General features: G+C 36.3%; 3 protein-coding genes across 3 annotated transcripts in view; 2 read left to right on the top strand and 1 right to left on the bottom strand.

Moving 5' to 3' along the window:
* The first annotated feature begins 11,939 nt into the window (after positions 1–11,939).
* Positions 11,940–13,034, top strand: LOC134662097 (uncharacterized). Its single transcript, XM_063518370.1, has 2 exons — positions 11,940–12,013; positions 12,333–13,034. The coding sequence occupies exons 1-2, from the start codon at positions 11,987–11,989 to the stop codon at positions 13,029–13,031; spliced, it is 726 nt and encodes a 241-aa protein (XP_063374440.1). The 5' UTR covers positions 11,940–11,986; the 3' UTR covers positions 13,032–13,034.
* A 20,847-nt stretch (positions 13,035–33,881) lies between these two features.
* Positions 33,882–57,266, top strand: LOC134656894 (uncharacterized). Its single transcript, XM_063512442.1, has 4 exons — positions 33,882–34,066; positions 50,288–50,564; positions 56,408–56,581; positions 56,939–57,266. The coding sequence occupies exons 1-4, from the start codon at positions 33,922–33,924 to the stop codon at positions 57,216–57,218; spliced, it is 876 nt and encodes a 291-aa protein (XP_063368512.1). The 5' UTR covers positions 33,882–33,921; the 3' UTR covers positions 57,219–57,266.
* A 10,783-nt stretch (positions 57,267–68,049) lies between these two features.
* LOC134662068 (CDK5 regulatory subunit-associated protein 3) overlaps positions 68,050–72,089 on the bottom strand; it is an 8,548-nt gene continuing 4,508 nt past the window's right edge. The window contains exons 7-9 of the mRNA XM_063518344.1: positions 71,332–71,513; positions 69,651–69,822; positions 68,050–68,198 (exon numbers count right to left, since the gene is read on the bottom strand). Coding sequence (XP_063374414.1) covers positions 68,127–68,198; positions 69,651–69,822; positions 71,332–71,513 — 426 coding nt within the window. The 3' untranslated portion in view covers positions 68,050–68,126. The remainder of the gene's footprint in view (positions 68,199–69,650; positions 69,823–71,331; positions 71,514–72,089) is intronic.

Raw genomic sequence — 72,089 nt, 5'->3', positions numbered from 1 at the left:
GTTTAGTTCGCAAGCTACATAAATGCTACGTTAAGGTCAAGTATGGCGCTCTTAGGACTAATACGATTACGAACCTAGCAGTGTGACTTTTTGTAGCATTTGTCATCCTTGATACATTTTCGTTTGACGTTTGTCGATGTACGATTGTCATTGGCATCTTGGCTAAGCTATACTTCCGTAGCTAGCAGAACTTATCTATTTTAAATAACACATATTATTAAACCATGTAAAATGCAGTATTATTAGACGACTCTTCTCATCGCGTCCACACCTTAGCTCCCGAGTGGCATATCACTTTCTTTGCCTTAATGATAAATAGCTCGCACTACAACTAGCTAAATCATTTCGATTTCGCGGCTCCTGTACCTATTTAGATATTATTCCCTCTAGGTCTCTGTTACGGAGCTATAGCTTAGTATTAATTATAATGAATACTTGTAAATAAATATAAACGTAGATTGGGGAGTCGTTTAATTTAGCAAATAATTCTATCTAAGGATCTGTACGTGTACAATGCGCGCAAATGGTCACTATTTGTCAACGGCCCCGGGTTAGATGAAGTAGGGAAAGAGTAGTCACTGTGGTTTATTGACGGCCAAACGGGGTTATAGCCCTTGCTACACGGTCGCCGACAAGCCTTCTAACCGTCTGTCCTTGGTCTGACCTTGGTCAGTTTTGGTCAAATTTTGTTGGAAACAACTGTCTACACGGCCCGTCCAGACCAAGGCCACGCGGTCTGAGGGGCTTGTCGGCGACCGTGTAGCAAGGGCTTATGCCTGTATCGTAGTTTATTTTTGTTCCATCAAATTTAGCGAAACATCTGGCGATTTTACTTGGGCGAAAAAAGAGATACATAACAACAAATTTTGATATCTTGTTATAGGTACTTAAATTCATATATTTTGTGATTATTATATGTTGTAATCTACACTTTAGTGGTATCTGTAATGTTAAATGTATATTAGGTATACCGAAGACATTCTAAAAGGAAATTGAAATAAATGGTATCAATTAAAAATTACAACTAGGTGCAAAAATAATTACAAATCCTCAGATATCAGCATTGCGATACCCATAACCAGGAAATGCCCCTCAAGGGCCTATTTTAGATTTAAGGTAGTTAATTATTTGGTTTAGTATTTGTACAATTACTGTATGTAATACCTCTGTTTACTCATATATCTATTATGTAAATAAATGATATTTTCATCCTCAGATATGTATCGAATTATCTATCAAAATTATCTGTCAAAATATTTAGTCCAGAAATAAAAAGGAAAAGAACATACTACAATCTAAACTGACGTTTTTTGCCTAAAGTGTCCGCGCTGAAACTCTCTACACCCTCGTCCTCGAGGACACATCATTATTACATCTTTTCATAAGTTTTCTCTTTTCACACTGAGAATATTTATTTTGAAAATATCCACCGCGCGGGCTGTGACGCCGCAAATTCAATCACGTCGCTCAGGGTTAGTTGAGTTAGGGATTTCATTATGGAAGTAAAAAATTAACACGGTTTTTATGATTAAATAAAATTACTAATGAATAGCGTAGGTAAGTAAGTGGCCTTTAGAATAATATATAATGAAATTACAACAATAACTGAAATTATGGAAATAATTTCACAACATTTGTTCACTTTTATATTTTGGTCTTTAAATCAAAGAAATTATCAAGACAAATGTAGCTGGATACACCGAGTAGGCGAGTGGATCAACTTTTTGTTCTTATTATTTTGCTCCGTCAGCGTGCTGACAATTGTAGAACAGTTAGTTAGAAAAAAATAGTACTACGCTACTAACATACTAGGTACTAACATTTTAGTAGAGAATCCAATGTGGATTAGTACTGTTACGCAGTTTGGCAGATAAGTGCAATAATTACACTGTAATTTTGTTTTGGATTAAATACATAAAAAATTAAAAAATACCAATTTCTTAACAGTGACTAAGTAGAATGTACCCCACAAAATATAGCTATATTAAATATACAGTTTCCTACTACATAATATTCTCATCCACGTAAGTTATTCATTTATCATTTTAGCCTTCGGTCGCCCACTGCTGAGCATAGGCCTCTCTTTGTGTACGCCACTTGTCCTGGTCCTGTGCTAGTCTCATCCAAAAGTGCCCCGCGATTTTTCGAACGTCATCCACCCAACGTTAATCATTAATTTATGAAGTATAAATGCTCTTTAAAGTTAATTTATCCTTAACCCACAAACCCACATTTCTGTTTTTAGGGTTCCGTACCCAAAGGGTAAAAACGGGACCCTATTACTAAGACTCCGCTGTCCGTCCGTCCGTCCGTCCGTCCGTCCGTCTGTCACCAGGCTGTATCTCACGAACCGTGATAGCTAGACAGTTGAAATTTTCACAGATGATGTATTTCTGTTGCCGCTATAACAACAAATACTAAAAACAGAATAAAATAAAGATTTAAGTGGGGCTCCCATACAACAAACGTGATTTTTGACCGAAGTTAAGCAACGTCGGGCGGAGTCAGTACTTGGATGGGTGACCGCTTTTTTGCTATTTTTTGTTGATGGTGCGGAACCCTCCGTGCGCGATTCCGACTCGCACTTGGCCGGTTTTTTTTTAATGGTATTTAAAGTTTTATGAATAAGGGACTTTACGTGCTGAGTGTGAGGTGGTGTGTTTACACGTGTGTAGCCGTTCCCGCCCACCGGGCAGTAGGGTTGTAATGGTCTTTGTGTGGACCCCGACAAATAAGAACCAGGACAAATAAGAAAAGAAAAAGACAGTTCTAAAATATATAAATTAAGAATCTTATACCTTTAATCTATCTATCTATCTAATCTAATCTAATCGAATACCTTTAAACGAGCAATTCTTGTTTATTTATTTATTTATTTATATATATATTTCGGGGATCTCGGAAACGGCTCTAACGATTTCGATGAAATTTAGTATATAGGGGTTTTCGGGGGCGAAAAATCGATCTAGCTAGGTCTTATCTCTGGGAAAAATCTTATTTTTGAGTTTTTATATGTTTTCCGTGCAAAGCTCGGTCTCCCAGATATTTATGTTTAATAACAATAATAGCTTGACTAAGAATGTTAACAATGAAAATAAATAATTGCCCGATATTTTCGCTACTACAAACAGTGCCGTTTTTTATGAATTACCTGGTACGGTCGAGTTCACAAACACCTACAAGCCAATGTTTCAGAAATATATTTACACGACCTTATTGTCGGTGTCTTAAAAATATATTACACATCTATATATACCCATGCCGTAATTACGATCTAAATCGTAATTACGGCATGGGTATATATAGATGTGTCTACTCCCGTACTTTTATTTGTCATTTAAAGGGTCGTGCACACACCTTTAAAACCCTACCTTATAGTTGTCAAGACAAGTCTTTTAGTCTAGGCCCCAAAAAAGAATTTGTGCATACACGCAGTATCTTTTTGGCGATTTTACGATACTTCGTGTAATGACCACTTAAAAAATATTGAATGAAATACAGTGTTGCCGACCTTATTTTACATGTCATCTCTGATAAATAAGTAAACCTTAGACATGTTTTTTTTAAATTTCATTCATTCATTCATTCTTTTCCCGCCCGTACCCTCCATTTTTGCTACTTCTTGAATTAAAAATATTTGTTAAATTTACAATTTTATTTCAAAGTAAGTGCTTGGTCGTAGAAAAGGTATTATATGCAACGTTGTTTAACTGAGTCAAAAAATACTCGTGGCGTCTTTATTAACAATTTTCGGCTTCGCCTCAAATTGTTACTCACGACACTCGCCTTTTTGACCTCTCTTAAACAACGGTTACATAAAATACTATTACGTTACCCTAGGCCCGTAAGTGGGATTTTCTCCCCGCTACGCGAGGAGACAAGGCAAGATCTAATACTTTAGAGTAGACAAACCACGGGCGGTAATTCGTAAAGCCCCAGATCGCATATTTATGGCCCTCACCTTCGGTTCGGTTCGGGCCACAAACACGCGATCTGGAGCATTCACGAATTCACCTCCCTCCCTAGGTATGTATTAATGTACTATTTAGAAAGTTGCTTTGTAAAGATGTTTGAGACCTCGACTGTACCTACATTACAAGGCTTATACAGCAAAATGGTAAGTACAGTCGCCGTCAGATATATCGGAACGACCAAGGAGCTCATAAATATCTGAACACGCCTCTATTTTCAAGGCGTTAGAGTGCGTGTTCAGACATTTGTGAACACCTTGGTGAACATCGATATATCTGATGCAAACCATCAAAATAATCCATTTTAGTTTTAATTTAAAATACTACAAAGAATATTTAAATTGTCAAATCACTAAAAGGAATGGCGATGTTAAAATAAACGTCAAACAAAAGAGATGGCAGCGTTGTTCATTTGCACTTAAGCGAATGCAAAATGCTGCTCTTTACCTAGAAGTAAGGGACAAAATAAAGAGTATATTTCATAATAAAGGTGCACTACTGTCCAACGTTGAAAACTTGAGACACCGCTTGAAATGTGTGTTGACAAATTATGCTCGAGATGTGCCCTGTTGAATGTTCTAGAGTCTGTGCGGAAAGACAAGAGTCGTGGAATGTATTGGGCCCCATACATGCCACGACTCCTTTTGTTTTCCTCTTATCACAAGTCTATAATGTACAGTGAGGAATATTATGAAAGTAACGGAAGCGAAAGAGGTATGTCAGGATCGTAGCAAGTGGAAATCCGTGGTCTCTGCCTACCCCTCCGGGAAATAGGCGTGATTATATGTATGTATGTATAATGTACAGTCGCTATCAGATATATCGGAGCGGCTAAGGTTCTCAGAAATATCTAAGCACGCCTCTATTGTCAAGACTTTAGAGTGCGTGTTCAGATATTTTTCAGCACCTCTGCCGATCCGATATATCTGACGGCGATTGTATGTACAAGATTGCCTGTCAAAAATCAAAAGCGCAACGAAAATTAGAATGATGTCAAGTATCATTGGAAGTAAGTTTATTCGGATAATTCCGGAAATCGGGTAATCCCGAAAATCATTGTAAAATCACTCATATTCCGTTGTAGTAAGAGTCAGCTTTCGGAATTATGCGCCACTTTTCGTCATTCGGAAATACCCGAATACACCTTATTTAATTCATTAATAATATGTGACTACGATAATTATTTGCTTTTGTAATGGTATATTCCAGCATACTCGTATAAACACCCACCGTATCTCGTTGCAGGAAACATCAAAAATTTATTGTATCGAGATATTTATATTAAATTTGTTATTTGCAGCAGTATTGCCGCAAGTATTGCCGATTGCCGATTGTATTGCTGCTACAAATGTCAAAATCAATCTCGCCGCCCGGGACTTTGACATTTACGACACCAATGACCGCGTCGCAATGCTGCAGCAGTTATGTTGCTGCAGGCTGAATACGAACAGTAACTTGATTCTAACATAAAATAGAATAGGATAGTAAATCAATGGGCACTTAGGTATGTACCTATATATGAATGGAACAGTTAGTAAACAAGGAGGCTATCAGTTCTCAACAATAACATTTGGCCTAACTTTCTATAGGTCCTTAGAACAGATGTTCGGTTCACAGGCCTTACTGATGATTGCCTATATAATAATATGTCAGCACAGCATACAAAGTGAAATTTTAATCATGCCTAATATTTTCGAGCTTCATAATTGACTGCCAATTTATAAATACGACGGGAGTTTAGTACGAATAGGTAGTTTTTGTTTTATCAATTTTAATTTTGTTTGGCTTAATGTAGTATAACTGTAGAGATACCTACTAGTTCAGTACCAACGTACATAATGTTACACGCTTGTCATGAAATTAAGGAAAGCATTCAACCGCTAAGATAGATATTAGACTTTTTAATAACAGATACTATCGAAATTTCTATTTCGTAGAGGAAATAAGTAATTTCACCCACTTACTTTGGTTTCCTAAAATAACCAATCAATAACCTTTATATTATGACGTCACTCGACCTAAGAGCCGGAAGAATATAACGTATGGTATTCTTAAATTAACATACTTACTACGTCTTTGTTTGTACTACTTAAGCAGGATTTTTACCTGCTTAAGTAGGTACTTTATACAAATTTATTTGTAGAATTATTAGCCAATTATTATTCCTTTGTTCATTTTTCGTCTTAAATTAGGTTGACTCATGAATATAAAAACAATAAAAAATACTTAGCATTATAACAAACATATTATAACAAGGAGTTTATTCAATTACCTTTATTTACCGACGTTTCGACACAGGTTTCACTGGTCATGATCGCCCCTGGGCATGGTGGTGGACCAGTGAAACCTGTGTCGAAACGTCGGTAAATAAAGGTAATTGAATAAATTTCGCGTTAGACCCGTCTATAAATGTGAGTTAATATGTGTTCAAAACGCGAAGGTTTTAAATATTATATTATAACAAACCTAACCTAGGGTGTCGCCAGGAGCAGTAGAAAATTTACTTTCTTCACATTAGTAATTAGGCATTGTACGGTAACCACGATAGTTGAGAATTAAACCATTAAAAAACTTGCATCCGCCATTATGCTAAGTAGGTATGTCCCCGTTGGTCCTGCTCACATCTCTTAAATCATTCATCATCTCATATATTCTTAGCTATTGTATATAGGTGCAGGATATGCATCAAACTGTACATTTATAAAGACCTGTGTAACGTTCGAGTAATAAAGTATACATATTATGTGCTCAAGCAAAAGTCGTTGCTTACGCACGTGTCTTGCTTTTGCAGGATTTGAATCCGCATACTGATGCACTATTTATATACAGTGTGGAAAAATAAGTCGGGCCCTGGAGGGAAACTACCTTAAATGCTTAAGCTCGCTCATTTTACTTAAAGGAGACATTCCTTTATTTTTAAAAAGAAACAAAACTGCATTCAAAGATTTTCTAAAACTCGCTTGCCTCGCCCGGGACTCGAACCGTTTAAAAATTCCAAAAAATAAAAACTCGCAATTTTATTCTACTAGTCGATACAGTTAATGTTAATGATAACATTTCTCCAAGAAATATTAGGTCTTAAACTCGTCTGTCGTACAAAAAATCCATAAAATGTAATATTTAGTACTCAAGATTTTTTTAGACAAGCCAAATTGAAGAAAAAAAGAAAAATAGTATGAATGTAGTTTTGTTTCTTTTTAAAAATAAAGGAATGTCTCCATTAAGTAAAATGAGCCAGCTTAAGGATTTAAGGTAGTTTCCCTACAGGGCCCGACTTATCTTTCCACACTGTATACATATATAGTTGTAGCTACATACCTAATGTATGTAACGTGATTTTAGGGTTCCGTAGTCGAACTAGGACGCCTTAGGGCTCATTTAGACGGAGCGAGAACTCGCATGCGAGTTTCATTACATTGCGTTATTTGATTGGTCGGCTGAATTGATGTAACCTCAATATTATTAGTCTGCAGTGTAACTAAAATCATAATTATACGATACGAGTTCGCGCGCCGGCTAAATGAGTCCTTGCATTTGGTATGGGTATATGTATAAATCATTTAGAAATATATTTTTAAGGTGAGGTAATGTGTAAAGTGAGGATAATATTTTTTTCGGCTCAACCTTATGGTGTGGGGTGTCGTTGGATAGGTATTTTAAAACAATTGCAGGTCTTCAAGAACCATATTTTTATAAAGTCATAATTTTCGGGAAAAAGATAAAAATGTGCCCCATCCCCCTGTATTAAATATGTCCCCAGGCTATTAAATAAGTCTTAAGTACGTCACTTGTAACAAGGTTAGCACTGAATTGTAAAAAATCTTACATTGACACAACCACTGACCAAATCAACTTGGTAAGCTTATCCTCTGGATCCAATGACAATGCAATAAAGGTGTAAGCAAATAGGATTGTAATAAAATCCTTTTTACAGATACCTAGTCAGTAAATCAGTTTCTTTTTTCAAACTGTCAAAACGATTTTCAAAACGAACACTACCATGTGACGTCACAATCAAATTGCCTACTTTTTATAGTTTTATATGGGTATTAAAATAGAAATTGTGTCCAAAAATAACTGCTGTCTAAAATCTATTTTTTTATTCGGTAGACTAGTAGTAGACATAGTATGAACATAAAATGTCATTTCATACTAAGAAATGTCATTTTAGTCTACCGAATTAAAAAATAGACTTTAAGTTTCTCTATTAATCTTCTGGTGCTTTATTTCATGCATGGTGTAAAATAATTTATTTTAAATACATACAATTGTGTCTGCTTATTACAGCAGCTTTTAAAGGTGTGTAATATTGAACTCGGTTCTTTATTCATCTTTGAAACCGAAATACCCTGTAGGCATGAAAATAAAATCTCTGACACAATTTGCAAAAAGATACATTTCATTGTTAATATTTACGCCATTGCTATTTCACATTAAAATGTATGATAATTGTTGCCGAAGTTTTCACAACCGGCAATTTTTTCGCTCCATTCCATCCGTTAAGTTGGCAACTTTGACAATAGAATTGTGGAATTCCGTTCCGTTTAATCGTTTACGAGGCGTATAAATTTTAAGTTCATGTGACATCATTGAATTTTAAACATTAATTTTCGACATAAATTATTTAAATTGTTACGTTGATTACTAGTTTTTTAAAACAGCTTTATGAAAGCCGGATTATATGGATACGAAAATTTAAGGTATTAAATTGTTTTACAAAAAGGTTTGCAACATTTTTCGCTCGTATTAATAACTAGCTGTTGCCCGCGACTTCGTACGCGTGGATTTGTATATTGGTGGTTATAAATTCTACATTAGCTTAGAACATTATGCAGCAAAAGATAGCAGTAGGGACGGTTAATCATTTGTTAATTATTATACAACGCATGAGATTTGTCTTTCACAACCTGGCTACGAAGTTTCAAGCCCCTAACTGAATAAAATTGTTCTCGATAATCTCGATATAATCTCTCTCAACCCCCAGAAGATTTTCAAGTCCACTATTTAATAAAACCTACTACCTAACTACCTATTTACGAAGTTTGAAGTTCTTAGCTTTAAATAAAATTTGAACCCTCTACCAACTCTCAACCCCTGTTTAAACTTTTAGGGGATGAATTTTTAAAAACGCTGAAATTACTTTTCTTGTATTGTAATAATATGCCTTTATACAACGATTCAAGTCCCGCACTCCGATAAATATTTGGGTTCCATACAAATTTTCGACCCCTTCACCACCTTGGGGGATGAATTTTTAAAAACGCTGAAATTAGTTTTCTTGTTTTTTAATTTAATACCTTTTTGCAAAGTTTCAAGGTCCTAGCTTAAAATAAAATTTGCACCCCAAGACAAAGTTTCATCCCCTTTTTTACCCCCTTAGGGGTTGAATTTCCTAAAACGTCGCAATTACTTTTTTTTGTAATCGGCTATTATGCCTTTCTAAAAAGTTTCAAAGCATTTGTAATGGATTCAAACTTTCAACCCCTTTTTAACCCTGTTAGGGGATGAATTTTCAAAAACGCTGAAATTACTTTTCCTGTCTTATAATAATATACCCATATACAAAGTTTAAAGTCACACACTCACAAAAATATTTGATCTCCATACAAACTTTCAACCCCTTTTTCACCACCTTGGGGGATGAATTTTCGAAAACGCTGAAATTAGTTTTCTTATTTTTTAATATAATACATTTTTACAAAGTTTCAAATTCCTAGCTTAAAATAAATCTTGAACCCCATACAACCTTTCATCCCCTTTTTAACCCTTTTAAGGGATGAATTTTTAAAAACGCTGAAATTACTTTTCTTGGGTTTTAATAATATGGCTTTATACAAAGACTCAAGTCCCGCACTCTCAATAATATTTGATCTCCGTACAAACTTTCAACCCCTTCTTCACCACCTCGGGGGGTGAATTTTTAAAAACGCTGAAATTAGTTTTCTTGTTTTTTAATTTAATACCTTTTTGCAAAGTTTCAAGGTCCTAGCTTAAAATAAAATTTGCACCCCAAGACAAAGTTTCACCCCCTTTTGTACCCCCTTAGGGGTTGAATTTCCTAAAACGTCGCAATTCCTTTTTTTTTGTAATCGGCTATTATGCCTTTCTAAGAAGTTTCAAAGCATTTGTAATGGATTCAAACTTTCAACCCCTTTTTAACCCTGTTAGGGGATGAATTTTCAAAAACGCTGAAATTACTTTTCCTGTCTTATAATAATATACCCATATACAAAGTTTAAAGTCACACACTCACAAAAATATTTGATCTCCATACAAACTTTCAACCCCTTTTTCACCACCTTAGGGGATGAATTTTCGAAAACACTGAAATTAGTTTTCTTATTTTTTAATATAATACATTTTTACAAAGTTTCAAATTCCTAGCTTAAAATAAATCTTGAACCCCATACAACCTTTCATCCCCTTTTTAACCCTTTTAAGGGATGAATTTTTAAAAACGCTGAAATTACTTTTCTTGAGTTTTAATAATATGGCTTTATACAAAGACTCAAGTCCCGCACTCTCAATAATATTTGATCTCCGTACAAACTTTCAACCCCTTCTTCACCACCTCGGGGGATGAATTTTTAAAAACGCTGAAATTAGTTTTCTTGTTTTTTAATTTAATACCTTTTTGCAAAGTTTCAAGGTCCTAGCTTAAAATATAATTTGCACCCCAAGACAAAGTTTCATCCCCTTTTTTACCCCCTTAGGAGTTGAATTTCCTAAAACGTCGCAATTACTTTTTTTTGTAATCGGCTATTATGCCTTTCTAAGAAGTTTCAAAGCATTTGTAATGGATTCAAACTTTCAACCCCTTTTTAACCCTGTTAGGGGATGAATTTTCAAAAACGCTGAAATTACTTTTCCTGTCTTATAATAATATACCGATATACAAAGTTTAAAGTCACACACTCACAAAAATATTTGATCTCCATACAAACTTTCAACCCCTTTTTCACCACCTTGGGGGATGAATTTTCGAAAACGCTGAAATTAGTTTTCTTGTTTTTTAATATAATACATTTTCACAAAGTTTAAAATTTCTAGCTTAAACTAAAACTTGAACCCCATACAACCTTTCATCCCCTTTTTAACCCCCTTAGGGGTTGAATTTTTCAAAATCGCTTCTTATCTCTTGTACACTTTACAAATCCAACCTAGTGTGCAAATTTCAACTTTCTAGCTTTTGTAGTTTCGGCTCTGCGTTGATGAATCAGTCAGTCAGTCAGTCAGTCAGTCAGTCAGGACACTTGCATTTATATATATAGATAATTACCTACCCCTTCCATTTCATTAAAGTGTCAAAAAGGACTCTACGGAAGGAGGAGGTCCCGGGTTCGAATTCTGGGAAGTGCATTTATTTGTTTGTTTATCACAAATAGGAATAGGTATTTGTTCCTGAGATATGGATGTTTTCTATATATATAAGCATTTTATATAATTATATATTATTTTTATCGTTAATTACCCACAACAGAAGCCTTACTGATCTTACTGTGGGACTAGGTCTGTATAAAAGTGTCTTATATATTTGTGTTAATTTATACAAAATAAATAATGTATAGGTAATTAAAATTCCCATTGTGCCATTATAATGAGTTTACTATTTATATTCAGAGTATATTTAATAAATGGACCAATAACTTAAACAAACTACCCTTCATGTAAAAAGTGCTAGAGTTCAACCAAAAAAATCTGCAACGATTTTGATAGCACACGCAGTGCAAGTTTTATTTTAAACGTCAAATTTCTATGAAATATTGACTTATTAATAACACTTACACTGCGTGTGCTAACAAAATCGTTGCAGACATATCTTGGTCTATCTCTATTACTCTAGTTCCAGATAAATCGATTACCGTTCGAAATTTCGACTGCTTTTTATTCTTTCTATCAATAAACCACAATACAGCTAAATGAACCTAAGTCGTCGTACAAACTGTTTTGAAAACATCCTGATAAAGATTTCCTCGAGACATATTGTGCTCCATTGCACTCTTGGATTGTCGTGAATGGTGGCCATGAATTTTCTATTTGCGGTAAGCTTGCTTGCTTGAAATTTTAATAATCTTTTCTACGCTATATTCTGCAATATATTAGGTACAGTCAGCAGCAATAGTTGCTAAGCGGGCGAGGTGTTCTAAATTACCTTAACGCGTTCTTATTCTCTTAACAATAAAGTCGCGTGAAGATCATTCTGAACACCTGGCCCGCTTAGCAACTAATGCTGCTGACTGTATTTACAAAAATCCACAATGTTATATAAAGTACCTATGTTTAGTAAAGTCGGACTGTATTATTCTAACATCAAACTACATTCTGTGATGAAAAATTGACAACGAAAAAACACAATTTCAGATTGCCACCACCCTACATTTCACCTCTATCGCTTCAAAGAAACTCGACATATCCTCAGAAGAAAGCATAGAAAACATTCTTTTCTACAAAGACTACAGGCCCAAAAAGAAAGAGCTAGCACCATTGCCACCCGAGAGGCTGGTGTTGCCAACACAAATAAAACAGCCAGAGTGCATACCCCGAATGTGCTGTTCCATGTCTTGTTCGAACTCCTGCGGACAAAATGAAATAGGGTCTGATAGCCTTCAGCGAAATCAACCTATGAATTTTAGGAATCCTAGTAACTCAAATCCTTTTAGTTCCATGAATTCGATGAATCCTATGAATTCTATGAATTCTATGAATCCTATGAATTCTATGAATCCTTATAATTCAATGGGCCCAATGAATTCAATGAACCCAATGCAAACTAATCCACCAATGCAACAGCAGAAGCCAATACCACAACTTATGAAGCACCCGAAGAAAAAGAAGCAACCACCGCCGCTACCATTCCAAACAAGAAGGGACATTGGCAACGCCAGAGAACATATCAAGAGCCTCATATCCCAGGATGAGGATATTAAGAAGATCCTGAAGGATTTGGTGAGGGTGACGATGAAGAAGGTGGACTTGCTCGAGTTGATCAAAGCGAGGAGAGCTGCGGAGAGCGGGAATGATGGTTTAAATAACGGTGATGATGATGAGAAAGAACTGTGATTGCTAAATATAGTAACGGCACCAGTCATGGGACATTTAAGAGGAAATTTGGAGTATTTGTGATATTTCCCTGATACATGTAAAATTTCTACCGCTTAGCTTGTTAAAAGATGAATATCCTATCCTTCTTTCATGTTTCAGGCGTGTTGTATCAAAGATACTGCAGTTAGTTTCCACATAATTAATAAATTAAAAGTATGTTTTTTTTCTCCAGTCATGGACACCAAAGCTCCAGTAATGGAACCCCGGTAATGGACGTGGATCCAGTAATGGGCCCCCTATAATGGGCATACCCTATCAGTATAAGATATTGGAATAGGGAATAAGTTTTTGGCAAAAAACTAGTTATTAGTCATTTTTGTCACCCGATTGCATTGTCATCCGATTTGCATACGTATCCAAAATTTCAACTCAATCGGAAATCCGAAAGTGGCTCAAATGCCATTTCCAAGATTTGAACCACACTAACTAATACAGGGTGGATTTTCTTTTTGGGTCAGTGAGGGCAGCTACCAGATCCCGTGCTGCTACGAGAAAACGGTCTTAGAAGACCTTCCCTCGATTTCAAATTAATGAAGATTGGCTTTTACAGATTTTGGAAAAAACATACAGGGTGCGAGGAAAAGGTAATTTTTGACAAACTTTTTTTTTGATGCCAATCGATCCCATTCCTATTGAGGATCAAAAGCTTGTATGGAACAAAAAAAAATTCCGGCTAGAAAAGCCATAAATCGAGGAAAACATTTCCCATACAATTTGTATGAAAATGAAAACTTATATTTTTCACATGCTATTTTTGTATGCCAATCGATTCCATTCCTATCCAGTATCAATAGTTTTTTTGGGGTCAATGGAAAAAGTTTTTATTAATTTGTGGCTTTTTAGTACATTATCGTAAGTTGACCCCAAAGAAACTATTGATACTAGATAAGAATGGAATCAATTGTCATAGAAAAATAGCATGTGAAAAATAAAAGTTTTGATTTTCATACAAATTGTATGGGAAAAGTTTTCCTCGATTTGTGGCTTTTCTAGCCGGAATTTTTTTTTAGCTCCATACAAGCTTTTGATCCTCAATAGGAATGGGATCGATTGGCATCAAAAACAAAGATTGTCAAAAATTACCTTTTTCTCGCACCCTGTATGTTTTTTCCAAAATCTGTAAAAGCCAATCTTCATTAATTTGAAATCGAGGGAAGGTTTTCTAAGACCGTTTTCTCGTCGCAGCACGGGATCTGGTAGCTGCCCTCACTGACCCAAAAAGAAAATCCACCCTGTATACAAACTAACAGGGCAAGTTAAATAAAATTTTGTAAAAACGATATTAATTTATCCGAAGTCCGAGAAGACCTCCTGACATAGTTCGTACGAGTAACTACATTATACTTCTGTATTGTTTAAACATGAAATTACGCCATGGCAAGCATCATTATGTAAATTATCGTCGTTGCGCTTACCAAATCTGATATGTGCGCGATTTTAATCAAATGAATTAGTACCTTATGTGTTTTGTTGCTAGGTAACTATTTGTCAATCAAAAATCGAGCACATATCAGTTTTGGAAAGCGCAACGACGTTATCCCATCATAGGAGGTATGCAGTTTTACAGCTCCTATAATGGGATTGTGCAAAATACTACTATTTTTTATACATCTCTAGAGTCACAACATAATGTGTTGTATACCTTATCTCATGGTAAATGCAATTAACAAAACACATTCTAGTTTACACCAAGTAATAATTAATTACAATTTAATATATGAACTCACCTCTCTTAGCGAAGTTGTTAAGAATTCTTACTGGTTATTTTTTCCAGTGACACGACAACTTTTGGGTTGGCGCCAATTTCTTAAAAATTAACCGAAATTAATAAAAAGTCAAACTTAAACAGCTCTATGACTCTTATTTATGGTAAAATATTGCCAGTGTTTATAAACTACTTTTACATACTTATTTTAGAGGATTTGTGGTTTTATGTCCCATTACCGGTTCCACGTCCATTATAGGGTCCATTACGTTATCAAGTTTGATAAACTTATTTAAGAATATTGAGCCTTTATTGACCGGGAGTCTTTCAAACCAATCAAATTAGATCCTAAAAAAGCATTTTTAGGAATTAATTCCCAGCAAGCTGGAAATTGTTTTTATATCTTCATTTAATTCTAAATGCGTGTCATCCGAGTTTGCGCTATCCATGGAGGTGTGAGAAGTTATTAATTTACAACTTGCTGGAAATTAATTCTTCGAAAAAATCTAATTCTATTGGCTTGTTTGTGATACTCGTATTTCTATACACATAGAGTTTTTCTAGGAGTAAGTACAAGCCGTAGCAAGTATAAAATATATGTATAGAAAATGTCTACATTGATTTCTTTCTAATACTCGTACCCTCATGCAGCTTATTTACTAATCTAACGTCATTCGCAGACTGTACATTTTTGTATACCTATAAATAACGATTGTAACAATACATATAGGTACTCAACACGCAAATAATAAAACCAAATATACCTAATTAAAGGTTGTCAATTTAAATCTCAACTATGTCAGTATCTAAGTATATTTAGATTTCATCCCCTCGAATAGTCAATTACTTACACAAATTTGCCAAAGTAATCAATTATCTGAACACGTTACGAGTGTTGTCAAAAAGCCTTCAAATTTAAATTCACTTAAGGTTTCGTATGCTTTTAAGGAAATTATACTTTGTGCTAAAGACGAGAGACTTGTACATTTGTACAAAGCATAACAATATGTGTGTCGGAGATATATAACTTATATCTAAATTCATATAAAGATTAAATAAAAATAATCGATATAAAGACAGTTACCTATTGCTTTTTTTCGGAATATAATCCGTCAGGAAGGTATGACAACTTTTGTATGGGAATCGACCAGACAATAGCTTCTTTAGGGTAGGGTTACGGTCTACGGTCATTCAAGTCAATTAATTTTATATAAGTACTCAAATTTAAATAAAACAAAACATCTCATTTTATCGAGTCATTTCCTTTTTTTATTTATTATTTTACAGGTTCCAAATTTTATGCCTTTTTTTATAATCCTGTACCTTACGCAAGACTTTCTGGTAAGGCTTTAGAAATCTTGCTCTATGATTCTTATTGTTCTCTTCTTCTTGCAGTCTTTCACAATAGTAGTACCACCACGGCATCACCATAAAGAAATCGGCGTCGCTTAGAGCCATCTTCTGGCAGAATGCCTTGTTTGGAACTTTCAGTTGATTAGCCAAGTTTGAGTCAATATGATCTGGCATTATGAAGGGTTTGGTGATTCCTGTAAAGAACCAAAGATAAACAATAGACCATAATATATTTTTCTGCCCACTGGCCGGAAAGCGTCAACTTTCGAAACGCTGCGCTAAAACTAGTATACAAATTTTGTGCCTTTGCATTTTGGTATGTAATATACTAGTAAGTATGTAAAATACTATGTACACTAGGTACCCGGTTTTTTTTTTGCACTAGTGTATTTTGCTATCTTCTTTTTTATTTGATTTGGACCTTTAGGCCAATCAAATTAGATCCAAAAACAGCGTTTTGAGGAAAGAATTCCCAACAAGCTGGAAATCGTTTTAGTACTTTCATTTGGTTTTAAATGCGCGTAATCCGAGTTTGCTCCATCCCAGGACGTGTGCATAAGTTTTGGGAGCCTTAGGGTAAGGCCTGAGTGGACGCTCAAAGCGGAGCGTTCGGCGGGGCCTGCAGCATGGCGTTGAGCTCCCAAGGGATTTGAGCAGCGTGCACTAAGGCCGCTCCTATACGGTTGCATTTGTTTAACATGCACGCCGCACGCCCCGCCCCGCTGCATGCCCAACTCGAGCGTCCACTCAGGCCTTACACTTAGGAAATAAACTTACTGGATTCCCAAACCACCCAATGTAGAAAGAACCCACCATCAATTACAATGGCACTATTAGCAAGGTTCGGTTACTTAATCGAATTTAAACTGTTGTGTGGTTACTTACTCTGGTAAAAAGGCGATTTTGGGTTTTTCTTTTCTAAATATTACAGGACCTTTTTTATTACACAAATTGACTAAGCCCCACTAAGTAAGCTCAAGAAGGCTTGTGTTATGGGTATGATTCGTGTTGTGGGTGTGAATTAATTCTTGGAAAAAAAACTAATTTGATTGGCCTAAATGTCAACCTGCGGGCTCAGCACGGTTCCATTTTTATCCACTATCACTATGCCCGTCACTTTCGCACTTACATACTTGTTAGAACGTGACAGGCATGGTGACAAATGATAAAAATGCGACCGTGCTACTAGGGCTGTACGAAAGTTATTAGCCCATTAAACCTCTGATTTTACAGTTTAGAAATTATTTAAATTAATTTTACCCGATTCTGGTGGAGCACGCCTGTTGTACGACTGGACAGTTAATGGTATCAAAAACAGAAGGAAGATCTGAAACAACAGTGATAAGTTTATTACGCACAGCAAAGCACATATAACCGCGAAAATCGAAGTTCACAAATTGCGGGCATCTTTCTCTGTCACTCCAATTACGCCTTCATTGGAGTAAAAGAGAAAGATCCCCGCAATTTGCGAATTCCGGTTTTCACGGTAGACCCTCTGGTTACAGCTGATTTAAAAGTTAAATACTTCATTAGCGACCGAAGTGAATCCATTTTATTGCCTAATAATGAGATTGGCCGGTCGAAGTATTTTACAGATGGCGCCAGCATTACCTATCAATTTTACGAATAGTATAAAACTCGTTTTATAGCCTGAATGACAGGTATTACCTATGCTGGCGCCATCTTTAGTAACTCTTGAGAGTTGTCAACCCCATTCTGGCATACCCCTTTCCTTAGCTGGAAAAAAATAAATTGGCAAGATGGGATACTAAACTTTACTTATTTAATTACACAAACGGGTCTACCGCGATGTAGTTTCATTGATTTGTTGTTATATAATATAGTAATTAAATATGTGTACAAAACGCGAGTGTTTAAAGTGTTATATAAACTTACTTACCTTAAAACTTAACATGTAAAATTTCCCGATATTCATTCTAATATAAAATAGGTAGGTACGTATAACTAAAACACGTTCAAACTGTTATCGCCCCATATTTTATTTCGTTCTGTGACCACTTCAGAAACTCATTTCCAGTGTCGATAATGCGTTTCGTTCGTTTTACGCCATTTTCTGAATCGTTGCAATCGCTTTTTAGGGTTCCGTAGCCAAATGGCAAAAAACGGAACCCTTATAGATTCGTCATGTCTGTCTGTCTGTCCGTCTGTCCGTCTGTCCGTCTGTCCGTCTGTCTGTCCGTCCGTATGTCACAGCCACTTTTCTCCGAAACTATAAGAACTATACTGTTGAAACTTGGTAAGTAGATGTATTCTGTGAACCGCATTAAGATTTTCACACAAAAATAGAAAAAAAACAATAAATTTTTGGGGTTCCCCATACTTCGAATTGAAACTCAAAAAATTTTTTTTCATCAATCCCATACGTGTGGGGTATCTATGGATAGGTCTTCAAAAATGATATTGAGGTTTCTAATATCATTTTTTTCTAAACTGAATAGTTTGCGCGAGAGACACTTCCAAAGTGGTAAAATGTGTGTCCCCCCCCCCCCCTGTAACTTCTAAAATAAGAGAATGATAAAACTAAAAAAAATATATGATGTACATTACCATGTAAACTTCCACCGAAAATTGGTTTGAACGAGATCTAGTAAGTAGTTTTTTTTTTATACGTCATAAATCGCCTAAATACGGAACCCTTCATGGGCGAGTCCGACTCGCACTTGGCCGCTTTTTTTATTTCCAGTTCATAAGGTTGTTATCATCAGCGTTTATAATTAATGTTAAACAAAGTAACCTACTTACAGTAACCTACTTAAGCATTTTTTTTATATATTCTTGGCTTCAGCTATTCGTCCGAATTTTCAAATGTTGGTTAAAGTTATTGTTTTTTTTTTAATCTAACCGCAAATTTGTGTTTTACATCATCAAAGAGTAGGTACATACTTACAAAATTAATCAAGAATATTAGTCATACAGCGTCTTGTGCCTAAATTAGGTAGTAGCAGCGACAGAATATATTTAGACTAAGCTCTTGTTCGTTTTTGACTTCAAATAAAGGTTAACATGACTGACACATCTCTGACACGAATCATAGAGTTATCCCTTGTCCATAAAATAAATAAATAAATATATTAAGCGCCTGAATAAACCCACATCGCAAAAATATAACAATGTTTATAAAATGATACTATTTCTTAGGCATTTGGATAAAATGTTTTAATAATTACCATGCAATGTTAGACATAAGTTTGTTTTTTCTAGTCATTTGTTTTAAAATGATATTATGCAAACAAGTTCCGTCCTATTTATTAAAAAAAAAACACTTTTTCTCCATTTCATTCTACCAAAGCGACTAAAAGCAGGTAATAAAAACCTATAAATTTCAACTATTGCAAAATCTTCAGGACTAACCGAAGTTGCTGACAAACAGATTATGTCAGTAGGGTTGTAATTCCAAACTCTTACCAAGCGCTGGCTATTATAAGCTCAGGAAAACCAATGTAACGTGCACTCTGCGATTACATAAATATTTAGTTGTTACAGATCTTGAGGTTTTGTATTAGTTATGCGCACGGTGCGTACTGAGAAAACTACAAACGACGATAACACACAGCGTCTGAAGAATGTGTCATTTTGATGGGATTTTAAAAATATTTGACAGATATCAACTTTACTGTTAGACAGCTAAATTATGTCTCCCATCATTCTCCCGTAGCCGCTATAGTATTTTACAGGAAAGATACGCTGACAGACGTCATTACAATTCATTTTTGCGAGATTAGCGTTTTTAGGTTATAAATTATATGGAGATGACACCTGTACACCAGCCTGTCAAAGTACATTTTAATGTCTGAGGGTGCATCTGCCATGGACTCATATAATAAAGTAGCTTTGAGGTCGGTTATTTCAAACCCGGTTATAAAAAATGTTTCCATGAACTTAAGTTTAAATATATTTTTTATTTAACCTCATGTTTCTTCAGGATAAAACCACTTTATCAGACAGCAGTAATGAAATGAAGGTTACAGATCTATCTTAGGTCACATATTATTCTGAGTCATCGCGAAAGGTTGGTGGACCAATGGGAACACAGCCAAAGCTTTGCCTAAATGTGGTGTTAGCTAACGAGGGTAATCCTGCTAGAAAGTGGGTCAGTATGCGGACTAGTATTAACTGTTATGCACCCGTGTTATTGTGCATAGTCAGTTAAATTGTGTTTCCGCTGTAGTTTTGATAAGTTAATATTACCTATGTGTCAGGTTACTTAGAACTTAACTTGTGTCATCTAATTTCACATAAAATTTGTTTTGCCCTAAAAGCTACAAAGAAACATTTTTCATTACTAATTTAACAGAAAAGCCTAGAATAACTAACAAGTAACTAAAATATTAGTGATTGTGATTGTGAATAAATTCAAACCTAATATGAGTGAAAGAGCATATCCATAAATTCTCCAGAATTTATATTATTTTGGCAATATTTATCCATATTGTCCTACACTGTACATAAAAGTTTTCAAACAAACTGACTCGTACTAATTGCTCTTTAGTGTAGTTTCTAGTAGTTACCCCACTAATTTGTTAGTTACATCTTAATGTGGTTTTAAACGCAATGTAATATTTCGCATCCCAGGGGGTGCAAGTGCTATCAAAATAGAAGCAAACGTGTCTTGGTCTAACTCTAACAATAATCTGTTGTTATATCTGATGATTCTTCTATTGTATTAACTATTATACGTATACAGAATTGAAGAACTAAGCAAGACTCAAATAATGATGTCAAAATTATTACTTTTATCATTTGGATTCTTGGTGAAAATCGTCCTTGAAGCTGAAAATCGTGTCTATTCACCCCGTTTTACGGTACTTACCTATATGTTTATAGAATGCCGCCTGCCTCATAAATACAATTTTTCTCGATCCCGTTTAAATATTACGATCTCTAGACTGTAGTCCGTCCCACGTTCTAGGTCTAGGGGCCCGATTCGGATTTTGAAATAGACATCTGTTAGATATCTTTTAGACATCGCCAAGATACGATAACGATATGTTTAAGATCTAACCTGTCAAATTTGACATTTGCGCGATTCTGGAGATACTCTTGAACGATTTCCATAGGATATGACTTAGAGATCCAATTCACATCTAATAGATATCTAACTCTATCTAACGTAAACGTGACATTGGTTGCCCGAATTGCGCTGCAAAAGAGAACTAGTTGATATCTAAACTATAACGTATCTAGAATGGATCTAGTACGTGTCATCTCTTGTGAATATCTTGCAGTTCGAATACGGCAGTAGGTCCACCTTTTATAAAACAGCGCCAACTATTGCAGCTACAGCCATTATATTAATGAGCATTGATTCAGCGGCACCGGTGCACGGTGCACACCCGTTTGTTTAAATGCTTTCCACGGCACTCATTAATAAGAGAAATGCTCTCAATGGTATATGGTCAGCTATGGAATAAATCGTTTTTAGTTTATATAGTTTATTACTTTTTGTCAACGGAAGCGTATTGTAATCAAGGCTCAAACCGCTTTTTTCTCAATACAAAAAATACCGGTATTATAACGTTATTTTTTATACTCCCGTACTTTTATTTGTCTTTTAAAGGGTCGTGCACACACCTTTAAACCCCTATCTTATAGTTGTCAATACAAGTCTTTAGTCTATTCCCCAAAAAAGTATTTGTGCATACACGCAGTATCTTTTTGGCACTTTTACGATACTTCGTGTAATCACCACTTAAAAAATATTGTATGAAATACATCGTTGCCAACCTAATTTTAATTATCATCTCTGACAGCTGAGTGAACCATAAGACATGTTTTTTTTTTCATTCATTCTTGTCCCGCCCGTACCCTCCATTCTTTGCTACTTCTTGAATTAAAATATTTGTTAACAATTTAATTTCAAAGTAAGTGCTACGTAATGCCATTTAATAATTCATAAAAAAGCGGACGTTTATCTTTTGTTCCTTTTTATCTGTATTTTATTTGCCTAAATATTTTAATCTTTGCCACAAATAAACAATTTCCATTTCCCACCAACCAAGTAACCAAGTTCGAGTAATTGAGTTATTCATCAAACAGCGGGAGTTTTCTACATCAACGCTATAACCGAAACTAACTAATATATTATATCTACTTACCGTAAAATGGGGTGAGTAGGGTCAAAACTCCTCGATAACATTTTATTTTTACATATGAAAACTGAATGGTGTATATAATAAGTGTTCCGGACGTTTGTATTTTAGTTTTTATTTTATTTTGGGTAGTTCCATTTCATAACTTTGACGATAAAGAGGAAAACCCACCTTACCCCGTAGTGCCTCGTATTTGGGGTGAGAGGGGTTTTCATACGAAGGTGATTTTGGAAGATTGTTGGATCGATTTTTTATTATTATGCGTATTACTATATGTAGCTCCATTTTAAATTGGAATACATTATTTTTGTAGCAGTAGCCTTAAAATCCCTTCTCACCCCCCTCTCAAACCTTCTCTCCCCATTCATAACCCACCTCTCCCCGCGAAACCTACTCACCCCGTTTTACGGTATGTATAATCCCTCATAAATACAAGTTTTGTACTTAACTTCCCTGACATACAAGAAAAAAGCTATACTGGGTCAACCAAATCTTGTCAGTAAATAGGAACAAAAAAAACTATACTCATCCTTTTCTTCTGGGTGCTAGTACTAAAGTAAGACAAAGATAGTATGATTCTCTCTGTCTATGTTTGAAATCAAACAGACCTCTTGACACAGTATATTTAGTTATCTCTTTTACCTGTAGATACCTAGACAACGAACGAAACGAGTCAATTTTGCATGACATATTTACAATTAAAGTGTCATTCAATAGAACTTGCTATGTCAACAAACCGCCACGCCATACTAAAGTGACTGTCAATTTACTAGTTACTTTTATTTACATAGTTAGCAAGTTCTATTGAATGACACTTTAGGTAGGTATATGAAAAACCTAAGTTACTCAAGTACCAATACGCAACTAAATAAAGTATTTATACAAAAATGCTGCAGTTGAAGTATCTAGCACGTCTTGGTATTACCCGAATAAATACGGGTAATACAGTGTGTAATAACTATAAAAAGGGTAGAATGGGTACACGGGTATGAAGGGTGCACACTCAATGCAGTTTTCTTCATCCTCCGCCATTTTTGAAGTCCCTGCACTATCTGCAGCCGATGTGGTGTTTATTGCTGGATTAGATGGTTTTTCTGAAGTATTTTCTTTCGCTATTTCCGGAGTTGCTTCTTCTGTTGTTACGTTCGTTTCTGGTGCTTTGATTGTCTCAGCGTGAGTAAGAATTACTAATAAGACAATTTTACACATTCCTAGAAAAAAAATATTTAATAAAAAGTAACCTTATCTAAGAAAATATCATTTTGTTTCGAGCAACTATTTGCTCTTCACATTTACCCAGTGAAAACGCGTCTTTAGATACAATTTGTTTTCCCAGACCTTTTGTTTCCATAGTTTCATAGCATTTTATTTGTAATCAAATGGTAATGCTATTTTCCAAAACGCTTTGTTTAAGTATAATAGGTAAGTAAATTTCAAGTAATTATAGATTTAATTTAAAACTATAAATCTGTGAAATTATTTTATAGACTGTTATTATGTTTTCCGCTTTTTTAATTTTCTCTTTACTGATAAGTATGAAATTAATACTGAACTGCTCATATTTATGATTTTTATTTCCCTATAGGTTACAGGTATACAATATACATAGGTACACTTACAAAATTGCTTATTGCGGGATCATCTACGGTCTCGTTACGGCACTTATGCATGCAATACTCGTACATACAGGATTAAAAGTTTACAAATTCAAAATCTTATCACACACACCTACTCGTACAATTATTTAGCTACCCGCTGAAGTCGCACCAACTTTGTTAAAACTTTGATAAAATAAACATTTTAAACAAATATTTAGCCCACAAACCAGACTGACAAAACAAACTTACCTGAAAGAAACAAATTGAGAAAAACAAAAGCAACCGCAAATTTATAAACTCTGAGCTACTTAAATTTTACATTTATTCGAATTCAACCGCTAAAGGTCAACTCTGCGATGTACAAAATAAAACAAGGACTGTAAATATAAGATATATTATTACAAAGTAAGTATGTACTTAGGTGTATATGTATATATATATACTTACTGAATAATTAAAGAACGAGTAGGTATTGTATACAAACCAGTGCACGCGGGTACCAGGCACCAAAGGCATAACCGGAGATAAGGATAAGCGTAGGTATATAATTTAAACATATTTTTAACACAGGTTTCATGCTGTCCTGATTTTCTACACACGTCCGATGCTTTGTATGTTTAATTTATCCATAAATATAAGGGTAGTATACATAGTAGTACACCGGTATAACCGGCATAACCGGGTACACGGGTACAGCTGGTACACATTTTGGTCGTTGTATGCAGTCCGGGTTTTGTGCACACGCCAGCGGCAATATCATCAGAAGAAGTTTCAGGAGTAAGTTAAATCGCATTTCTGGAAAAAAATATACCTATAATACAATACAATAGCCAGCGCAAAATTTGCACTGATTTAAAAATAGGTAGGTACCTAATAGTTTCTTAGACATTTGGTAGAAGCATAAATAAATCTCTTCGAAAGTGCCTAAGTTAAATTCGTTTCACCAGTACGGCTACCCTCAGTTTGGCACTGACATAAACGCCATCGAGAACGTAATTTACTTTCTATACATCTCGCTCGTACTCGCATATAAGTGCAAACGAGATGTATAGAAAGTAAATTACGTTCTCGATAGCGTATATGTCAGTTTTGGCACTGTCAGTGACTCATGGTACGGGCTCAGGTGCCAAAATAATACCTACTTATTACTTAAGACGAAACAGGAGCTGAGATTTAAATATTTTTGGTAAATATACCCGTCTCGCTAACGGAAGCGGCTCCTAAAACTAGTGCGATAAGGACAATGCGAATAATCCTGCATAAAAATCTCAAAAATCGAGGTTTCGTACTCGATTGTTTCTTCCTCCAAAACTTAACCAATCGTAACCAAATTTGGAAATCTAAATTATTATGAAATTATCTGTATCGGACCGTTTTGCTTTTTTGGCTAATTGATATCAGTTTTGAATACCACGCCTCTCATTGCGGCATAGTCAATTAGGCCATTTTGGCCATTTTTGAAGGGCTCTAGCGCCTTAAAAAACAAAAATATCAAAAAAAAGCAAAACGGTCCGACATAGATATTGATAATATTAATCTGTGTTGAAAAAATCATTGCTCTAGCTTCAAAACCCACGGAGGAAACAGTTGAGTACGTTTGTATGGAGAAATGACCACTCCTGTTGGCTCTTAATGTATCACAAAAATCAAAAACGTTGAAAAAATTATTGGCCCGGCGATACTTGTATCTTGCATCTACAGTGATTCAAGTTAAGCAACATAACCATAACCTCTATTAGATGCAGGAATGATTTTAAGTATTAAACTTAACTTTGTTGTGTATAAATGTGATGAGAAATGTCCAAATAGTTCCTGTTTTCACATTTTTTATATATTTTTTGGGTAGGAAGGTTGTGTTAACCATTCCCGCACCCAAAACGCCGCCGGGGTATAAACATACTCAAACATTGACACATAGCGTATATGACAGAATAACCCTTCTTACATGTGCATGTGATCGTAACCGACCATACGTGTACCATACCATACGTGTCATATAAATTGAAACAGTTAAAATGGTTAAAATGAACGAGTACCTTTACAGTTTCTGTAGCTACCGTAAAAATATTAAACTATGCCCTTTAACATAAAGCTACAAGTTTCTTCAGAAAGTGTATCTGTAACTACTTTTAGGTTATTTCGCTTTTACTGAACAGTGACGCGGTGGGCAAAGTTATGTTAAAGATCAAAGTTTTAGGTCAGACTGTACGAAAGGGGGGGCTGGGACTTAGAATTTTTTTTTGACAAAGTGGTATCATTATGACACTATTTTTAAATGATTGTAATGTGTAGATCACGTCAAAATAAACATCTTTTATTGGAAAAACTTTTCTCTAAAATAAAAAATGGCCGAGTTAGACGCGACCAAAGATTGATATTTTTAAAGGGAGCTGGGACTTGTAAAATTGTATTATTATAAAAACGTCGGTTCTGGCGCTTCGCCGGCCGCTGCCGCGGCACGCTCGCTTCGCTCGCTCGGCTCGCGCGCTGTATGGTCGCAGTTCTACCTAACACTCCTCCTCGTCGTACCTACTCCGACCTGCCTTAAAAGCCTGGCCTGCCTTAAGCTCTATCTCCGCCATTTTCAGTTTTAGTAAAAAGTTTTCCAAGTAAAAGTTGCTTATTTCGATGTGTTCTATACATTAAAATCATTTAAAATATATGTCATAATGACACCACTCTCAATGAAAATTTTCTAAGTCCCAGCTCCCTTTAAAAATATCAATCTTTGGAGGCGTCTAACTCGGCCATTTTTTATTTTAGAGAAAAGTTTTTCCAATAAAAGATGCTTATTTTGACGTGATATACACATTACAATCATTTAAAAATAGTGTCATAATGACACCACTTTGTAAAAAAAATCTAAGTCCCAGCCCCCCCTTTGTTACAGTCCAACCAAGTTTTATACTTTTACGGTACCTATTTAGTATATAGAGCACTAGCAATCCGCCTCGGCTTGGCACGGGTTAACAAATTATACATAAACCTTCCTCTTAAATCACTCTATCTATTTAAAACAAACCGCATCAGAATCCGTTGCGTAGTTTTAAAGATCTAAGCATACATACAGACAGACAGACAGCGGGAAGCGACTTTGTTTTATACTATGTAGTGATATGAAGACGCGTAAAAGGTAACGTATTAAAACCAAGTACAATACCTGTGTCCGTGCTCAAATCCTGCTCCTGATCAAATTCCCGTAACTTCCCATTAAATTCGGGACAATAAATTATCTCTAATGCCTTTTAAAGGCGTTTACTAATGAAGGTCTGCGGAAAAACACTTTGCCTTTCTGATTAATTTCACAGCGATATTTGGCCCGATGTTTGGTTTTCAATGCTTGAGATTAATTGCTAGTTTATGTACGTTCGTTTCGGATTTGGCGTTTAGTGTGAATAATTGCCAGAGGCACTAGCATTGGTTTGTTTGATTACTGGCGGAGTTGATAATGATAATGGAATTATTAAAACATAAAGATTTCTGCATGGCAAAAGTACCGCTTGGAAAATGAACGCAACAATATTTATACAGGTCTGTTACTAACAGTAAATCAGAAAATATACTAAGATACAAAAAAAATGAGAGCGTTAATTCCGAAAATTAATACAAATACCAAGAAAATTGGAGCATAAATCCCATTGAAATACCTTCTAGTAAAATATAGGTAGGTAGGTAGGTACTTCATATTTATAAATTCTCTTTTTTCATTAGAGAAACTGACACGTAATTATATGCGTTACTTTTGTTGCTGGATGTACATAGGTACGTATTTATTTATTATTTTATTATTTATTGGATTCATCAATTACGTAAGTTTACACCAACGCGTTTCATTACAAGCATGCATCATTTTAGAATAGACATTTTTGAGGTTCCGTACCTCAAAAGGAAAACACGGAACCCTTACAGGATCACTCGTGCGTGTGCCTGTCTGTCCGACCATTCCACAAAATAGCTCTTTACCTATAGATGACAGGAAAACCTATTAGAAATGTGCAGTCAAGCGTGAGTCCGACTTAATGTACGGAACCCTTGGAACGCGAGTCCAACTCGCACTTGGTCGGTTTTTTTGTATTATAGCCGTATATGTATCATAGGTTAGGGTAGGTAGAATCATTAAAAATGTTCAAGGTGAACCCATCTTCAGGGTATATAAAAATTACGACTCATTCGTTGCAAAAACACGTGTTTTATCAATAAAAAATACGCTTGCCATAACTGTTTTACAGCAGAATTATGATTATTTGATGTGGTTGCATTTGATTACTTACCGACAATACTTGGAAACGTGTCGCATATTTGTGCTACTTTTTTCTCTGGTTTTCAATATATCTACTCTCTTGAAGTCTCCCACTTAAAAAGGTAGAATTCGGTTCAGTTTTGCAGCTAATTGTATATTACAATTTCGAGCAACGAAAATGAGTACCGTAAAATGGGGTGAGTAGGGGCAAAACTGACATTCAAACCTCGATAACATTTTATTTTTACATATGCAAACTGAAGGGTGTATATAATAAGTGTTCCGGACGTTTGTATTTTGACGTTTGTTTGTAATTTTATATTTTATTTTGGGTAGTTTCATTTCATAACTTTGACGATAAACAGGAAATCCCACCTCACCCCGTACTCCCTCGTAATTTGGGTGAGATGGATTTCATACAAAGGTGATTTTTTTTAGTATAAGTATTACTATAGCTCCATTTTAAATTGGAATACATTATTTTTGTAGCAGTAGCCTTAAAATCCCATCTCACCCCCCTTTCATCCCTTCTCTCCCGATTCATAACCCAACTCTCCCCGCGAACCCTACTCACCCCATTTTACGGTACCTACCAGATAGATATTTGTTAGATAAGTACTTGAATGTTCAAGAATGTGCAGGTTATTTAAAAATGAGACCGTAAATACGATTGTATGGCGGCGGGTTTAGACTCTCTAACAAGAAGCGGAGTCTCCCAGCCATATTCGAACTTTAAGATACGTCAAATACTAGAGATTGAAACGATATGGATTGAATATGTCAGTGTCAAACAAGTGTCAAAAGTGACGCGTTTGCTTGAAGAAACGTCACTTTTGACACTGACATATCCATTCCATATCGTTTCAATCTCTAGGTTGTATTTGACGTATCTTAAAGTTCGAATATGGCCGTTAGTCCGATTGATGGAAATCGTATAGGTATATTTAGTTATTCTGCCACCGTGAAATGTGATTTTGAGCACGTAAGCACATATCATTATAATCAGTCATCTGATTCCGTAAACACGTAACCGTTTCGAAACGATACGTTAACCCGTAAACTAGTTTTTAAAGTTTACGTTTTCGAAACCGTTCGAATTTATATTAACATAAAAATGTTGTACGACTATGAAGTATTAGAAGTAGATATATGTACCTATTAAGATACAATGCACACCCATTGTGCATTATACATTGTACATTATAGTAGGTAGGTACATAATTGTTTTAGAAATAATTAAACGGAGTTAGGTAACTATGTTTGTGGGAATTCCAGTATTATGGACGTTTTTATACTATACAGGGTGGATTTTCTTTTTGGGTCAGTTAGGACAGCTACCAGATCCCATGCTGCTACGAGAAAACGGTCTTAGAAGACCTTCCTTTGATTTCAAATTAATGAAGATTGGCTTCTACAGATTTTGGAAAAAAACATACAGGATGCGAGAAAAAAGTCATTTTTGACAAACTTTTTTTTTATGCCAATCAATCCCATTCCTATTGAGGATCAAAAGCTTGTATGGAACCAAAAAAAAATCCGGCTAGAAAAGCCACAAATCGAGGAAAACTTTTCCCATACAATTTGTATGAAGATGTCAAACTTTTATTTTTCACATGCTATTTTTGTATGCCAATCGGTTCCATTCCTATCCAATATCAATAGTTTCCTAGGTACGGTAATGTACTATTAAGCCACAAATTAATAAAAACTTTTCCCATACATTTACTTCAACATCATCATCAACATCAACATTTATTCAGCAAATAGGCCACAAGGGCACTTTTACACGTCAACATGGAATTTACATACAGCAAAAAAAACACATCTACAATTATAAAATACAACTTTCTAAGCCGCAAATATAAAATCAAACTAAAGTATTACATAGAGATGTATATAGTCTCTAAATGTCGAATTACAAAAAATAACGCTATAACAATAGTATTGAAAAAAAGAACACAAAAATACAAAACTGTAATCTAAATTTATTTAGAGATGTAAATGTCTCTAAGTGTCATCATAACTAAAAGATTACAATACATAGTAGTTAATCAAATTATCCTTAGAGATGTATAGGGTCTCCAAGAGTCAAAATCCTAATTAAAATATTCATTAAGTAAGAAAATGACAATAAAAATAAAATAGCATACGAGAACCGAATGAGGTGTGTCTGTGTCCATGTAATTATCCTCAAAAATAGAGTAACTAAATATAATAGCTCGTGTTAGCTTAAATAGACCAGTCTTCACAAACAGCACCCGTTCACGAGTATGACGCGTATCTCAGCCATCGACTCTCTCAACCTTCATTCGGGAAAGTGGCGACCCGATCAACAACGCCACCGTAAGCAAAGACTTTTAAGCGAGCATGACATATTCAAGCTGCCGGGCCATATTAATATTTAAATTGTAATAACGTATAACTGTGAGACACATTTTGTTCTTGTATGTTACATCAAAAAACGGTACCTATATCTTCACATAATTACCAAGCTATAGCTGGTCAACCAAATCTTGTCAGTAAAAAAAGGCGCGAAATTCAAATTTTCTATGGGACGATATCCCTTCGCGCCTACATTTTTCAAATTTGCCGCCTTTTTCTACTGTCAAGATCTGGTTGACCAAGTATAAATGCCCTATATTGACTTAGAGATGTATAGGTCTCTAAGTGTCGGAATCATTAAAAATATAAGTATGTATGTACAAATAAAATAAAAATAAAATTAAAACTTAGAGATGTATAAGGTCTCCAAGTGTCAAAAACTAAAATTAAATTAAGCAATATAAACAATATAATTAATCGAGAACATGATGGTCTCGTGTGTCAATTCTACTGGACACTAGCATGATTAATTTACAATGAAAAGAAAAAAAAAGAAAAACAATACATATTTATTTAACTCTTATTATACTATCGAAATCAAGCTGCCGGCTTAAAGGCATCTCTATCATCTATAAAATCATTTACAGTGTAGTACGCCTTACTCAACAAGGAGCGCTTAACGTGTGACTTAAATTTGTTAAGTGGTAAATTCGCTATATCAGTGGGAACTTTGTTATAAAAACGTGTACAGTTCCCGACGAAAGACGTACTAACCTTACGGAGGCGGTGGGCGGGCACAGCAAGTTTATGTTTGTTTCTAGTGTTATAGTTATGGATATCACTGTTAAGCTTGAATTCATGGACGTTTTTCCGAACATACATAAGTAATATTCTCAAGTATGTATTGCGATGCAAGGGTAAGAATGTTCACTTCTTTGAATTTCTCTCTCAGGGATGCTCGAGCTCGAGATAGAAAGTACAGCTCGTTTTTGCAGCATAAATATTGTCTGAATGTCTGCCGCTTTTCCCCACAACATAATTCCATACCACATAACAATGTGGAAGTAGCTAAAGTATACCAGCCTGGCCGTCTCTACGTTTGTCAGCTGTCTGATTCGCCTCACTGCATAGGCAGCAGAACTAAGTTTGCCGGCTAGAGTGGCTATATGTGCATGCCACTGCAGTTTTGCGTCTAAAGTGACTCCAAGGAAAACCGTTCGATCTTCGAATTCGATCTACTATGGAGAAAACGTGAAATTTTATTTACAATTTTCTATCTCGCCCATCAGTCCTACAACAATGTCTTCATACAGTATTATGGTCCTTAAATGTAACAGGACTGATTGGCTAGATAGAAAAATGTGAATTAAATTTTACGTTTTCTCCATAGTAAATGTATGGAAAAAGTTTTCTTTAGTTTGTGGCTTTTTAGTACATTACCGTAATTTGACCCCAAAGAAACTATTGATACTGGATAGGAATGGAACCGATTGGCATACAAAAATAGCATGTCAAAAATAAAGGTTTTCATTTTCATACAAATTCTATGGGAAAAGTTTTCCCCGATTTGTGGCTTTTTTTTTAGTTCCATACAAGTGGTGGTGGCCGAGTGAATATGACGCCCGACTTTCAATCCGGAGGTCGCGGGTTCTAATCCTGGCTCGTACCAATGAGTTTTTCGGAACTTATGTACGAAATATCATTTGATATTTACCACTAGCTTTTCGGTGAAGGAAAACATCGTGAGGAAACCTGCATACATCTGCGAAGAAATTCAAAGGTGTATGTGAAGTCCCCAATCCGCATTAGGCTAGCGTGGGGACTAATAGCCCGAGCCCTCTCGCGCATGAGAGGAGGCCTGTGCGGAGATGTGTATATAGGCTCAAATTATTTATTTATTTATTATAGTTCCATACAATCTTTTGATCCTCAATAGGAATGGGATGGGATCGATTGGCATCAAAAAGAAAGTTTGTCAAAAATTACCTTTTTCTCACAACCTGTATGTACCTATTTTCCAAAATCTCTAACCGGCAATCTCCATCAATTTGAAATTAAGGGAAGGTCTTCTAAGACCAATTTCGCGTAGCTGTACGGGATCTGATAGCTGCCCTCACTGACCCAAAAAGAAAATCCATCCTGTATAAAATATGTACAGGTATTGTTTTTCCTACTTCTGTCTGTTTCTATAGTTCATCATTTTTTTCCATAACGAATCTCATCCTCATGTCTTGTTGTGACCACCCTAACTTGATCTGTGTTGTTGTGCTCGTTTATTATTTATTTTTATAAGAAAATGTCTGTATTTTTTATGTAACCCTACTTGGGGCACTTGCTTATACATAATTAAAATTCATCACATACCTACCCCTACCGCATGTAAAATTTGAAATCTGCCATGAAAGGAAACAGGTAAAAATTTATAAAATGAGTAAATGCCTCTGCTTTATATGTCACATTGTCGCTGAAAAATATCATATTATCATATTATGTATTTATATGACGACCGGTCTGGCCTAGTGGGTAGTGACCCTGCCTGCTAAGCCGATGGTCCTGGGTTCGAATCCCGGTAAGGGCATTTATTTGTGTGATTAACACTAATATTTGTTCCGGAGTCATGGATGTTTTCTATCTATATAAGTATGTATTTATCTGTATAAGTATGTATATCGTCGCCTAGTACCCATAGTACAAGCTTTGCTTAGCTTGATCTGTGTAAGATGTCCCCCAATATTTATTTTATTTATTTATTTATATACCTACAGCCTAGGTATATTGTGTCACATTGCTAGGCAAAAGCCTCCCCTTCCGCCAATCGTCACGGAATTGTGTATTCTTCCGCCAAGAGTCGAAGTCGTCTCGCTATATCCTTTTCGCCCTGCCTCTGCCTCGGGTGAAAAAAATGTCATACCCAATTATTTATAACCACAATAGCTAATGAACAGTGATCGTTAATTTTCCAGCAATTTTGGTGCAGCATAGTAAAAATAAAGGATTTCCAGGGAGAGGATTGGTTAAGGTTAATATTACTGTTATTAACCCTAATTATCTATTCCACCTAGAGTATGGCATACAGATATATGCTTTTAACCAACAATGCTGCACCAAAATTGCTGGAAAATTAACGATCACTGCTAATGAGTCAATGAATGTAATAAGACGGAATTAATTATAATCACCTCCTTTGCATAACCGTTACACTACCAAACACTACGCATTAGCCAACATAACAAACAATACGAGTGCTACAAGAACTTACACATTTTTCGCAACATAATCTCGAATCTCGCACAGGGTCAAGATTTGTTGTATCTCATTATACCCAGTTTATACCTCCATAATCAGATTCACTGGCTGTATGGCGGGAGGGCTGTGCCTACAGAAAAAATACGGTTCATTGTACGTTAACCGCGCACGCGCCACGCGCGTCCCTTTCCCGCGCTTTTGTCGCGCCAATTTCAAATTAATATGTCTCGTGCTTTTTTTTTAAAAGAAAGCATGTAGGTTTTATTATTGTGTAATGTTTGATAAAGAGATGGAGTGTACAGAGTTCGATGACTGTGACAGTGAGTGCGGTGTTATCAGTAGACGAAAGAAATTCAGTTGGGAGAGCGTATATGCGGGTCTTGTAATATGTTTAGTGCCATCAGTAGTATGTAGTTCAGGTAAAAATAATTATATTATTTAAACTATTTAATATCTGCACCATTCGAAAACTTGTCAAAATGAAATATCAAACATGTATACATACAATTTATGGCTTATGAATAAAAAAAAACATATCAATCGTATCATGTAGGGTAACTTTATTAGTAAAGTCAGCATCAAATAAACAGTGTCGGCCAAAGTAGCCAAATATACCTACCGTAACATTCCTTTGTTACCTACCATATAAAAAGCATGTGTACCGATATATTTAAGCATGTATACCGGCCAATCACTGTCTATTTATTTAAGTGCTGACTGTAAGTACCTGGTTGTATGTTACCAAGCCAAATTAGCAGCAATTTTGATAACCCAGACGGTGAAGTGTTATTTTAAACGTCAAAGTCCCCCATAAGGATTCTATTAAAACTAGCATTATAACTTTGACGGTACGACACAATACATTGTGTCGTGTGTGTGGGCATAGAGAAATATAGTAAGACAAGAGTGCTCACTCCATACATCAATTCAGACTATTAATTTCAGTGTCTACATCTAGCATCGAGTAGCGGAACTATCAGTACTGCTACTTGGCAATAGATGTAGCACCAACCGGAAAGTCTTATCTCAACAGCATAAGACTTTCCGGTCGGTGCTACATCTATTGTCAAGTAGCAGTACTGATAGTTCCGCTACTCGATGCTAGATGCTAATAGTCTTTTTGGTACTAAAACTGATGTATGGAGTGAGCACTCTATGTTTTTTTTTCTCTATGGTGTGGGTTACAACCCGTATTACCCAAATTATAAGTCCGCGAACTTTAATTTATCACAACAATAACATTGAGAAACAACGCATGGTACGAGTACGAGTATAACGAAATGTAAAGTAGGTGCCGTTCTTTACCCATACAGTTCAGTTAAATTTAAATCAGCCTAAGGACCGGATTAGATATTTTAAAATAATATTTTAGGATATAATGGCATATTCACAATGCGCCACTTGCATCATCCCAGTAACCCGGGGTTAAACCTGGAGTTACCCGTACAATTTGACACTTGGTTAACGGTTTAACGGGTTAACCCCGGGTTAGTCGGATGGTGCATTAATGGCCCATACAAACCTAGTTGTCGTATATACGCTGAATTCAAATCACGACGGTGATTTTCGTTTCGCTAATTTACCTACAAAATAAGGTTGTATAATTTTTTTTCTCTGGATTTTTTATTTGATTATGACGAGCCTTAATGTATGTAAAAATAAGTGAATATTTTAAAATTGAATACTTAAAATATTATAAACAATCCAAACTCAGTAAATCAAAACTTCACGCGAATAGACCCCCAGAAAAGTTATAATACAGAAAAACAAAGGTGACATTCAAAGTTATCACCGTATTTCAAGCCAGGCGATGTTGGAAATGGTAGGCAATGATAATAAAGTTGGCAGTATAGAAACCAGGTTTAATTTCTGATTGTGAGTGTTTTGACTTATTTCGATTTACAAGGTAGATTTGGGCTGTATCCGCAACGGAATGAAACCTTCGACCAAATTAGCAATACCTAGAGGCGTGTTCTGATTGTCTAACAGGTTATGAATTTTATCTCTTTGAAACACACATCCAGATCAAATTCATAACCTGTTCTTACAATCAGAATACGCTTCCTAGCATCGGAAATCAGTCGACCGACTTGAAACGTCCGATTATCGGACCCGTTAAAGTCGTTAAACCGTTGCAACAGCCTGACCTTTTCGTGTGAAAAATACTAAAATGCAACGTTAAGTAATTTTTGAACTATAATTTAATGCTTCTAAGTAGGTCAGCATTTCCCAAACTATTTGCAGTCTATTGGGGTTGCGAGCGAATATTAAGTGAGCCCTGATATCTGAGCGTTGCCAGTAATATTTTTTGACCCTATTAAGTAAGACGGCCAAGAGTTGGGTCCCAAAAATGGCCGTTTTTGTTAGGTGGGTCGTATCCCAGTCAACTTTGGGAACCACTGAAGTAGGTTATTGTTTGGGAGAATTTTTACACTTGGTAAAGTTGTTATGAAGCTCAGTTTGAAAACTTTGAGGTGGATGTCACACCTGTTAATTCTGTCGTACGAAGTCAAACAGCCGATGTCTATTTTTGGTCAAGACGTGGTCAAAAACATGAACTATTAAATAGTTTATAGAGTCCCATGAAGGTACAGTACAGATTCGCTAATCCAGACCCCTGAAAATCCAGTGATCGTGGTTATTCGGACGGAGCCGACTCGGCCAACGGATTTTCTGGAGGTCCGGATTAGCAAGGTTCTACTGTAGCTACAATAATACTAACTAATAGCTACTTAACTAGTTCTTACTATGACGTGTCAACTAATATTGTCTGCTAGATTTCCATTACACGTTGGTCATAAACTTGACCAAGCTCGTTTCCTCATAGTTAGCATAATAAATCTTCCGCCATTACCATTTTAATTTTCTGTCTACAGTAGCAAACATAAATGGAAGGAAGGCTGAGCATTTCATCTATATATAGTAGTTAAAAATACGTGGAGTAAAAGAATACTCGAGTGGCGACCATGGGGAGAAGAACGTCCTCCAAGTAGACCCAATATGCGTTGGGAAGACGACATCAAAAGGGCTGCGGGGATGAGATGGCTCCAGGTTGCACAGAACCGTGACGAATGGAGAAGAATGAAGGAGGCCTACACCCGAAGGGTAGAAAAGGGCTAAAGAGAGAGAGAGAGAGGTTCGAATCCTGGTAAGGACAATTATTTATGTGTTCACGAAAATTATCACGAAAATTTGTTCCTAAGTTATAAATAATAAATAAATATTATAGGACATTCTTACACAAATTGACTAAGTCCCACAGTAAGCTCAAGAAGGCTTGTGTTGTGGGTACTCAGACAACGATATATATAATATACAAATACATAGAAAACACCCAACACTCAGGAACAAATATCTGTGTTAATCACACAAATAAATGCCCTTACCAGGATTCGAACCCAGGACCGCGGCTTAACAGGCAGGGTCACTACCCACTAGACCAGACCAGTCGTCAAAAATTATGGATGATATCTATAAGTATGGATATCGTCGCCTAGTACCCATAGTACAAGCTTTGCTTAGTTGGGATTTAGGTCGATCTGTGTAAGATTGTCCCCAAAATATTATTTTATTTATAAAGAAACATCGTTAGCGAACTGCATCACATTGGTCAGCGCTTCAATACTTAGATCACATAGAACAGAAAACAAAAAATTGAATTTTCATACCATATCACTTTAACCTGTAGATACCTAAATTACAGTAAAATAATATTATAATTAAAAGGTTAATGCGACCAAATCCGGCGGGAAATTCCGTACAGGACTATGTAAGTATTTTTCTATTTTTCAACCGTAGGAATAGAGCTTACAGCTTTTGAGTATCTTGACTACTGAAACAAAAGCAATCGCTGCTTTGTCGATGAAGTTAACAAACGTGTACTATTGTTTGAAAAAAAAAGCGCTCGTGGGATTTCCCGCAGACGGATTTGACTGCATTGACCTAGGTACCATATTCATTTCATACTGCACTTGCTCTGTACCCGGAACATCGTTGATACAATTAACTGACCATCCGTCAACCTTGTTGCAACGCCGTAAGGTCCACCAAGGGCCAGTTAACCCTGTTGCTGTTAATACGTGGTGGAGGAGACAAACGACCGCGATTAACTTAATCGCTGTTGCGAATGTCACCAGAAGGGCTATTTTACCACACTACACTAAAACGACGCATAGTCATACATTCTTGTATGGCGCTTACGCCCTTTCAAATTAAGCAAGGCTGTTCTACCATGCAAAAGTGAAATGGTCAAAACTCGTAGAGTTAACAGGGTACTTACGACTTTGTAGTTCAGTGTCATTTCCGAATGCATGTGCTGGTGCGTAATTGTTTTCCGCCAGGTAATATGAATTTATTAGTGTGAATAAGTAGACTATATTTATTAATTTTCCTGCTTGCTAGAAAAAGACAGATAATAATAATGTTAGTGATGTTTTTCGCTTTTGTTTAATTGAATAATTCGCTTAATACAGACTTTATGAATAAAACAAGAGCGAAGTGATCCCATAAGTGTTCCGTGAAAAAAGTTTTGTACGGAACACTTAAAACACGGTTAAATAATTATTAATTAGAGAAACCCTCAGCACAAAAAGAAGTTTTATACTTAATGTATCAGTATCATAAGAATTTTGTCTGAGGTTAACCGTATATTTTGGATAAAACGTACCTACATCACGATTTAAGCCTTAACTTGGCTTGACTTACCTACGTAACCTTCACGGCCATTTTTTCATAAATCTTTTATTTATCGTACTTTGGCCATAAGACATTCTTGCAATAAACCATCGATTTACCACCACAATGCAGATTTAATAATATTTATTGCACTACCTTTTTTGGTATCAAGCCAAGCATAATTCTTTAACACATAGACTAAGCGTCCCGACGTTCGCGTGAAAAAAGATAAGTTACCATTTTAAACCTTAATTTAATGAGTTAAGGTATATATTTTACAGTTTTTTTGATACTTACGTACGTAAGTTTTTGTCTCGACAAAATATCAGGAGGCGTTGAACTGGAGACACATCAGCTTATGAGATCTTAATAGTCCTTTTTGGGTTAAAAACGTGCCGGAAATATTTTTTTAGCTATAACCAACAGACAAAATTAAGAACAAAAATGGAATGGTCAATAATGTTATAGCAAGAGACCTATTGGAACTTGAAGTTCCAACTAAATAGATTTTTTATTGATATGAAACGAATTTAACAAAACTATTATGTTTGCAGAAATTAGAGATGAACCATTTCTGAACCGCGTGCAATTTAATTTCAATCGATCTTATTGGCAATTTTTATTAAGTAGTAAAAGTTACATAATATGATTTATTGTTTCTATTAATATTTCTACTAAGAATTTACATTTTCTCAAATGATAAATAATTATCATTACGTTGCACTTTACATAGACTTCATAAACTTTAAAATCGTGAAAGTTAGTCATAACTTGTCATAGGTACACATAATTTCTGATTCACAATAAATAAAGATTAATTTCAAAGCAAACAAATTACATCACAAGTGGAATATTCTTCTATCAATAAAAGCAATGTCACCACGTCATTCATAAACATCAACGTCACTTTCTACGAAAAGAAAATCGTAGGATAAAAATATACGGAAAAGTTTAAATTATTTATAATAATTAATTTTCACGATCATGACCAATAGGAACTGTTCACGTAACATCGCACGACACGATTACATTTTAATATTTCATTTAAGAAAATCACGTTTTGTATATTTTTCTATACTAGGTATATAGAAGAAGATATTTATAGATACATAATTTCTGTTTACAAAATTTGAAGAACTATAAAGAGTACGTGATTTGTCCGTGACGTCACATGGAGCACATGTAGATTGTAGATACCTACACACATGCAGTTCGAAAAAAGAAGCGGATTTGACTTGTCAGGGAACTGATTTAACTTATCAGAGAAACCACCTACTATCCAATTTCAGAATTTCAAGGTGTCTGTTATTTTTATTCGCTTGCTGTAAATTGATTTAGCTGTTCAATATGTAAAGCATTTGTTGCTTGTTTACTTACATACTTACTGCCCCATAGTTCACGTTTATCTCATTCAACCCGACGTGTAATGGGCACGCGTCAAACCACTTTCGTTGGCGGTCAACCGGCGTGCGCCGGCGTCGGATTAAATTAAGAAGTTCGCCATTTTGCCGCCATCGCGTACTTTCACTTGCGTAACGTCTTATGTTTTATTACTAAACTTGGAGTTAAGACCGTGAAGAAAGGCCGTGTTTTTTATTTATTTTTTTAGGCGAGATTATTTTTCATATTTTGCCCGAGAGTAAAAATTGATTAAGTGGGAAACCTCCATTCCTGGGAATGGTGATGTCCCGATATTTTTGAAGTGAAAACTTCTTTAGCGGCGCTGGGCACTTTTTGAGGTGGGGAAAAAATTATAAACTCGAGACAGCGTAACGCGATCACGTGACCGTAAGGGGCGTAAGGCGATCATGTGACCGTAAGCCCCGTAAGGTGGCCAATCATTATTTAAATGGCATTTAAATCAATAAAGAAAAACTCAATGTTATTTGACATTTACGTTGCGGACTCCTTTTCAAGACTCTATCTATGTTCAAATAATTTGACCTTGTCATGGCAGTATGTAAATAAACATGTCAATAAAAAAGTGTGATATTATTTGAGAATGATATTAATATTTAATAAATAAATAGAATACCTCCGCTAAACGTATGTATCGTGTTACCGGGCGTCGGTAACATAGTGAGGTGAGTTTTCACTTCTATCGGCACTCCCGGAGTGCAACCGTTGTTGCTTGTTTTAAGTGAATACTTTTGAAACTTTCTATCAAATTTTTCTACTGAGAACTGATATCATAATAGATACATTGTATCCTTCAATATTATTATGCGTCTGCAAGCAAAATGCCAGCTTTAATAAATACAATGACTCAACAAATTAACTTTAATTGCGGACTGACAATGAACAGGTTTCTTGGTAATAAAATATGCAGAAAAGATTACATTGACATGCGTAAGTCAATGGAATCTTTTGCATTAATTGGATTACTTTACACATCTGTAAAAAGACGCTGCGGACAAGAACTTATTATATGTACTTACACTTGTTTAAAGAGCAGTTAATTAAATGTTAAATGGACGATATATTTCGCATTATTACGTAAAAGATCAACATGATTTCGCATCTCCTTTCTTCCACTCGTCAACCTTGTAGTCAGTTGCCAAATGTCGGAATGGCAAGGAGTTTTTGGAGCGTGTGCCATTGCTAAATTATATGTGAATTAATTATATGTTGGATTGGCGAGTGGCAGCGGATGCTAGATGTAATCAGAATATGCATCATCTCCCTATTTTGCAAATTGTAAATTAAAGTAGACCAATTTAGTGGATTAATGTGTAAAGATTTTCTCATAGGTACGATAACGTGATAATGCAAAGAACTGTAACTTTTAGCGGTTTTTAGGGATCCGTACTTCAAAAAGAAAAAAAAAAGAACCTTTATAGGATCACTTCGTGCGTCCGTCTGTCTGTCTGTCTATCAGTCACAGCCTATTTGCACTGTCTCTACTAGACCAGTTAAGTTAAAATTTGGTAATAAATGTAGGTACCAAACTTACATTGTAAGTCTGTAACATAAATAAATGGTTTTTTTCGTCGTTCCGTCATTAGGGCCGTGACCGCATATATAGTCCATTTACAATGAAGAGAGATTATGACCGTAAGCTCTCCACAATGTTAAATCTCGTAAATGTTAGGTTAAATTAATGACTTCTTCCTTTATTCATAGCCTAAAATGATTTGCTTCACCAGAACCTTTGGAAACTGCTTTTGAGATAATTTTGTACCTACAGAAGAAACTTAAACTAAACAATAATATTGGTAGGTACACAAAAGTCGGTCTTATCGCTAAAAAGCGGCCTTTTTCAGACCTTTTTAATAAAATAATCTTTACACGTCAAAATTAATGCAGTAAGCTACCTACTAGATTATAATAAATCATTATGCATATAAATTACTAAGATTCTTTTACATAATATTTTATTATTAAAAATTATAATATCATTAGGTACTACTTAGGTATTTTATTATTATAGTAAGGATCAAGTTACTAAAAAAGGCGCATGGTGCAATTATTGAGTTACGCCTGATTGAGACAGACACTATTTCTCGAATCCTCTAAATGTCGTGACATTAGTACCTATACCTAAATCTTATCGTATCTTATAACTTTAAACGAGCAATTCTTGTATATTTATTTACCTATTTATTTATATGTATATATATTTCGGGGATCTCGGGAACGGCTCTAATGATTTCAATGAAATTTGCCATATGGGGGATTTCGGGGGAGAAAAATCGATCTAGCTAAGTTTTATCTCTGGGAAAACGCGCATTTTCGAGTTTTTGTATGTTTTCTCCCAGATATTACTGTGCTAAATCAGTCAGATTGAAGGTCGGTAACATCAACATATAGATAGCTTCAATTGTACATATTTGCAGTTTGCACTCTTACGTTAGCTCAAATTGTTGGAAACCCCTGTAATTAACTGTTAGAAAGTGAGTCCAGCATGTTTCGTAGACGCACTAACTTCTACCCGCGACTTCGTCTGTGTAGGATAATGATGACTGACTATAAAACTATCCTATGTCACGGGCCTCAAACTACCTCCATACTAAATTTCATCTAAATTGGTTCAGTAGTTTAAGCATGAAGATGACATACAGACAGAAAACTGGTTACTATTACTTTCGCATTTATAATATTAGTTAGCCAGTAGGAATGTATTTACTCGTAATTTTAAAAGATGGCTCTGTCATTAACCTATTTGAATGATAATGGTAGTTAAATTTGATTACTTTAATTCAATAAAACTTTGAATCGAATACGAAATCCATTGCTTCATCGCGACCCGAATACCTTGCAATGCACCCAAACTTATTATTACCAGCCAGCAAAAAAAGCTCAAAGATTGACAAGATTCGTTTCTGAATCCCAAGACACAGTTCTTGCAATATCACATCTCAGTCAATCACGCCTTTGCAATGTCAACGTTGTAAACAATCTCATAAGTTTAATTTTCCAATTGATGAAATTGCATGTTACGCCATTGCGAAAACTACTATTCCAAGTTAGTTCGATTTTTAAAAATGTGATGCCATAAAATGTTATCTCGATTACTGCCAGTGTGTGAATTTTCGTTTTGTAATTTGTTTTTTTTTGCAACTGGGCCCGGGTTGTGAAGGGCATTCAGCCAATTATTGTGGAAGAGTTAAACGATTCTTAATAGCGTTCGTGTGTATTAAGAACTTCCCACGCTGGTGATTTTTCAAGACGAGCTTTATAAGGCCAGATCCCGCATATTTCCATATCAACCAAAACTAGTTTTTTTATAAATGCGGAAGACTGAAATAAGTAAATAACTATACTACAATTACTACATACTACTCACTGGTATTAAATACTAGTCTACGGCCGTAAGCGTAGTCTTTAAAACTCTTTCAACCCTTATTGTCAATCTATAAATAGGTAATTTCTCTCCGCCCTAGAAAGGATCATTTGAAAAACTGACCGAACTTGTAAATTCTGAGAAGAGCCTACATTAACTCACTTAACTACATTAAAATTGCGATCGTAAGTCCGGCTCGTCACCTTGACATTTGTGCGAGATCGCCAAATCGAACCCGAATGGGGATTCTTGCACAACCTCCGCAGTTTATGTAGCACCAGTATTGTAACTTTATAGGTAAAACTTCTGTGATCCTACTTACCTAGTACCTACACACATACGTATTACTGCAGTTCTATCTACCTATTCACCTATTGTTAACTTTGCCAATATCCAGAATCATGATACGTCCATAATACTAAAACAGAGGATTATACGATTAGCAATTTGGATTTTTTAAATACATTTTGATTACCTATTCAAAATCGAAGTTTTAGGGTCTAATTTTGGGATGTGATTTCCAATTCCAATAATAGACAATAGTTACAGACTACATAATACGACTTTTATCTTTATACAGTTTCAGTACCTACACTTATTCGCTAGGATCAATGTTTAAAAAGATATTAAGGGGGGAAAATTATTCTGCACATAAATGATGCTAAAAAAAATATAGCTCAGTAATGGTAGTAGTAGTAAAACACTTTATTGTACAAAAATCAGAACAAAACAGGAAAAATAACATTCGTCATTAGTACAAACACCTAAAGGTAACTAGGTAAAATACTGCACATTATCTTTTATTCGTACCGTATGCTCCGCGTGCGTTGCACCAATACGCAATTTTCGACGTATGCAGCAAACTTAAACAAAGGTCACCCACGGTCGCGGTGGGTCGATGACCTGAATTTCATTTGTTTGCTAATAATAAGTTACATCAGATTCACACAAATAACTGTTTATTTTTAATTTTTAATTATTGTTTGCATTTTACAAAATTCTAAAAATTAGCATGTCGTTTTTAAAGTGTAATCCAGGTACTTATGATGAATATATTGTGTAAAGGTTTACACAAATATATTCATCATATAAACCACAATACCTTTTAAAATGGCAAAACATCAAAATCAATTATAGACTAGATGCCCGATTCGGATTTGACAATGTAAGTATTGAACTGGTTATGGTTTTGAACTGGTTTTAATATGACTTGACGATTGACTTGGTTATTGACGCACGGCTTTCAGTTAATTGTGCATGTAACATACGGCGTGAGCGATCTTCAAGGTCGTATCAAAACCAGGTCAAACCCATTACAAATTGTCATGGGTTTGACCTGGAATCTGAATCGGACTCCAGAAGCCCGACGTCCGTCTTCAAACCATTACATTAATTTGAGATACCAAACGTCATGCAAAACGTGTCAAATTATGTCGAACCATCTATTATTATCTCTCACGATATACAAGAAACAATAGTCTGTAACGTGCTTACAATTATCGCAATTTTGCTGATGGTCGTTGAACTACTGGTATTACGTAAATCAATTATTGTGTATTTGCATCACGAGATCTTAGCCGTGTTCGTAATAACAAATACCAAACCCTTATTATAATACAAAACAATTTCAGCTGACCCCTTTCGACCTTGGAGGATATAATCAAACGGAGACGCCATGTCTGTAATTTTCTGTACAAAACAGTCTGCCGATTTTTGCGGGGGAGGGGAACGTCAAATGTATGCGTAACGTAAAAATAGCCATGTCAGATAAACGTCAGTCCATACATTGTGTATGACCGTTGGCCGCCTATTTTCGACAGAGGGGAAAGCCTGTTAATGGCTACTCCGTTTAGTTGTATCCTCCAAGCTTTCGACCCCCAAATTTTCCCCTAAAATAATAAATAAGCGGTTTTGACTTATTAACACATTCAGTGCCAGCGCGAGCTACGCGCTACGAGCGTAGGCGATAACACGGGAAAAACCGTATGTAGCGAAAAGCGCCTACGAACAGTGAACTCCCCTAGCGAGTCGCTGGAAGTTAATGTGTTAATAATGTTAGTGGTTGTAATTGCTATAACTGTTCCAAATTTTCGCTATCTACGTCAAACGGTCTCTGAGAAAAACACATTTAACCGATTTGCAAGACCGATGTGATCCCATAAGTGTTCCGTGAACAAAGTTTTGTACGGAACACAAAATCTAAATAAAGATTTTAAGTAAGCCTGCGCCACTGGACGGCTAAAATCTTATCCTTTAGCATCCTTTAGTAAGTATTTCAGTTTATAATTTGGTATGTATGTTAATTAGAGGTGGTCCCGTTTTCATGTTTAGGCCGTTTGTCGTTCCGGGAACTAAAGGAACCGTCGCCATCTTGAAAAATGTATATCATACTGAAGAAATTCATTTTTTACTCTGAATCTACACACTCTATGACAAAATTAGTCCAGCGGGCTCAGCACGGATCCATTTTTATCCACTATCACTAAGCCCGTCACTTTCGCACTTACATACTTGTTAGAACGTGACAGGTATGGTGATAAATGATAAAAATGCGACCGTGCTACTAGGGCAGGACAACACATTAGGCAAAGACGATCGAAGAACGCGAATGCCCCTATGACATTTTCCCATCTCAATAACCCTAGGAGCTCTTGCGAATACTAGTTTTAATTTAACTGAAGATTGTAGGTATTATTAGGTTGCATGTTACTATGCTAAAATTAGTAAAAGACGAGAGTTTAAAACAAGCTGAAGTCCTTTTCTAATAGAACGAGTTACAAAGAGACTTCCTCTAGTATTAAAGTTAGAAACTTTCCAAGAACGGCCCTTTAATAGCCGTTTTCATCGTAACAGATAAATTCTCAGAAGGGTATTCAGATTTTACAATTGGTTAAAGTTTTGATATTGCGATGATACCTTGACACGACTCGCAGCGTATCTCGCGCGCAACAAGTGTGAAAGAAATTCCTAATGACTAAACTGACAATATATTTCACGCGCACTAATTAGCGCGAGCGATCTTCTACAAATATTTTGCGTGACAGCTTCCTACTCCATATAAAAATGAGCATCATTGGACACATGAGGTATAGGTGGTGTTTACATAAGTGATCTTTTTATACATATAAAATCTGTGGACGTAGTACCTAAATATATTACACGTAAATAATTATAAAGTATTAATTATTGGTTATTATTAATTTTAAGTAGGTGTTTAATGAAATTATCGAGTTTCAAACTAGGTTAATTTTATACGAAGGATTTTTTAAACTTATTACAATAATTATAAGAATCACGAATTCTACATATTTCATGACTGATAATCGTAAAAAAATGATTGATCTAAGTTTTCAGTACCTAACAATAATCTTTTCAACGGAGGTCAATGATTAATATACCTAACCTAACTTGTTAAGTATGCTCATTATAAAACATCATATTATCACGATAAAGAACGAATCTACTTATAAACTGAAATAATAAAAAACACGCAAAAATCAAAATACTTCATAAAATATACCTAGTCCGACAAAAAATTGTAGAAAATTATTGACTGCGCTTCTAGTTCTTTCTACGTAACTGTTACATTTTTGACGTAAAATGCTTAATCGTGGCAACAATTTAAATCCTTTTGGTTCCATTTAATTTAATTTCTACTATTTTATGTCGCAGTATACCTAATTTGTTCTTATTTTTGTCCAATCCAAATCGATATCCGGTCTTTTTTCTAGCATTATCTAGGTTTCTTGGCACGGCTCATGGGAGCCTGGGGTTCGAGCCTGGCCACTAATTCCAAAAATTAGCATGATCACTAGGGTAACGGCACCAGTGGCCAGCCAGGTACCAGTGGTCAGCCTTTTGAGTCGTTTATTGGTCATAAATATCTGGTATATTCGTTTAAACGAATCGCGAGTACTCAAATAGGAGCTTTGATTCCTTATTGGTTAATACGTCACACGACAGGTGCGGTGAGGGAACGGGGGGAAGAAATATACTCGTTCATACAGGTGCTGTTTGTCGACGAGTGCAATAGTGTCATGTCCGCCATATTTTTTACTGCACGTGGTGTTCTCTTAACAGGCAAGAAAAACTATGTTTTAATGTTAAAAGTTATTGTTTTTGTTAATGATTGGTTTATTTATTAGTTTATCTATTAAATTGCATTATATTTGAATGAAAATATCAATATTTCACTTATAAATTGAGGGGGCTGGCCACTGGATAACACTTTTTTCCAAAGAATCCAGTGCCCAGCCCCCCACGGCTGACCTTTGGGTTATTCGTTTATTTTATTATTTTCGAGCCAATGCGACCGTTAGGACCGTTAAATTTACATTTTCAAATTTAGTTAGGCATGCCCTAGTCAATTTAAAGTAAAACCCAGTAGTCAGCCGCATTTGAAATAACGTTTTAATGCGGCTGAGCACTGGGTTTCGCGGATCCAGTACTCAGCCATTGACCTTGCTTGGTACGTCACCGCCAAAAATATGTCCACATTTTTAAACCCTATCTCATTGAAATAAGGTTCAAAAGTGTATACATATTTTTGACGTTAACTATACATAACTATCATTTTGCTTTTTCCTGGTCGGTATATGACTTTGTTTATTAATGATAATTAGATCTGCATAGACTCGATTAATTATTTTTTACCGAATACCTACTAGGAACATAATTATAATTATATTACCTGATTTACCTCGTTAATTTTTGACGGATTAATTATTAGAAAATAAATATTGCGATTCTTAGTTTGCAAGAATAGTGTTAGTTAATTAAGTACCTATGGCCAACAAATTTCGTGTCATAAGAATTGTATGTACCTATAAGATTTTTTTTTAAATAAGGCAACAAGTAGGTAAGTAATACATATATGCAAAAAAATTATAAACTAAGATTAAAAACTACAACTAACTACAATAACGATAAGTAACAAACATTATAAAAAAAATATATATTATAATATTGTTGATTTTGATATATATATTAGTGATTTTGATCTAATTATTATGAATAGTTTATATAGGCTGAGTACTGGGTACACAGAGGCTGCTTACTGGATTTTGGAGGCTGACTACTGGAGAAAAGTGCCACTTTTTGTTTAAACTTAATTAGAGATATTATAAAGAGGATTGTTGTTTTTTTAAATATTTTGTTTTAAAATTATGATAAACAATTGATCTAACCATGTCATTTGTTTAATTATCCGACTAATCCTGTAGAAATGCCGAACGTTCAAACTTAAAAAAGTCGTTATAAGGCTGACTACTGGTGCCTTTACCCTAGTTATTTTATTTTTTACTAGGGACCCGCCCCGGCTGTGCACGGATTATCAAATTATACACAAACCTTCCTCAAGAATCACTTTATCGATAGGTGAAAACCGCATGAAAATCCGTTCAGTAGTTTTTGAGTTTATCTCGAACAGACAGACGCGGCGGGGGACTTTATTTTATAGGGTGTAGTGATACTTATCCAAACTACTTGTACAGCCAATAATAGCTAACCTAACCTAACCTACCCGTTTTGGCCTTAACTTAAAAACATTAATTGGATCCCGTGACAATAATATTTAGCGAATGAAACTGCGTAGTTGTTTCAATACCTATTATCCTAGCTTATGAATTAGTAATGACATTAATTCGCAGAGATTACTCTGAAATTATTGTTTGCCAACATTAAACGGGGTAATGATTCTTGTATTTGCGTTTAGTTGGTTAATATTGCCTATTATCGCGGCAATATTAATGATGCGATAATTGGGAAGATTCAATTATTAGGTAATTATTCGAGTCTCTATTATGTCTACGTTTTTTTTTTTTCAATATAAACACAGAACCTTAAAACAGTGCTTTTAGAACTACATTAAATAACTCGAGAATTTCAATTTTATTTACTTTCGTTACCAATTTTGCCCATTGCGCTACCTTACTGCACAATGTACTATTTACTCTAGCAAGTTACCTGAAAAACTAAAAATTAAAAGTAAGTTATTAAAATGTTCGAGCAGTAGTCATTTAGTCAACAATTGAACCTTCTTTAGGTTCTTTTGGTAGGTAAATTAATTTTCAGTTATTTTCAACGGCTTACGGAAAAGCCATAATAAAAATGCACATGCATTACTAACTATTATCTCCCGTATAATGTTAATCGCAGATTACAACAGTTTCCATATCAAATTCACCCACTAACCATTGAAAAATCGCCACTTTTCATGCACTACATCTCCAAAACAATGCATGCGCATCTAAGCACCATCCAAATCTAAAGGACTTATGTCCATTTCATTTCACGGCATTTTCGACTTTTTACCACTGGATTAAGATCCAAAAGGTCGTATGTTCATATTGGTTACAAAAAGGTTTTGTCGGTTTTCTATGAGCCAATTGAATGCACGATGGTTGTATAACAGGTTACGCGTCTGAATGGAAACCCAACGAAGTGTGAAAATGCATGGGAGTAGTAGGCTAACCCGGTCCGGTTCCATGGTTTCGATGTTTATGTAATAGTGTAATGGTCGAATTTAAATGCGGCTACTTAGGTGGGAATGAGGGCAATATGTTTGTCATTGTTGAATTTGTAGGCAAGTAATTTTTAAGTAGGTGAAGTAGGTAAACAAGCGACTGAAGAGTACGTACGGTACGAGCGACTAGTACGAGTACGAGTACTTATTACGAGCAACTGGCGTCCGTCTACGCTACTGCACGCCAAGTGCTATGTGTAGGTGTAAACTTAGTGTAGACGAGCTAGTACTAAGTACCTAGTGTACTCTGTATACCTACTACCTTCTACGTAATAAACTAGTCTACAAACCGATTTAGGATCACTAAAAGTACTATTAATCAATAAATAATGTATTTTTTTTATGTGAATTATCAAAATGTTTTGAGTTTTTAATGGGTATAGGTACCTAATATTACCTATGTCTTAATTCGATTTAATTAAGGTTTTAAAACAAATAGTATATAACAATTATTAAAAAGCCTTAGAATAAATACCTAGGTCTTAGTTGCGGAAAGTTTAATTATAAATCAAGCAACGGTATACCCAACCTATCTACTTATTTAGTCAAAAAATACTTGATATACCTAGGTAGACTCCCTAGTCTTTTTGTGAGTCCTTTTGTGTGTTATGTGTGTTATAGAATATTTTTATTAATACTTAACACATTTCTTCATTCCAGATTGGTACCGTCTCTCCTACGAATCAATCTACAACAACACAGACTACGTCCAACTACACCACCAGCCGCGGCCATTCACCTTACCAAACTACAACCTTACCAACACGGCCCCCAGGTCCTTTAGTTCTAGTGATAGAGACTCTTATTTAGATACCAAAGATAATGAGTTAGAATACGAAGAGTTTGCAAGTAGTCATAAGCATCAGCTGTTGGTCGGGTTTGCCAGAGACCCGTTTAGGACGTCTGTGCCTGAGCAGGATTATTTGAAGGGAGTTAGGTATGTATTATCTATATTACATATCATATTCCTAGCGTTGTCTTGACTTTGCTCTGGGAACCTGGGGTCCGCTCGGCAACTTAATCCTTAAAGAAATGAAGGATCAACAGAAGGCCATTTGCCATCTCACCTTTGCAAAAAAGGGGAAAGTATTGGTCCGGTCCGCCTTATTGGTCCGGTTTCGATGGAAAAGTTCTAATTAACTCCTTGGTAGTAGCTTCCGTAGCTGGGGTTAGAAGCAATGACCTCCGATTTAAAAATTGCACGCCTTAGGTACCGCTAAGCTACCAACGCTTAGGAATTAGGTAAATAAAAACTCTTAATAAATAATGTAACAAGTAGGTACAACAGTTGCTTACAAGTTCGCATAACTTTACTGTACTTAAATACATCATTAATAAACTTATATAATAATTAATAAGCCATCTTACAATGAAGATAAACAACACGACAGATGTATACAATTTAGAGAATGTACAGTAGGTAGTTAGAATAAAACCTGTTTAAGCATAAAACATAAGAATGCGGATTTCCTTTAAGTAAACTGAGTCGCGTTAGTAGGTATACAAGGCATAAAATATGTAACAACGTTATTCAAATAGTACATAGTTAGGTACCTAATTATATCGTTGCGTTAAAAAAAGATCAACCGATCTCGCTTGTGTCATTGTTAATTAAATATCTACAAAATCACAAGCACTTCATACTTTAGCAACACTTACGCTATTGCAACGGTTACCAATTGATTCATCTTGCTTGCTGTTGCTACGGGGACGGTATATGACGTTTTCGATTTAGAGCTCACTTTGTGCAATCAATTTGTTCAAGAAATGTTTAATAACTGCATTAAATTATACGTAAATTTGTTCACGAAGAAGCCGTGTACCGGCTCTTCACGGCATAATATTTTTTATTTGCTGTAATTCTCTACAAATCGACACTAAAAGTATCCAAAAATCAAAATATGGAGTTCCGTTTGAGCAACACGCATTACAGTTTTGCCTTTAACAGTAATTGAGTTGTTGTGTGATTTTGAAAGCTAGATAACTAAACTAGCAAATTATTATCTACTTATATTTTTACTCACAAATACAACACAGAAATTCAATCCCAAATGTAAACTTTCGTACAATTTCCATACATTGACGACATCACTCAAAATTCTTCTTCGAGTCAGATGGCCGCTGGCCTTGGATCGAAGCAGACGTGTACTTCGTCGTAGCTCGTTTTTGACATTATTTAGACATTTCATCATATACGCATACGAAAATGTATACCAGTAGATAAATTGTATTTCAAAAAATAGGGTAAATAAATTTATTTAAAATTTGATTTGTTGTTATTTACAGGTCGTAACGATCGAAAACAGCAGTAAACTATCCTAAAACAATACGATTACAATTGAATTTAAGTAACTTGTTCCTTCAAAACCCGCTTAAAATGAAAAAAGTTTAAAGACTCGTTTTACTGATTGGGATTGATTTTCATTATGCTGGTATCAATTTTGCGTCATTAAAAAAAAGTATATGACTTCTGTACGTCAATGACATTTGATGTCAATTGTAATCTTGTATTTACGTTAGAGAATATTATATATTCATTTAAATATTACTTACCTATTAATACGAAGCGTAATTCGTTTAATACCTGAAAGTCTTAGTGTCTACACCTACTTTGTTGCCGTTCGTTCCGTCTATATGTGTGCGATTACGTGCTGTTCTCAATAATCAAGAAACAAGCCATAATCTTCAAGAATAAAATAACAGCAAGACCAGCATTTAGTACTAACTAGTTTTTGCGGATTTGGAGACAAGAGATGAAGCTTACAGGCTAATACCGCTGCGGTCTGGTTATTGTTATGTGTATATATCGAGTATTATATAAATTTACTATAAAATAACAATGTTTTATTTCAATGACATTATGTGCGTAGGTATGTATGTTTCGATGATTATAAGAATTTTGTCCACACAATAATTGTGCAAAGCAGAGACTGCATCATGCTTTCTTTACGGTATAAGCGGTATGGTACCGTTATTATTTATCAATACCGGTTCGTTTTGAAGGTAAAACTATACCGGTTGAAATACAAAGTACGGTACCGGTATAAAATTACAGCAGGGACAACCATTTTTATAGGTGTACAGTCAGCTGCAGAGAAAAGGTACGACCAGATAGATAATTGTATGCAGGGGTGGTACCTTTTCTCTGCAGCTAGCTGTACCTAAACCATCATTGACCGAGCGTTGGCGAAGGTCTCCGTTTCAACTTGGGCAAAAATGCTTTCGTATGTCCGAATTCTTCTCCTTTGCATATCACATTTCTCAACTGATTCTCGTGAAAATTTGGTAGTCCGATATAATTATTCGGTTTCTTTTTTTTTTTGAACAATATAAAATAGGCAGAAATTGTCATAAAGGACTTAAGCGCCAGTAGGGTCTGTGACACTTAAGACCACTGCGATTATTAGGTACTTACTGGCCCCTATTTCACCACGACCACGGTGACAGGTGCGACAGTTGTCGACATCACTGTTGCTGACGTCACAGGCCTCCATAGGCTACGGTAACCGCTTACCATCGGACGGGCGATGTGCTTGTTTGCCACCAACATTTTAATAAATAAATAAACTCCATTATATTGCCACTAAAAAATTCTTATTTTGCGAAGCTAATGACAATTGTCACAAGAAACACGGCAACTGTATCGAAATTGCGACACAGAACTCATTTCCTGTCAAGACTTACCGAAAATTCTTTGAAAAATCTTGTGACAATTGTCACAAGATTTTTTCGCGAGAGAAATGTCTGTTTTATCCGATATAATAAAGTTTTTTTTTAATAATAGGTACAATGACGGTGGCAAACACGAATACGGCCCGCCCGATGGTAAGCGGTAACTGTATTATTAAATTGTACAACGGGACTTAATCGCGTATCTAAGTTTTAAGATTTACCTCCGACGTTTCGAGGACGGCGTTGTCCCCGTGGTCTCGGAGAAGACTGGCTTAAGTTGACATCAGCATCTTCTAACCGCGCGAGTTTTTCGAACTACCCGCACTTGGTCTTGTTTATCCGCTTGAACGTTTTGCGGTTCCGTTGTACAATTTAATAATGTGTAAAAATCGTGAGTGTAAAAATCAGTGTTAGCGGTAACTGTAGTCCATGGATGCCTATGGCGTCAATAACAGTGATGTTTTTGTCGTACCTGTCACCGTGGTGAAATAGGGGCCAGATTACGCCGCGCCGCGTGGAACGTGAGGTGCATTGGGGTAAATGCATACCATTCACTCAAGGAAAATAATCTCCCTTATAAGATCACTCGTGTGTCTGCCATTTTGTTAAAGCCAATTTTCACCGTAACTACTGGACTAGTTCAATTGAAATTTAGTACACATATGTCAAGTAAGGAAGTAGTAAGTCGGTGATCCGAAGATGAGTAACGTAAATAAATGAACTTTTAACTTTGCGGCGATTTTTGGTATCATGTGACATATCAGATATAATACATAATTATAAGTAGGTGAGCAAAAATGTACCATAACCTAACTCAGAATTGTATTACATAAATACATATACAAAAAATAGTTCAACGCCAAAAGATTAATGGAAGACCTATGTCCTATAATAGGTGAGTTGGTCTTAAACAAAAAATATGCAATAAAAATGTGTAACTGTGGAACCCATAGTGAATCCTACTCGTACATGATCGGTTTTTATATTATGTACCTATAAGATATTTTCTACTTTATACTTTATAAGTGTACCTACATAATATTTACTTATAAGCAGTTGTCACGTAAAATATTTGTAGATTTTTTTGGAAGTATGTGTCACATCATCATCATCTTCCTCGCGTTGTCCCGGCATTTTGACACGGCTCAAGGGAGCCTGGGGTCCGCTTGGCAATTAATCCCATAAATTGGCGTGGGCACTAATTTTTATGAAAGCGACTGCCATCTGACCTTCCAACCCATAGGGGGTAAACTAGGCTCTTATTGGGATTAGTCCGGTTTTTTCACGATGTTTTCCTTCACCGAAAAGCGACTGGTAAATATCAAATGATATTTCGTACATAAGTTCCGAAAAACTCATTGGTACGAGCCGGAATTGCAATTCGCACGCTCTTACCGCTAGGCCTCCAGCGATTTTTTTGAAGTGTGTATAGCACAAAAAAATATTTAGAAATGTAACATTTAAGGTAGGTAATTAAAATACGGTATAAACATTATTGGAGAAGACTTGGAGGAAGTGTCATAGGGATCTACATTCGATGCGTGGAAAACAAGTTCTTTTGTCTAATTATAATCAATCGGCAATCACGCGAGCGCATAAAACGAAAATCATTTTTTTTTCACTCCCTAAAACTCCCTTAACCTAATAACAGTAAAACAAAAAATAAAATATAGAGGGTTACCAACCAGCCAAAGAATTATAAGTAGATATATGCACTTATCCCAACGCACCTCACGTTCTACTCTGCACGGGGTTCATTGCCGCTCCTACCGCCGTAAGTAACTATCAACACCTACATTATCAAGGCTACGATCGAAGATAATCGCTTCAGCACTGAAATAATACCGGTGGAATACCGGTATAATATTTTTTATTTTAATTGTATTAATTTAATAGTGAAACAAAAGGCGAATATACCACATAAAAGTAAATCGGTAAAGATATTAGGGGTACATTAGCCAACACTGTTTCCATATATTTTCAAATTTTATTTTGTCCGCCTTAATTAAATTTTGCACCCTGCCGGAACTTTATTTATTTAAATTCTCATTTAATTGATTTTGAGCCTTATGAAAAGTCGTATAGAGTAGTAAGTAAAATTTTACATCTGACTTAATGACATCTGGTTTTATTCGGTTTAACTTTAGAAAACGCGTATCTCGACAAAGCCATAATGTAGAAAATTGTCAACAACCAAATGAATTATTAGAATTTAAATACGTCACGTGTGACATGAACAGACAAGGAAAGCAAGATTAAATGTATTGTTTCTCTTTCTTCTTTCAATGGAACGCTTTTCCTAAAAGGAGGCCACTAAACTCAAAACGCTATCTTAAAAAAAACTTGATGGGTCAGTGACCTATCCCAGTAAAGTGAGGTAGTGTGCGTGAAGTGCGCTTGTGTGTGAAATGGGGTAAATTGACAGAATCTGAAAATTTACCCACCTCTACCGTCACCTTAAGTAGATATTTTCCATTTTCAAAATTACCCCGCTTTCAACGTCACCCCAATACAAGCACCTTAGTCGTTTTCAGAAGCCATATACCTAAATCATTTCATAAAATTTGAAATGGAAATTATTGAGATTTTTCTGCGTACTAAGAGTACTTTTTTAATAGAACAAAAAGGCTTCTTTTGTCAAGTGTGTTGCTTTTTTAACGACGAGGATCTCATCTTTTATGGAACTACATAAGCTAATTTCACATTTAAATGGGCATGCATTTCACAAAAAGGTCTAGTCTAGGTACTTTATTAGGGGACGTAACGCGTATGGCAGCTACCTTAAAATCTATAAGTACCTACTTATTTAAATACTGTTGAATTAAAGCTAATTGTAAGTATCAAACCGCTAAGGGTTTACTTTATCAAAAGTTTTCAAGACGTATCCGACACTTTTCTGGGATGCCATGCCCCAAATGCATAAGCTAATAATTTCCTTTTACTTCACATCATCATCATATCAGCCTTTAATCGCCCACTGCTGAGCATAGGCCTCTCTTCGAGTACGCCACTTATCCCGGTCCTGAGCCAATCCCATCCAGAAGTGACCCGCAATCTTCCGAATATCGTCTACCCAACGACCCAACGGACTTTTTTTTTACTTCACAGGCATGTCGAACCCCAGCCATTCATCAATAAAGGTGAAAATCGGGGGAAGCGCGGAGTGGTGCACCTGGCCAACATGATGTACTGCGCGACGGGCTGCGATCCACTGTCCTACAAAGGATATGGGTGCTACTGCGGATTCCTCGGGGAAGGAAGACCTACAGATGGGATTGACAAGTAATCAATGTTTATTCTGGAAACTATTCATGAATTCTTATTCATGTATTCTTATTCATCTGCGTCTAATACAATATTATTTAATTAGTCGCTCGAACGTTAAGACATTCACATTCAGACTAAGAGCCCGCGCCCACAGAGAGCGGTCTGGAGTTCTGCGTTCCGCGCTCAGAGTTCTGTGTTCTATGCAATGTGGGTAGCTCCTGACTATAAAGCACACAGGAAGCGTCCAGACCGCGGCGGTCAAGAGTTCTATTCCCGCCGAGACAGAGAACGCCAGACCGCCCGCCTTTCTTTTGATGAAATCGACTTCCTCCAGTTAGTATTTTGCTTTCCTATATCACTTTTTCTCCACAGCTGCTGCAGAATGCATGACCGCTGCTACGAGAACATCTACTGCCCCTTCTTCACGGTCTACTTCCAGCCTTACTACTGGAAGTGCTACCACGGCGAGCCTCTCTGCGCGCTGGAGAACTACAAGACCCAGCACCAGTTCATCAACGGCTGCGCTGCGAGGTCGTGCGAATGTGATCGGCAGTTTGCCATGTGTATTAGGAGGTATCCTTGTCCGAGGAGACGGGCGCTGTGCAAGTCCTCGCCTTTAAGGTTGCTGCAGAATTTGCTGATGTTCCGATGAAGGCAGCAGGCAGGAGCAAGCGCTGGACGTTTACACTATGTCGCTGCTCACTGCACTTCACCGAAAATTGTAAGCAGAGTACTAGATAATTTATATATAGCATTAGCGGAGCGTCAAAATTAACAGTAGGAAGTCAAGCAGATAAGGTTTACCGTAGGTCCATGTTGTATATAGGCACCTATTCGGATAATATGTATACGGATTTTACCTTTTGACATCTCAGAGTACTATCAACATAAAATAGATCGATCGAAGGAAAATTTAAAAGTTAAAATAATCACGGAAAATCTTATAAACGGTATGAATACTGTTGGAAAAAAGTATTAGTCTAGTCCTGGGTCGTAAAATATAGTTACTAGTATATATTATAATTAAATAAACTCAGTAAATGTGCACCTAATCACACTGTAACCTTATTATCAAAAGAACAAAAAGTCATATCATAAATCTCATATCAGTAAAACATAAACAAGAAGCGAAGATATTGTTACGGTGTCAGTGATATTATTTGATTATTATCTAGAGTCCGGCCAAGATAACTCTGCGTGACATTTTCAATGACATAGCGTGGTGATGTCAACGTTAATGTCAAATATGACGTTTATAGTGTCATTCCCTCACTTTGTTCTATTCAAATCGGTGCAAAGTTATCTTAGACTGACTTTTGATAATAATCTAATTTACTCTAGAAACACAAAACTAAATTACATACATATTAGTCTAATTGCACAAAATCATTGTGCTAGATATTATAAACATAAACAAGTAAATGCCCATTAAAAAGAGAGACCCATGCGCGCATGCATCAATGTGCATAATTATTCTTGTAGATAAATTGATCTTGTAACAAATAAATGAAAAGGTAAACAATATCTATACTACTTTGTTTTATTTTATCCAACCCTATGTATCTACTTCTTAAGGCTTTAAAGACTTGGACTGCTAACAGTCAGTAATCTCCACGTAGAAATACTGCGTGCTTTCCATAGGAAGCGAAGCGCCGAAAGCTGCGGCCCGGCCACGGCCCGGTTTTGCGTGATTATTTTTTTCTTATTGGTCTCATCGGAAGATCAGCGCTGGAAGCCACCAGCAACGATGAGGCCAATTCGTGGCACTTTAACCTTTTTTTTTTTTTTTTTTATGTACTGTCTCGTTTGTTTGTGCTTACGAAAAATTTTTATTGTATTCTATTCTATTGTATTCTATTTACACGTCTCTTTTAAAGGCTCCGTTCCTACAAGAATTCCCTCAAAGTTTGGTAAACTTGGTAAACAAAATTGACATTACGAAAATGTAGACCACACGCATCTTATTTTGTATTTGCGGTAATCTTTACCCGCAATCGGCCTAAATGTTTCGTTAAATAACCTCTGAACGCACGACTGATCGCCATCTTGCATCTGTACTACATCTATTGTACGGAAAACAATGGTATTGTAGGCTAATGGATATCCTAGAACCCTTCACTGTTGTAATATGTAATAGCCAAGTAACTTGATTTCTGTGCTACTCCGTACCTTATTAGATTTTCAATGTGATAGGTAGCCATTAGGTAGGTATCTTCACAATCCTCCCGGCCTATTATTATCACTATAGCAAGGTATGAAGTGTCACCAAAATCGAATACAGTCAGATTAAAAAATAGGGACTACTTTTACGGTTTCATCCTAGAGGAATTCTGATGCTGACGACGATGAAAAACATTTTAAATCGAAAAACAAACTACCTCGGGTGCCTGATTTCATAATAATAGCTAATCGTTTTTTCGAAAAATGAACCTGATATATCACTGATTTAAACTTTCACGATTTTTACACATTATTAAATTGTACGCGATTAAGTCCCGTTGTACAATTTAATAATCTGTACGGATATGATGGTCGTTCTTGTCTACGTGACAGCGTGATAAAACGGTGTCCGTCACTTTCTTTCCCACGGTGTTAAACAGTGACAGTTATTTTATCACGTGGATAAAGATGGATAAAGCTATCCATAATAGGCTGGCTGATATAGGTAAGTAGTCAGGCAATCCTATTATTTAAAAAAAAATTAAAGTTATCGTACCGAGGTAATGTTAAAGACAAGCCACGAGAGAAATTAAACAAAAATACAATATTTATGACCAACAATTAACAGTACTTGTTTTGGAATTAATTCATTTTACTCACTATGAGTAACTTTCATCAGCAAAGATTATATCGCATCACTTTCAAAGTTATGTTATGCATTACGAAGACATTGCGTAAGGACGATTATCCCATGCTCCAGTGGTGCTTGTCGTTAAACTATCTCTCGATCGTCAAGTGCATTGTTCATTCAATTATAGATCTTAAGTCCCACGACTTGTGTGATGTGACATTATACAAGAAACTCTTAGCTAACAAACAGATTTATTGATAGAAAGATAAAAGAAAATATAAGTTATGGCTGTAATATAAGGCTGTTATGTTATGTTCCGTTGGCTGGATGCGTAGCCAACATGCCAATCGTTTATGCTACGTTGCGAACGAACACAACTGTCACTGTCGCAATAATATGGAGGAGTAATAGAGAGACACAAAGCGTTTCGTTGTCGTAGCGCAAGCGAATGTCACCTTGGCTAGGCATCCTTGTTATACTCCACGTTCTTGCAACAATGTCAAGTGTTGGACAGTAGATAATCAAGCGAAAGTAATGTACTTAATCGGTGTGATAATCGGGCAAAACGACAACCAAACATCAAATTTGGCTAGTTTTTAAAATAGTTTCTTACCAAAATTCTGCTTAAGATTCCAATCAAAAGCAGCAAGAGTTTACTAATCGGGCATGGTGTTCAAAATAACTTGAGCACATATTTATTGCTATACAGTAGAAAAATCTGTGCAGACCATTTTTAACACTTCATCTTAGCTAATTCATTGAACAACATGTGAACACACACCTACTTTTGTATCCAGAGTTTTGTTTTATGATTGCTATAAACTGAAATCGAACCCTTATCAAATATGAACAACTAAACTGAATTAGATTCGAGGTGACTCGCCAGAAAATCATTGTAATAATAGTTTATTTTATAAAATTCTTAAAAAGTGTTGTCAAAAAGTTCTAGTCGTATAAGTAAGATTTTAGGTACCATAAATATTCCGAAACATCGATCAATATCACTTTACACACCTCATTATTACCGAAAACGTAAGCTTTAGTATATTTAAGTATATACCTACTTATATTTTAAGTACCTAAGTATTATATTATTTAAGTTACCGGCCAATCCGCAAGATCAAATAAGAGCATATTATGATTGTACACCGCCATTTCATGATATAAGTACCTAAGATTTGTCCAGGTAGGTATATCATAATGTGCCAGGTCGATGACAGGAATTATATGCATATAGGAATTTCATGATCTGGCGGATTGTACGATAGGCCGTAGTCTTAAGTATACAGTTAAATGAAACATAATCAATTTATCCTTCGATTAATTTTTCCCCGTTCCAGATGGCTACAGCTCACATAACATATTTCCTACTTTTCTTATTCACAACCCACGCAAGCCGTCAAATATTCCCTGACATGGACACAAATTCCATTACTACAGAGAACTACCAACCAACCACCAACCGACCAAATACCAACCAACCAACTACCAAAGACGATGGAAAACAGAGTATTCCCTGTGGTATGCTAAAAATGCTTAAAGCATTGAAAGAACATGAGATGGAACATAATCCTTATAAGGAGCAGGCGGAAGAATTGGGAGAGCTGGTAGATATGCTGAGCAACTTACGATGGCCAAAGAAAGGGTTTAATTATTTGTAAGGATTAGACACAGTCAAGAATATACAAAGCAAAAACAAAGATAAGATGTAGTTAAACAATATTTTAGGTAAATATTTATTTCGTATAAACTTTTAGAATTAGGAATGAAAACTTTTATTATTAATGAAAACTGCAGGCTTACTGTTGCTGCGTTGATGCAGGCGCTGTCACTGTCAATTTCCTTAATAAAGTGACTGATGCTCTGAGCCGCATTACTGCCACGACTGAAACGTGCAATCTGTCACTCATTTTACCAAGGGTATTGACAATGATAACTCCCGCGTCAACGCCGCAATAGTAAGGGCGCAAAAGTAAAGGTACCGTTTGGATCCCGACTGCGCCAGGATCACTGCTGCGTTAATGTAGCGCGACATTTCTGCCGGAAATGTCGATTCTGACATTTGTATCAGTAATGCAGTCGGTAGTCTGAATTTGAACGGTACCTTAATGCAACTGCAGTTGCTATCACTATAGTCACATTCGATTTTAAATAAGGTTAGCTTATGTATCCTAAAACGGTGACTAATTTAGTAATCACACTAACTTGACAAATTAAAAAGCAATCATTCGGCCTGAAGTATTTTAACCAATTAACTCGCCACGATATCAGTCAGTTTTCTCATCATAGACAAGTTTTAACACTGATGAATACATCTTTATGAAGAAAAGGTAATTCTACTGATATTTTGTAGGTAACTAAATAATATGTATAGTAGGCGCATGTCGTATACTTATAATATACATATAGTTCACAACCAATGTAACTCACATACTTAATTAATTCATATATTTCAATGTAGTTAGTTAGGCAGTCCTTCATAGTAAAAAAAAGACTACGATTGGGTACCTATAGTATAGTGCCCGTGTTATCACTTGACTAATACGTATTAGTCTCTTTTTCCAGATGCTGCGACTTGTATCGAAGCAACTCCTTATCGTATCATTTCTTTTTATCTTCGCTGATTGCACACCACCGTCACAAAAATTAACCGAAATCAAGAAAAAAATGGTTTCCTCGCGCGATCTACTTTCAGGAAGAGTGGACCCGAAAGAGCAACTGAGGCGACGGACCACATTTGATTTTATAAAGACGTTTTTGTCCACTGATTCACTATTTTCGCCACAGCAAAGTTTATTAAAAAAAAACCGATCACCACAAATGTTAAAAAACAAATTTAAAACATTTATAAACTCAAAGACACCACAACAGTCGAAAAATTGGCAAAACTTGGAAACTGAACCAACGACCTTTGAAAAGTTTCTTAATCCGTACCCGAAGAATAAAGAATCATTATACTTAAATAACCTACTAAGTCCTGTAGGAAGATATAAAGGAAACAACTTGGAAACTGAACGAACGACCTTTGAAAAGTTTCTTAATCCCTACCCGAAGAATAAAGAATCATTATACTTACATAACCTACTAAGTCCTGTAGGAAAATATAAAGAAAACAACTTGGAAACTGAACGAACGGCCTTTGAAAAGTTTCTTAATCCCTACCCGAAGAAAAATGAATCATTACACTTACATAACCTAAGTCCTGTAGGAAAATATAAAGGAAACAACATTGAAACTGAAGGAAATGTGGCCTTTGAAAAGTTACACCCGATGAATAAAGAATCATTATACTTACATAATCTAAGTCCCGTAGGAAATAATACAGCAAACAAAATACAAAACATTTTAAGTTTATTAAAAGAGCCACACCAAGAAACTATTTCAAAGGACCAAAATAAATATTCATTTCCATTTCAATCATTATTATACAGTTTTCATAACCTACTAAGTCCTGTAGGAAAATACAAAGGAAACAACTCGGAAACTGAACGAAATGTGGCCTTAGAAAAGTTGCACCCAATGAATAAAGAATCATTATACTTACATAATCTAAGTCTCGTAGGAAATAATACAGCAAACAAAATACAAAATATTTTAAGTTTATTAAAAGTGCCACACAAAGAAACTATTTCAAAGGACCAAAAGAAATATTCATTTCCATTTCAATCATTATTACATAACCTACTAAGTCCTGTAGGAAAATACAAAGGAAACAACTTGGAAACTGAACGAAATGTGGGCTTGGAAAAGTTGCTAAATCACTACTCGGAGAATAAAGAATCATTATTCTTACATAACCTACTAAGTCCTGTAGGAAAATATAAAGGAAACAACTTGGAAACTGAAGGAAATGTGTCCTTTGAAAAGCTGCATCCGATGAATAAAGAATCATTATACTTACATAATCTAAGTCCCGTAGGAAAAAATACAGCAAACAAAATACAAAATATTTTAAGTTTATTAAAAGAGTCACACCAAGAAACTATTTCAAAGGACCAAAATAAATATTCATTCCCAGGTTTTCCAGAAATCAGATCCAAAGAAAACACATTGTATGATATATGGAACAGATTTCAATCAAAGGTTCAGGAGAAATTGTTTTCACTGGATACTTATGGCACAGAAACTGCCACCCGCGTAGGACCTTGTGGCACCCGAAGACAAGATAAGAATGGAACCAGTATCAAATGCGTTATGTATCCCTTCTACTATTATCCAGCATATTATTACCCGTATTACTATCCGTATTACTATCCATATTACTATCCATATTACTGGGGACGTCGTTAATTCATGAATTTATCAAATACCTGTACTAAAAGAAGAGTTTTATTTTTCCGAGCATACTTTAGATGTCTATGTACCTATGTATGAATGTTGTATTTATGTGAGTCCTAATCTCTCTACTCTAAGTATAAAATACATACCTATAATAGAGAAGGTACAGGGTAGCCCAAAACTACGTTGACAAAAAATAAGTGTTCCGCGAACAAAGTTTTGTGCGGAACACTAAAAATTAGGAATATTTTTCTTTTCTTGATGTCATTCAAAATTAAAACTCCAATTTACTCGTGCAATAACTAATATATACAACGTATTTACTATTTACTTCAAAATATTCTCCTTATATTAACGAATAGGTTTGTTAAAATTATCAACAATATGCCCTAGTAAAAATTCTCGTCAACGTGTTTTTGGCCCAGCCTGCTGTAAAACAAAGTAACATAAAAATTATGAAGTTTATACATGTTTATAATCTCATGAAATGCAAGCCCGTAAGTCCCGCAACTGTCGGTTTACTCTATGTAATTCTGGATTCCAGTATAGTTCATTATTTAGTCACTTTTTATGCAAAAACTTCTGTGTATAGTTAGGTACTAGATTTAGTTAAACCAAGATGAACTTAAACTTGTGAAATGACCCCTAGATATAATTTAGAGATATTAATTATAAGTTATTCCCACTAAATAAAATAAAATAGATAAATATACTTAAACTTAAATATACCTATTTGGGGACAATCTTATACAGACTAACCTAGTCCCAAACGAAGCAAAGCCTTTGCTATGGGCGATGATAAAACATACTTAGATTGCTTAGATACATAGATTATTATGATAGATAACACCCTTAACTCAGGAACCTAACATCCTTACCGGGATTCGAACCCGAGCCCGGGATCTCATGTTTCGTAGGTAGGGTCACTACGGACTAGGCTAGTAAGCCGTTAACCATAAAGTTGTTACCAGTGGTAAAAGTGGTAATTTCATTTTCACCAGCCCCCGGTGGTAACAACTGAAAAAAAAATCTTCTCAGTTGTTCCCAATAGTAAAAGATGCGCAAAAAATCTCAGTTGTTACCACTGGTAACAACTAACAACTTGGTGGCAACTAGTGGGAAATAACCCCTTCCACAAGGTTCTTGGCATCACAGCGTGAGTAATGAAAGCTGCGTCAATTAAGACTTGTCAAGTTGTCACATAATAACTAGTGTTGTGAATAACGCTCATTTCGAAGCTTAAAGACTCGAACCCTTAAGACTCTCAAGGCCTCGAAGGCGGCAAAGACGATTTCTTACATCCATACGCGTGGGACATAGATGGTTAGAAGAAATTTTCTCTCGTGTGAATACTTGTAATGTTATCTCACTTTGTGCTGATGGCTACTTATAATTATAACTTTCTTTGACCTGTTGCAAAAGTTGGCATAATTTATGAGATTTTTTATTATATTTGGTAAAAAATTCGAAATCGGTGTAGGTATTTTTGAAAATGGCAAAGTATTAACGAGCCCAAATTGGCATTCATTACCGCGGTATGTACAAAATAGTGTTTAATAAAAAAGCTTATTGACTATCTTTGAATCTAAATAAGTATCCACACATACCTATATGAAGATGGAAAAAAAAGAAGTAGGTAACTAGAACTAGATTATTTTGGTCTAGGACATTATGTTCCGAAACATAATCATAATCATTAATCATCATTTACCGTAATTCCTTACAGGTTTAGGTACTAAAGAAGGAAGATCTGAAATATCATTAATATCACTTTGAAGAAAAAATTAACATTTGAATAATTATTTTATTTATTTTTTCAATGAATCAGTTAATATTTGAATTTGTAAACCATAACGAAATATGTTAAGCCTTTGTATGCGTTATTTAATAATCTAACACGCAAAGAGATTGCTTGTAATAGAGAGATATCTAGAGAAGTCTAAAAAAATTCATCAGTCAGATAACTGTATCAATCAATCAACCCTTATTATAGCAAAATAAATTGATTGATTGATTGTACAGTTCGCGCGAACACAGAAGTTTTCTCTACTGCGGGCAATAGTTAAAAGCTTGTGGGCATGTAGGTAATTATTATTTTATCATAATTATCCAAATAAAAGGAGTACCTACCTTTTAATATAGAATAGGGTTAAATAAGAAAATTAACCTAAACAGCCCTTAACTTTTGTGTAGGTATGTCTACAGGAAAGACGCGAACACAGTTTTGTGTTTGACCCACCTTCCTATGATTCCTTCCATAATTTGCCCCATATGCCGTTACTGAATTATCTAACGTCTACTTTTTACCACCGAATTACCGCGTACGGAGCCGTAAAGCGCTATTAGGGCGTTTTTTTTTTGTTGTCCCAAATTTTTTTGTTTCAAATTTGTTTTTTTTATGTTATTTCTACTCAGAATCACGAGCTCTTTCTATCCTAATAGGAGAAAAAAAGTGTCCTAAGGTTTTTATTTCCATTCCGTCACCATTTTTCATAGACTTTGTATGGTGGTCGCGTAATGGAAAGATCGAAAAATGTATGGAAATTTTGGGACACTTTTTTTTCTCCTATTAGTATAGAAAGAGCTCGTAATTCTGAGTAGAAATAACATAAAAAATCCCAAATTTGAAAAAAAAGTGTTTAGGACAACAAAAAAAAACGCCCATTAACATTGCCTGTCCAATTAGAAACAAGAATTTCTCATAGCCTTTACACATCTATTACAATCAATGAATGTTTACTAATAAATACTATTCTCTTGCACATGATCGCTCTCTATAGAAGTATAGATGATCCTACTAGTCCAGGGCCGTAACGCAATAATCTTGCAAACATCAAACATAGTGTAAGGCTAATTCCGCAAGTAAACAAACAATGTAAACTGACACCTAGCGAGTAAATACTATCGTCAACACAGTACAGACATCACATATATCGGAGCGGCCGAGGTGCTCAAATTATCTGAACACGCACTTTAGCGCCACAACAATAGAGGCGTGTTCAGATATTTGTGAGCACCTTTGCCTCTCCGATATATCCGATGGCGACTGTGCCTCACTTGAACCTTATTTCGAAGTATTAAGGTTTACTATTGGTCAATTAGCTGTGTTGTTAGTACGCGGCAGTGTGTTAAGTGCAAAGTGAAGCAATTCTCAAGTGCACTGGGGACTATGACAGAGACAAATCACGGTATGATGTATATTTAGCTCTGCTGGTAGTTGAGCAATCATGTTTAGGTAAATAATTGAAATACAAATATATTTGTTTTTTAAATAGGCTTTCGGGGGCTTTTAAACATGTTAATAAATAATAATAAACATTGACAAGGTACATAGCAAATATTGTTGTATCGAAAAATTACTTAGGATTTGGAAAGGATTTTTTTTTTTCACCACATAAGGTCGTAAAAGCATTCTTCGATCTTCAAAAACTGCTTGGAGTGCTAACGAGACAAAATACTATGTATGGCTCATGGCTCATCATTCATTTATCCGAATGGACAACATTATAAACCTGTCAGAATCAGAACGTTTATGTAAATAACCCTTCTATCAGTTTATCTCAGAGGGGCTACCGCGAAAACCGAAATTCGCAAATTGCTGGGGATCTTTATCGTTTCCTCCAATGAAGGCGTAATTAGAGTGACAGAGAAAAATGCTCGCAATTTGCGAACTTCGATTTTCACGGTTATAGCCCAGAATGCATGTCGCAACAGAAATTGTTCGGATTAATCCCTGCCGCTTTTTTCTGCCATCGCTCGACGCGACCACTTAGAGCCACTTGCACCATTCAATAACCCGGGTTTAACCGGTATAACCTGGAGTTACCATGGTTACCAGTACAATTAGTCATTGGGTTAACGGTTTAACCGGTTATCCCCGGGTTAGTGGGATCTCAACTGTGCGTTTCTCTTGAAACTTCCTCACACAGCGTAACTGTGGAAGGAACTTTTGACGCAACTGCGGAACTTCCGCATCCGCAACTGCGGAACTTCCGCATTATTTTCAACATCCGCATCTGCAACCGCATCCACATAAAATCGATGCGGAACTTATGTGGATGCGGATGTCGAACAAGTCGGTACAGGAACGTCTTAGTGGCGGCGTAAGTGCCAGGTAATTTCGTCATTACCTATAACGAAATCGTCTAGATCCAGAAAAGTCGGCCAAGTTACTGTTTATTAAATATAACGCACCTATATTCTTGATCAAATACTAAACGTTTCGTTTTTTTAAATAACAAAATACTAAAAATGTAATATTTGACGTTTTCTAAGTACCTAATCTTGACATCCGCATCCGCGGATGTCAAAAAATCTGCATCCGCAACATCCCTGGTCTAAACAGTTTAAAATAATAGTCTCACGAAAGTTTAATTTCGACTAATCGATGCTCTTTGAATGAAACAGTCAGATTGTAAATAAACTTTGCCATATATTAAATACAGAGGTCAACAATGGGAAACAGGGTCATTTTGCCTTTGTACTGGCTGCTCATAAGAATTTGACGCCGCCTATGATGTTCACCGGGCGGCCTTTGTACTTCTTAGATATATCCGCTTCGATCTGCAAAACAAATATTTTTTCACTTCTCATGCTCGTAAAGTTCGACTTTAACTCGTGCGTAGACGACATAAAGTTGCTTATTATGTTCTAGAGCATAAAGTAAAATCATCTATTACGACCCTTATTGACTGGGCAATAATATCCAAAATCTGCCATATAAACGGATTAGAACGTTGCATTTTATCCAAAATAGTGGCAAAGTAATTTTATGTAGGTAAATTTTATAGGTAAATTAAACCTCGTGTTGGCTAGTAGAATCGACTTATAAGTGATGATTTTGAGTGATATGTAAGGTGGCCTAGACTGCATCTAGCTGTGACAGCTATATCTAGCTGTGTTGGTCCATAAAAAAACCATCCCAATAATTTTAAAAAGCTACTAAGATAATCTCTTCGACGTACATATATTTGGTTACTTGGGAAGGTTATAGATTTGACTGACATTTGTAGTTGATTTGATTGACGTTTTCCGTGCATTCTGTTTTGTCGTTTTATCTAGTCTGACGGCCTAGCCAAGGTGACAATCGCTATCGCTTCGACAAAGAAACGCTTTGTGTCTCTCCATCACTCTTCAATATTAGTGCGACAGTGACAGTTGCGTTTCGATCGCTACGGAGCGTAAGCGATTGGCATCTTGGCTACGCGGCCTGTTTGGTGTAGATAATGCAGATGATTCAGTACCTGTTCCTGCAGTGTCCGGCTGCGAGCGACCAGGGCGGAGACCTCGGGCCGCAGGCTTTGTGCCCGCGCTATGGCCGCCTCGCGCTGCTGTATGACGCGCGCCGCGAGCCCTGCTAGCTTGTCGCACACCACCAGCTTTTGTTTCAGTTATTCGAGGCTGTATTTTAGCCCCACTACAGCTATGTTTCAGTACCTGTTCCTGCAGTGTACGGCTGCGAGCGATCAGGGCGGAGACCTCGGGCCGCAGGCTTAGTGCCCGCGCTATGGCCGCCTCGCGCTGCTGTATGACGCGCGCCGCGAGCCCTGCTAGCTTGTCGCACACCACCAGCTTTTGTTTCAGTTGTTCGAGACTGTATTTTAGCCCCACTATAGCTATGTTTCAGTACCTGTTCCTGCAGTGTCCGGCTGCGAGCGATCAGGGCGGAGACCTCGGGCCGCAGGCTTAGTGCCCGCGCTATGGCCGCCTCGCGCTGCTGTATGACGCGCGCCGCGAGCCCTGCTAGCTTGTCGCACACCACCAGCTTTTGTTTCAGTTATTCGAGGCTGTATTTTAGCCCCACTACAGCTATGTTTCAGTACCTGTTCCTGCAGTGTACGGCTGCGAGCGATCAGGGCGGAGACCTCGGGCCGCAGGCTTTGTGCCCGCGCTATGGCCGCCTCGCGCTGCTGTATGACGCGCGCCGCGAGCCCTGCTAGCTTGTCGCACACCACCAGCTTTTGTTTCAGTTATTCGAGGCTGTATTTTAGCCCCACTACAGCTATGTTTCAGTACCTGTTCCTGCAGTGTCCGGCTGCGAGCGATCAGGGCGGAGACCTCGGGCCGCAGGCTTTGTGCCCGCGCTATGGCCGCCTCGCGCTGCTGTATGACGCGCGCCGCTAGCCCGGCTAGCTTGTCGCACACCACCAGCTTTTGTTTCAGTTGTTCTGTCAGCATGTCCACGTATCTGTGACCAAAAAATAAAACTTATTCAATAAATAAATAAATAAATATTATAGGCCATTTTTACACAAATTGACTAAGCCCCACAGTAAGCTCAAGAAGGCTTGTGTTGTGGGTACTCAGACAACGATAGATATAATATACAAATACTTAAATACATAGAAAACAACCATGACTCAGGAACAAATATCCGTGCTCATCACACAAATAAATGCCCTTACTGGGATTAGAACCCAGGACCGCGGCTTCAGAGGCAGGGTCACTACCCACTAGGCCAGACCGGTCGGTCGGACTTATTAAACGTTTACGACGATTTTTGACGCATGCATCTGTTCAAAAATCAAGGACTGTGTCGGTTCTCGTCTCGTAGAGGCGCGTCTTGTGGAAGTATTAACGTCTTTAACAGATGAACCTTACTACAACGGAGTAAGATCTACTATTCGATAAAATCTCGTATACGGTATACGGGAAAAATCAACGCCGTGTGAACCTAGCCTTACGAATTGCATCGACACATTTTGAATGAATCCCATTCATAAAATGGGTATGCACTGTCCTATATATTACACTACTCTCTGGTATGCACTTTTGCAGCTGAGTGTACCTAGGACAATGCTTGAAGTCAATGACGTCCTACAACTATATAACCTGACCAGTAATATATGATAATTGTCAAGAGGGCGCTGTTATTCTCATGTATAGGGTGACAATTCAGTGTAGTATGAAAAAATTAGTTCCTGTGAAATTCCGCAACATGGCGCACCCTCAATAGATCCTGGTTCACCTATACCAGCGGTAAAATGCACGGTACTTCCTTGTCGACCGAGCGGCAGCTGACGTTCTCCACTTTACCTAGGCGAATGTTTAACGTTGTGCAAATGGTTGGTGGCGGTGAGTCGCGCGGCGCTGGCCTGAGCGGTCGCCAACATGGCGGCCAGCGCGGCCGGACTCTCCGTCGGCAGCTGCTGGAAGAGCGAGAAGGACTGTGTGTCGGTGCTCCTCTCGTACAGCCGCTTGTTTATGAAGGATTCGAGGTAGAAAGAAGAACCAACGGAGCGGCAGCTGACGTCCACTTTACCTAGGTGAGTGTTTGACGTTGTGCAAATGGTTGGTGGCGGTGAGTCGCGCGGCGCTGGTTTGAGCGGTCGCCAACATGGCGGCCAGCGCGGCCGGGCTCTCCGTCGGCAGCTGCTGGAAGAGCGAGAAGGACTGTGTGTCGGTGCTCGTCTCGTACAGCCGCTTCTTAGAGAGAAGAACCAACGGAGCGGCAGCTGACGTCCACTTTACCTAGGGGAGTGTTTGACGTTGTGCAAATGGTTGGTGGCGGTTAGTCGCGCGGCGCTGGTTTGAGCGGTCGCCAACATGGCGGCCAGCGCGGCCGGGCCCTCCGTCGGCAGCTGCTGGAAGAGCGAGAAGGACTGTGTGTCGGTGCTCGTCTCGTACAGCCGCTTGTTTATGAAGGATTCTAGGTAGAGAGAAGGACCAACGGAGCGGCAGCTGACGTCCACTTTACCTAGGTGAGTGTTTGACGTTGTGCAAATGGTTGGTGGCGGTGAGTCGCGTGGCGCTGGCCTGAGCGGTCGCCAACATGGCGGCCAGCGCGGCCGGGCTCTCCGTCGGCAGTTGCTGGAAGAGCGAGAAGGACTGTGTGTCGGTACTCGTCTCGTACAGCCGCATCTTTAGGAAGGATTCGAGCTGTGAATACAAACACTTTATGTTATATTACATATACAAATACAAATACAAATAATTTATTGAGAAAAGTTTAGTACAGTGGTTGCTCTTAAAGACTAAGAATTTATAAAGACTAGTGATTTACAAATGCCTGAACTAGGATTCCCTGTGTTTCAGGCAGCGAAGGACAATATTAATTATTTATTAATTATTCACTTAATTATAAACTATACGTAGTACACAATATGAGTCTTATTACGTAAACAAAAAAATAGGTTCTTGAGTATTAAATATCAGAATACAGTAGGTAGTAGGTAATCATTGTACGACTATTAATCTGGAATCTGGAATCTGATATAACATATTTATGGCCATTTATTTATGGCGCTATTAACAAGACGTGCTATAAGCCTCGGAACTGTAAATACAAGACAAAGAACAATAAGAAACTTGGATTACATTGAGGTCATTATCAAGTTTTGTGGTCCTTGCAAATATCATTGTTTCTTTATGTGGATTATTCAAAACTAGATATGTCCGCGGCCGGCAAAACGTCCCACTTTGTCGCTTGCCATAAAGTCGCTTTGACTGGTTATT

The sequence above is a fragment of the Cydia amplana genome, chromosome 2 (assembly GCF_948474715.1).
Source record: "Cydia amplana chromosome 2, ilCydAmpl1.1, whole genome shotgun sequence".
NCBI classification, from domain to species: domain Eukaryota; kingdom Metazoa; phylum Arthropoda; class Insecta; order Lepidoptera; family Tortricidae; genus Cydia; species Cydia amplana.
The sequence above is the reverse complement of the archived record's forward strand: the minus strand, read 5'-3'. Positions and strand labels throughout refer to the sequence as shown.

Coding starts and splice junctions, on each gene's coding strand:
- LOC134662097 (XM_063518370.1), top strand. CDS start 11,987: ATGGTGGCCATGAATTTTCTATTTGCG. Junction 12,014..12,332: donor CCATGAATTTTCTATTTGCG/GTAAGCTTGCTT, acceptor ACACAATTTCAG/ATTGCCACCACCCTACATTT.
- LOC134656894 (XM_063512442.1), top strand. CDS start 33,922: ATGTTTGATAAAGAGATGGAGTGTACAGAGTTCGATGACTGTGACAGT. Junction 34,067..50,287: donor ATCAGTAGTATGTAGTTCAG/GTAAAAATAATT, acceptor TCTTCATTCCAG/ATTGGTACCGTCTCTCCTAC. Junction 56,582..56,938: donor CCTACAGATGGGATTGACAA/GTAATCAATGTT, acceptor TTTTCTCCACAG/CTGCTGCAGAATGCATGACC.